A 72,089-nucleotide genomic window follows, 5' to 3' on the forward strand; every position below is an offset into this window, starting at 1 on the left:
TTTTGACAAGGAAGTTAAAATTATACAATGGAAAATAGAAAGCATCTCCAACAAATGGTACTGGCATAACTGGATGCTGGCATGTAGAAGACTGCAGATAGATCCATGCCTATCTCCATGCACAAAACTTAAGTTGAAATGATCAACGACCTCAACATAAATCCAGACACACTGAACCTATTCGAAGGGAATGTGGGAAATAACATTATACCAGTAGCACAGACACTGAGAATGACAATTAATAAATGGGACCTCCTGAAACTGAGAAGCTTCTATAAGGCAAAGGTCACAGTCAGCCCATAGAATGGAAAAAGATATTCACCAACCCAACATCAGACAAAGGGCTCATCTCCAAAATTTACAAAGAACTCAAGAAGCTAGTCTCCCAAACACCAAATAATCCAATTAAAAAGTAGGGTACAGAACTAGATAGACAATTTTCAATAGAGGAATCAAAAATGGCTGAAAGACACATAAGAAAGTATTCAACATCCTTAGCTATAATGGAAATGCAAATCAAAACAACTCTAAGATACCATCTTACTCCTATCAGAATGGCTAAAATGAAAAACACCAATGACAACAGTTTGTGCTGGAAAGGATGTGGAGAAAGGAGAAGATTCCTCTACTGCTGGTGGGAGTGCCAACTTGTACAGCCACTTTGGAAATCAGTATGGTGATCCCTCAGGAAAATGGGAATCAGTCTACCACAAGATCCAGCAATTCCACTCTTAGGCATATACCCAAAAGAAGCACATTCCTACAACAAGGATATCTATTCAACAATGTTCATAGCAGCATTATTTGTAATAGCCAGAACCTAGAAGCAAACTAGATACCCCTCAACTGAAGAATGGATAGAGAAAATGTGGTATTTTACACAATGGAGTACTACTCAGCAGGAAAAAAAAATGGAATCTTGAGATTCACAGGCAAATGGATGGAACTAGAATAAGCCACTCTAAGGTAGGTAACCCAGTCACAAAAAGACAAACAGGGTATGTACTCACTCATATATGCATTTTAGACATAGAGCAAAGGATTACCCTCCCACAATCCACACCACCAGAGAAGCTAGGAAACAAGGAGGACTCTAAGAGAGACACACACGTAGTCCCCTGGAGAAGGGGAAAGCTGTAAGATCTCCTGAGCAAATTGGGAGCGTGAGGGGAGGGAAAAGGGAGCTAGGAAAATGAGAAGGGAAGAAAAGGAGGGGTGAGGAGGATATGAGGGAGCAGGAAGTTTGAGTTGGGGGAAGAATAGAGGAGAGCAAGATAAGAAATACCATAATACAGGGAGCCATTATAGGTTTAAAGAGAAATCAGGCATTAGGGAAATGTCTGTAGATCTACAAAGATGACACCAACTAACAATCTAAGCAACAGAGGAAAGGCTACCTTAAATACCTTCCCTGATATTGAGCTTGATGACTGACTTATATGCCATCCTAGAGCCTTCACCCAGCAGCTGGTGGAAGTGGAAGAAGACATCACATCTAAACACTGAACTGAACTGGAATCCAGTTGCAGAGAGGAAGGAGTGATGAGCAAAGGGGTCAAACCAGGCTGGTGAAACCCACAGAAACAGCTGACCTGAACAAGGGACAACTCTTGGTTCCTGGCCTGATAGCTGAGAAACCAGCATGGGACTGATCCAGACCCCACAAATGTGGGTGTCAGTGAGGATACCTCGGAAATCTATGGGGCATTTTGTAGTAGATCAGCACTTATTCCTAGCATAGGAATGGACTTTGGGAGCCCATTTCACATAGAGGGATACTCCCTGAGCCTAGACACATGGGGGAAGGCCTAGGCCCTCTCCCAAAGAATATGACAGACTCTGAAGATCCCCCTATGGAAGGCCTTACTCCCCCTGGGGAGCAGAAAGTGTATGGGATAGGTAGGGTGTTAGTTGGAGGGGGGGCGCACAGGAGGGAGGGGAAACTGGGATTGACATGTAAAATAATCTTGTTTCTAATTTTTAAAAAAAATGGAGAGAAAAAAGACAAAAAAGGGAAAGTCCTCTGATTCATTTCAGCAGCAGAGAAAAACACCTGTATACATTTTATCATATACATCATATCATCAGAAAAATTTAGTAATCTATTCAGCCTCATAGTCATTTTTCTTTTTAACTTTTTGTTGCATGTTGGAGGGTATCTAGGAGACTTACATGACCTCAAAAATGCTATCAAAAATGAGATATAAACCAGGTGGTGGTGGCACACACCTTTATTCCCAGTACTAAGGAGACAGAGTCAGGTAAATCTCTGAGTTCGAGCCCAGCCTGGTCCAGGGACACACAGAGAAACCCTGTCTTAACAGACCAAACCAAACCAAACCAAACCAAACACCAACCACCACCACCACCACCAATAAAAATCCAACAAAAAAAAAAAAGAAAGAAAGAAAAGAAAAAGAAAAAGAAAGAAACACAAACTACTCTAGTAAAGAGAAAAGGTGGCAGTTAGCTTGCCAGGGACCTGCAAACAGCTTCCTGAGGGCAGCACTTTCAGTGTCGGTGCCAACAGGATGAGGATGTGGGCACAGGGGACTTACAGGCAACAGGCATGTGACTTTCACCAGCATGTTTTAGAAGCAGCAGAGCAGTCAGTGTGTTGAGGCAGATGTAGAATGCTAAGCTCTTGGAGAGATGAACAAGGGACTAGAAAGGCAATTTGAAGCCACATCTTAAAGAACTTTTTAGGCCAAGTAGAATAGATTATTTTAGGCCTGTTTCAGTGGTCTAGCAAGCCTGTGGAGAGCTTTAAGATGCAAATGTGATGATATAAATCTTTTGATACTATCTCTTTTAATTTCAAAACTTTTCTGAAAGGCAACTAAGTGTCTCGTGAATTAATGCTCTGCCATCCCAACAGCTCTGTGCACATTTGGCGCCAAATCCTATTTGTTTTGCTCATCATCTCTTTCAATTTTGTTTACCCTACTTCCTCATGTCTGTAGATGAACCTTACTTAGCAGTTCTGAACTGAACTTCAGAAACTCATAGGACATTGACCACCTGACTTCTTGCTTCTCTCCTTTTACTAATGCATTCCTTCTAGTGATGGAGTTTTAAAATCACAACAAAGAATAAAACAAATATGTCGAACACGTCATCCAAACCGACTTCACTACTATAATAAACTGTTAATACAGTTGCACTTGTATGCACAAACTTTGGCACCACAGTGGTCCTGGGAGGTACAAACTGTTCCATAATATAATGATCAACAGAAAAAGGAGGAATGGAGACTCTGCATCAGCACCCTCACTGAACTGCCTATCTTGAAAAGTTTTTTACAAACATCGCAGTTGACTCCTTCCCTTCTTCAGTAGGACAGAGAGCAGAAACAGCCTGGGGGATACTGACCTCGTGGCATTTACCAAGTTCAAGGTAGAAGTTGTAAAATGATCTTTAGGCCGTATTTTAAGTTAACATTTGCAACTTGAAACATTCATATGAAATTAAGATTTGTGGCTTCCGTTGAAAAGGTAGAAATGTGTCCATGAAGGATAAAGAATTCAGGTTCCATGTAGATGAAGGGCAGATACTTACAAAGGTACCACTGCTTCTCTTTCTGCATCTCAATCCATATCAGTCTTCTATTACAACCGTGGTTCCAGTGAGACAAAAGAGAAGAAGGGTGAGAAGGGGTATGGAAAGATGGCTGGGATTGAGTCCTCTGTCATCCCAATGAGAATACGTTTTCAAATAATTAAAAATTTGAGCTTGTACTAGCAAAAGAATATTTCTTGAATACTTGTGCTGGGTGTGATGTCAATTTCCTCTCATGGAAAGTAATCTTTACCCAAATCTCTTTTTTTCCTTCTCTACTAGTCCATCACTCTGAGAAAAGTGAGAATCTGGCAACACAGAAAAAAAAAGTCTTCATTGTAGAATTCCAAAAAAGCAAGAGAATTTGGGAAAAATAATAGGTAAAAATCTAAAGAAAATTTCCTTGACTAGTAAGTTAGAGCAAGAATTCCTAGTGAGATAAGGTGTTACTAAGGAATGTGAAGAAGAGTTTTTACCTTTTTACATGTTTGAAATATCTGAGCCTAGGGCTCTAGAGCACATCAAAGGATATGCAGGAGACATCATCGATCCTATAATGCAACAGTATGCTCCTTTTACAGTTTACTGGTATTCACATTTAGTTAGGTAATCAGGTATCATGTGGGAAAAAAAGCCTGCTGAAGAATTTTCTTTGTGGATTTGAAAGATCTGTGTTTGTTCTTCTTATTCTAAAGGAATGTCATTTGCCAATAGTGTTGCATATAAATTTGAGCCATCACCTAAACCCATTCTGCAAACACATAAGAAGAGCTCAGTATTGGAAGACACAAAGCCATCAGATAACAACATTGTGTAGTGTTCCTTTAATCAACATGTAACCTAGGGATGTATTTCCATAACATTTGCATTGCTCTGGTCATGGGAAACCCTAGGACTGTCTGAAAAGGACCTGATTTAGCCAGGAAATAGGGTGTGTATTAGATAGGATGGATTTGATCATGTGAGTGAGGGAGTTGGGGAAAGTGGAAATGAGGTACATGTTGAATGGTAAATGAAGATTCACATTCTTTAAAAACTACCTTTCTACATGAAAGATATTGTGGTTTTAACTGTAGACATTGTTCTCAGAGGGAACAAATTTCTCCAAGAGAAGAAAATGCTACATGCACATTGAGACAAAAAGCTTTCATATTTGAAATTAAATAAAAAATTCCTCTTCATACATAGGCATAAAGTAATTTTAGAATGGCTTACTTTTCTTTTTACTAACTGAAACAGAGACATGATTTGATTTGTATTCCAGTTATGTTCTCTTGGCTTGGTTCTAGATTGGGAATTAGAATTTGAAAAGAAATGAAGATAATCCCTACAAGTTCTCATAGTTACACTTGAGAGCCCACATCTTTGTAGTGATGCAATTCTGTAGTTCACACGGTTCTTTTCAGGTGAAACATATCACTACAAAAGCAAAACACTCCTTTAGCTGTCATTAACATTTAGAGTTTGGACATGGTGGCATCTTCTCTCAACTTCCCCTGTGTGGGTCACAATTCCAAATACATTCCCCTAATTCAAAGTGTAAGAATTTCACAATATATACAAAATCTGAATTTATGTATTACTGTATTTATGAATGTATGTATTACTGTGCTTTGAAGGATTAAACTGCTCTGTAGAGAGCCAATGAGTCCCATTTAAAAAGAGCATTGACACTGTGGAATTCCAGCCATTTATTACAGTTGTGATTTAGCTAACATCTATGCATCTACACTTGCCTTAAAGGTTTTGGAATTTTTTTAATTAATTGTAAATTATTTATTGTCCTTATGGTTAATTAACCAGAAAATGAAATGCATTATTGCAAATTTTGTATTTCTGCACTTGAAAGCTAACATCACAAAATCCTAATACTTAGGAAGTGAAAGAGACTATCATGTTTCACATTAAAGCTACGTTTTAAAATGCTCTATATCCTTGTTTACCCACTGTACATTTTGTAAAATAATTTTTAGGTGTACTCGATTGCTCTCTGTTGCTTTAGGTCGATATTGGAGAAATGACCCTTTGATTCCACTGAAACATAGCTGACAGCATGGAAACTGCATTTCCCCCATAGCTCACGATCTTCTGTGATGTCTCACAACTTCTTTGGTTGGAGCTGGCGAAAGCGATTACTATTCTATTTTAGCTTTTCAGTAAGTGCCAACAAACAAAATTATATTCCTTCCCTTTTATGGCTTTCTTCAAGGTCCTGAATTGCAGAGAAGGTATTTGTAAGGCAGGGAACATCCGAGTTAGCGTTAAACAGCTTATATTTTAACCATAGAGAATTTGCAGGTCATATCTATAGATATTTTGATTCTTTGCCACAGAGTTATTTGAAAATGAGAAAAAGGGCATGCGTTATAATCATATCTTTTTGTTCAGGAATGAGATGGCATCATGAGAAGCTTCAGAGAAGTCTCTTGGTTTTGAGGAGACAGGAAGAACTGAGTCTGTGTGGTGTGAAAATGAAAGTATAGGCAATCAACATTTTTTAATTTATGTTAAATAGTTTTGTGGCCAAAAAAGTTATTTTTCTTTGTCAAAAAGGGAGCTGCATTCAGCCTCTTTTAAAGACATATATAAACAGTGGCATGGAGAGCAATGCTTGGAAAAGTTTTTTTTTCTAGAGGCTGTGGTAGCTTGCCATTAAAAACAGTTGCTGTTCCAAGATGTCTGTGGCTAGTGCCAGACATTCTATCAACAAAGCAGGGCAGCATGGCCTCAGACATGTTTGCAGGCTTTTCTTGAAGACATCTAAGCGATCTTTAAGATAAGCATGGAGAATATAGAGCCATGCCACTCATAACTGTTTCAGAGAGGGTCAGCTGGAACCTCATGTCCCTGCTGTGATCATGCCTCCACATGAAAGGCCATATGAAAGTGACAAAGACAATAAACAAATGATGTATTCATCTACAGCATTATCAAATTCTGGCTACCTTTCTTGACCAAATATATTGTCTTGACCAAATATATATTGACATTGTTTAGAAGTAATTAAAGAGTAGGAAATGGATTCAGGTAAAATAGTTAAAAAGCATAGCTGGTACCGAATAACATTGTACCTGCCAAAAATACTGTTCATACTAAACTTGTATGTGGACTGTCATAGAAATATCAAAATATATCTTTAATATCTAATATTGTATATGAATAAAATCTAGACAGTGTAATCTCCCCCATGTGGCTATTTATCATATGAAAGAATATATTAATTCTTTGTGTCTTACTGAAATAATTATTCTGTTTGACTTTTAAGTAATCAGACCCTAAAAATACTGCATGCTTTGTGTCTAAATGTATATAGTATTATAGTCAGCAAGGATGATTAATTATCCAATTATTTAATTTCTGATGTTTGAATGCAGCTAATATTTAGCTATATCTCTGAGAAAGTAATGACTCATGGTACCTCAATACCTCATAAGATTTCGTGTTTGTGTTGTTTTAGAAGCTATATGAGTAATCTTTTGTAATATAGAAATAGATGATTATGATTTTAAGAATAATGAGTGCTTACTTCTCTTCTCTCTCTCTCTCTCTCTCTCTCTCTCTCTCTCTCTCTCTCTCTCTCAGAGAGAGGGTCATGAAAAACAAATCCTAACTGCATTCATATCCCAGCTGTGAGGAGAGACTTGAGAGAATGATTTGATCCCTAAGCAATAAAATACATTTGAACACTTTTACTTTCCTCCTTCAGTGGCAAAACAAACGTCTATCAGTTTACTTATGTGTATTTTGTTTTAGATCAGAAACTCATTATTTCCCTCCTGAAAATACTTCACCATGAAAATATGAAGATAGAAAAGTTTCTTTTATTCTTTGTCTCGAAAATATTTATAGAACATGATTGCTGGGTTGAAGAGATGGTTCAGTGGTTAAGAGAACTGTTGTTCTTTCCAATACCTGGGTTTGATTATCAGCACCCACATGATGGTTCACACACATCTCTGCAACTCCAGTTTCAGGGGCTCTCATGCCCTCTTCTGATCTCTATGGGCATCACACACATGGCGTGCATGCATTAAGCAAAATACTCATACATAAAGATATCTAAAAAAGAGAGAGAAAGAACAATGATTTCGACTTCCATAAAACTAAAGGGTTTATAACTGGATATTTTTGTAGTAGCCATCAACATCTTGTAATTAAAATCTGTTCTAAGCCATGACCAAGAGTGTATTTTTTGCTTTAAGCAATTCCCCTGCTACAATGCCTCAGCTATACAGTGACAGAACATTTCACTAGTTTCCAGGTAAGTGGCCATTGAGAGGCATCTGTTTTGCACTGGGTCTTTTCTCATTAGCCCTGTTTTTCCAGCAATGGAAACTGAAATAGATGCATGTTGTTCTTTTCCTAGGGGGAATTATAAACACATAAAAGAAGAAAACATAACTGTATGACGGAATATTGTATAACCATTCAATGCCATACTGTTATTGTCTAATGTCAAAGAGAAAAACATATGATGTGAAGTGAAAGGAACATTTAGAAAATAATTTTAGACATAAAACTCACATACATACACATATATACACACATATAAACATATATACATATATACACATGCATGCATATATATGTATACATATGCATACACATATATACACATGGGTATAAGATTTGGGATATTTATTTTCTTTTCTAAACAAGTGTCTATATTTTTCATATCTTTTATAATTAACATATCTGTGTAAATTATTATAAATATTAAAACTAACTTCATAAAAACATGACCATTCAAAACCCAAACTACAGCGCGATGAAGAATGAGTGATTTCAGATAACTTGAACTTGTCTTGCCAATAGCTTGTTTTCTCTAGGATATGGACTAGCAAGTCTTATATGAGGTGATAATGAGACAAAAGACATTTTTTCTCCCTCAGTAACAGTTGCAAAACAGAGACCAGAGGAACAGGAAACCAAAGCACAGAAGTTGAGATAAGGGAAAGCTGAGTAACAAAGGGGAGTGACTAACAAGTAAAAGAAAAATATTTCCTGAGTGGTCTTGCTCATATGTTACAAAGTGCTACCTTGTAGAATGTGTAATACAGTGGGAATTATACCCGATTTTTTTACTCAAATCTTTACGTGTTGTGCTGTACAGAATTATTTATCAGTCCCTTTGATATGACTTCCCTTGTCCTGGCTATTGGCTGCAAACACACAATGACCTGAGGTAATGACAACCAATGTAAATCAGACCAGTTGGCCTCCAGACCTTACACTTTTCAAGTTTCTCTACTTTCCCTAGGGAATTCTGAGGAAATAACATAAGGTATGGCTTGACTTTTAGATTTTTACCATGGTAATGGTTATATTATTGACTGTTTTACAAAGGCAAATGCAAAGAATTATTATTTTTAAACAGAAAAGTAGAACTAGAGAGAGAATTAATTTAGATTTTTTTTTGCTGTTTTTTTTTTTTTTCCAGGATAAGAAACCCCACAGATATAACAAAAAGCAAATGGTCACTGGAGTAAGAGTTGGCCTCTTCAACACCTAACCCTGACACTTGTCAGATTGTCACAATAATAAAGCCTACTATTTCTGAATCTTAGTTCTCTCATCTGTGAAAGGCTTTCCCGATGCCATCAGACAGAGCAACAGAGAGGACAAGTGAGCAACAATCCAAAACACAGCCATGGTGGCCCTGCAGTAAATTCTGACTCCACACCCTCACCTGCATGAATTGTCAATTGTGTTATTGATCTTAGCCATTCTGACAGGTGTAAGATGGAATCTCAAAGTAGTTTGGATTTATATTTCTCAGATGTCTAAGGATGTTGAACATTTCTTTAAGTTTCTCAGCCATTTGAGATTCCTCTATTGAAAATTCTATTTAGATCTACACCCCATATTTAAATTGGAGTATTTCGTTTGTTGATGTCTATTTTCTTGAGTTCTTTATATATTTTGGATATTAGCCATCTATCAGATGTGGAGTTGATGAAAATATTTTCCCATTGTGTAGGTTGCCATTTTGTTCTACTGATGGGATCCTTTGCCTTACAGAAGCTCCTCAGTTTCATGAGGTCCCATTTATTAATTTTTGCCCTTAGTGACGGCTCTGTCAGTGTTCTGTCCAGGAAGTTGTCTCTTGAGCCGATGTGTTCAAGGCTATTCCCAATTTTTTTCTTCTATAAGGTTCAGTGAATATGGTTTTATGTTGAGGTCTTTGATCAACTCCGATTTGAGTTTTGTTCAGGGAGATAAATATGGGTTTATTTTCATTCTTCTACAAGTCAACATCCAGTTAGACCAGCACCATTTGTTGGAGATGCTTTCTTTATTCATTGTAACTTTTGGCTTCTTTGTCAAGAGTCTGGTGTCCATGGATGTGTGGGTTTGTCTGGGTCTTTGATTCAATTCCCTTGATTAACCTGTTTGTCTTTATGCCAATACGATGCAGTTTTTATTCCTATGGCTCTGCAGTACAGCTTGAAATTGGGGATGGTCATAACCTCCAGAAGTTTTTATTGTAAAGAATTGTTTTAACTATGCTGGGTGTTTTGTTTTTCTATATGAGGTTGAATATGGTCCTTTAAAGTTCTATAAAGTTTGGTGTTGGAATTTTAATGGTGATTACATTGAATTTATAGATTCCTTTTGATAGGATTACCATATTTACTATGTTGATCTTACTGATGCATGAGGCTCACCCATCTTCTGATATATTCTTTAAAGACTTGATTTTTAGTTGTTATTTTCTTTTTTTGGTTCTTTTTGAGACAGGGTTTCTCTGTATAGCGTTTGTTGTCCTGGAACACACTCTGTAGTACAGGCTAGCTCAAACTCATAGAGTTCTGCCTGCCTTTGCCTCCTGAGTGCTGGGATTAAAGGCATACACCACCACCTCCTGGCAAGACTTGAAATGTTTATCATACAAGTTTTTCACTTGCTTGGTTAGTGTTACCCCAGATATTTTATATCATTTGTGGCTAGTGGGAAGGGTATTCCTTCCATGACTTGTTTCTCAGTCTATTTCTCATATGTATATAGGAGAGCTACTGACTTTTTTGAGTTAATCTTGTATGTTGACATTTTGCTGAATGTGGTTATCATATGTAGGAGTTCCCTAATAGAATATTTGGAGTAACTTATATATATTATCATATCATCTGCATATAATGATACTTTGACTTCATCCTTTAAATTAGTAACACCCTTGATCTTCATTTGTCTTATTGCTCTAGCTAGAACTTCAAGTAAAATACTGAATAGATATGGAGATTGGACAGCCTTGTCTTGCTGCTGATTTTAATGTGGTTACTTTGAATTTCTAGCCATTAATTTGATGTAGGCTCTTGGCTTGCTCTACATTGCCTTTATTATGTAGAGGTATGTCCCTTGTATCCATACTCTATTCAATACTTTTATCATGAAGAATCGTTGAATTTTGTCAAAGGCTTTTTCTGCATCTAATGAGATGATCACGTGGTTTTTTCAGTTTGTTTTATTGTGGATTATATTGGTTGATTTTGATGTGTTTAACCATCGCTGTATCTCTGGGATGAATCTTGCTTGGTCATGGTGGATGATCTTTTTTATGCATTCTTGGATTTGGTTTCTGAGTATTGTATTTAGTATTTTTTACATTTATGTTCATAAAGGAAATTGATCTTTAATCCTCTTTGTTGAATCTTTGTGTGGTTTGGGTATCAGTGTGACTGTGGCTATATAAAATGAATTTAACATTGTTCCTTTGAATTTCTTAATACTTTTGAATAAAGAGTCTTATATTTTCCATTTTGTACTGAGCCTACAAATTATGTTGACATTCGAATGACTATCACATTGTACAATGAATGAATGTTTCAAGTGCCAAATGGGTCAAATAGGAATATGCCTAGGAAACAATTTTCTCTTGGTGTCTCACTCCAAGTATGTAATATGAGTTTCAGGTAAAGCACTATTTCTTAAATAATACATTGAATGACATTGAGTTCTACACTGACTTTGCTATTTTTGAGGGTTTTTTTTGAAAAATATCAACTAAATCATATGCCTTCATGAGTATTACCCTTTGTATCTACATTCCCAACACTGCTGAGAAAGGAATAAGACAGGATTGACACTCTTTATTAGAACACTCATGTCTTTTCCTTCTATGAAAGTTTTCACCTGCTGCACACATTAAAAGTGAGTGGGAGTTATTAAGGTGGAGAAAGCATTTTACTCGGGATCCAGCTGATACACTGCTGAGAGCTAAAAAAACAAAGCCCTTCAGTAGGAAAGATTAATCATGCTACCCATGTGCCTAGCAGTGAATGGTTAAATCTGTAGATGACATGTTGGGGGGTGGGATTAAGGTACTAGGTCTAGCTTATTTCTCAGTCCAGATGGGTATAGTTCTGTGAATCATTTGTGAGGATCTAGGATAAATACCGAGTTGCTGACACAGTTGCTCTTATCAGTGTTGAGAAATCCCTTTGAAAACTCAAAAGGGTTTTAGCTAATTCCTCTAGTCTACCCAGATATGACCAACAGATCAATGTTCTCAGACCAAGCCTAATCATGACAGGCTGGGGTTGTCCCTGTCTGTCTGTTTCATTATCTGTGGATTAGGTACTCCTTACCATGGTTGGCAGCTGAAAGAATCTTCATTCTAGAGGAGTTGCAGAGTTACTTATAGTGCTGAGAGTAAAAGTTACCTTAGGGGGAGGTCATTAAACAATAAATCTTCAATTCATAGTCTGAGAAATAGTGTGCTGATTCCAAGTCAATTGTATGGACTATGGTAACCATGTGCTGTGCTTGGGCTCTGGCTTTCCTTCCATGTTAAAAACAAATGTTACAATAATGACTTAATATTTTATTGGATTTCTGAGCCACTACAAACAAACTATAAAATTATGGCTCAAATATTGCTCCGAGAGATGATGAAATTTAAACATATGTACCCAAGTGTTGGAACACAATCTAAGTATGGAGTCATGCAAGGGGAATTCTGAAAGCTTATGAGAAAACTCCAAGAAAACAAGACATGAGTCTTTGGACATTCATTCCTCCATAACACAGAATTGTTCTTGGAATGTGTTTTCATGCTCCTCCTAGGTGTAGCAGATAAGAATGAGTATACTTTAGCTGTTGTTATTCATATGTCTCTATGGAAAAACATGTTTTGCAACATGTGTCTTACTCTTGTGATTGTATACTTTTCTTAGGTCACTCTTTTTTTTTAATATTTTTAAACCAATCTCAATTTACATACCAATCCCAGTTCCCCCTCCTTCCCATCCTCCCCTCACTATCTCCCCACTCCCATCCACTTCTCAGAGAGGGGGTGGCCTCCCATGGAAAATCATCAAAGCCTGTCACATCATTTGGGGCAGGACATAGGCCCTCCTTCGTGTATCAATGCTGAGTAAGGCATTCCCCCACAGGGAATGGGCTCCAAAAGTGGGTTCATGCACTAGTGATAATTACTAGTTCCATTGCCATAAGCCCCATAAAATGCCCAAGTCCCACAACTGTCACTTTCAATTGGGGGGATTAGTTCAGCCTTATGCAGGTACCTCAGCTTTCTGGAATCAGTGAGGTCCCACTTGCTTGGGTCAGCTGTTTTTATGGGTTACCCCAACATGGTCTTGACCCCTTTACTCATGTTATTGTTCCTCCCTCTCTACAACTGGACTCCAGGAATTCAGTCCAGTGCTTAGCTGTGTGTCTCTGCATCTGCTTCCATCAGTTACTGGATGTAAGATCTATGATAGCATTTAAGGTAGTCATCAATCTTAGTATAGGGAAAGGGCATTTAAGATACCCTCTCCGCTATTGCTTGGATTCTTAGTTGGGGTCATCCTTGTGGATTCCTGGGAATTTCCCTAGTGCTAGTTTTCTCTTTAACCCCATAATGGCTCCCTAGATCAAAGTATCTCTTTCATTGCTCCCCCTCTCTCTTTTTAATCCTCAGAGTATAAAATCTGATGCTCTGAAGAAATTTGGCTGTTGAGTGAGACTTTAGTCTGCCTCATTTTTAGGTCCTACTCTCCTTGGTTGACACTGGCAACTAGAGTGGTAAACAGCCTAGTAAGACTAAGTAAAACAGTAGTAAGTCTACTGGGTGACTATTTGGAGCTATACAGTTATCTACTTGCTAACAAAGCACATACATGTTGTAGTTGTAAGATAAAGTTTTTAAATTATGTATGAACAAATGCTATCCCTCAATTGCTTTTTCTGAACTGTCCCACAGAAAATTCCTCCTTTGTAACTATGTACTTTGTAGGATCTCTTATTCTCTTTCTGTTCACTGATTCAGTCTTTATATTTGCTTGCTTTACCATTTTACCTCATTCTCTCTAGGAATTGTCTCTGTGTTTATAGTTATCATCTGTTCTGTTATCTGTAATGTAGCTGTTTCCTCAAGGCTGGGCAGCAATATTTAAATATCTTGAAGCAGAGTTGGTGTGTTAACTTTCAGGAGACCTGAGGGGATTGGCCTTCATTGATGGAGTGGGGAAACTCACTCATAAGGTCCAGGAAGCTCATGAGACATTCATGAGGTCTCTCCCCACCAAGTGTCAGTAAGACATTTAAAAAATAGAGTTTTGTAGCTTCTTATAAGTCACTTGCAAACTGTGTAGCTTCAAATGAGTCACCCATTCTTCTGTATAGAACCCCCATGGACTAATGGGGTCATGAAGGAAGACTTGGACAGAATAATTTTATTGATCTGCTGGTACCCTCTCTATCTGGGATAAACAGATGATTCCTGACATATATTCAGGAAAACACATATACTAATATCTTTATAGTTTCTGGGAGATGGTCAATGCTCACTAAAAGACAAATGAAAGAATATAGGCATTATTTTCACATATTATGTAGTTATGTATGGCAGCTTAGGCCCATGAAAGGCAATCTGAGCTGATAAATTAATATAAGGTTCAAGATTAGAGGCACATGTCAACACTGGGACAGAGAGGGATGGAAAGCAGAGTATTTACTTTTTAGGAGATACTGATGTATAACTTGAGGAGCCAGTGAATGAAGGTTTGGATAGCAGTGGACTTGAAGACAATCACAGCCTTGCCTAGCAGTGGGATGCACTCTGAATTTTTTTGCTTTGCTTCTAGTGTTGCAATGGAAACACTCATTTATAACAGGTTTTACATGAGGCATGGAGAGCCATCATTACAATCATTACACCAACTCTTTCCGTATCATAGTTAACAATTTATTTAGTGAAAAGAATTAGGAAGAATGTTCAAATTTAGATTTTGAATTTATAAAATTCTGTGGGCAGACTACCAACCCACTCATGTAGAGAAATAACTATCTCAGTGTTTCACAAGTGTTACATAGTATGTAGTAAGGAAAGTTTTCTATAAACAAAGTCAATCTAGAATGTGTGTATTTCTGTCCTGTACAATCAGCAGTAGCTCCTAACAGAACCCTATGTTGTTAAAATCATCCTAATGATAGTTATCTGCCAGAGATAACTTTCATTTGTGAAATCAATTCCATCACCCTGATGACAGTTGGGTAAAGATGGAACCAAATTGTTATAATCTATCACTCCAATCCCTCAACTTTGCTCCAGTGTTTTTATTTATTACTAAAATTAATTTATATAGCATCCAACATTTTTTAGTTATTGACAACCTTAAAGTATTTTTTCACTTTATTTTTATTTTCTCTAAAAGCACTTCAAGTTTGTATTTCATTTTTTTTCAATTATTTTTTTAAAAAAATTTTACCAGAAAATTTCAGTTCTAATGTTTAAATAATTATGGCTCCTTCCAATCTCTGGCCCTCCTATATGTGCATAAAGCAATGATTTCATTGAACTGCTGAAAAGCCTTTTTTTTTTTTCAGGAGAGTCTAGCATTTCTCTCATTAACTAGTGAACATTAGATCAGGGTGATTCCTTAATTTTCTGTAAATAAAATGAGGCACATGATATAATTCTAGTTGGTGAGATACAAAAGTAAGCATGCTTGAAGAAACCTGGGAAATCATTACTTACTAAGACACAATATAAATATACTGCCTATTGGAGTCTTTGGAGACTGGGAATGGTGAGAACAAACACTTAGAGAAGCTGTGAACAATTTACTAGGAGGAAGAGACAAGACTGAGGTCACACTCTAGGAGAAAGAAGGTGGCTACCTCCTGGGTTGATGATAAAACATCCCTCTGAGTGTGTGAGTAATCAGTTGTCTTCCATTTTAAGTGACTTTGAAGAGTAGAAGCATGGACAGCAGTAGTGGACAGTGTCTGACCAGATGTACTACCAGTTCCAGGAACTGTTAGCTTCACAGAGAGGAGAACTGTGACATCAAAAGAGTCACTTTCTTCACCATTCTTTACTCAATACACAGACTCCTGATTTAGTTTATAATTTAGAAGAAGCCATATTAGACTAAAAGAAACTATAATTTCAAATATCTGTTGCTCTATTGCTTTTGAATTTTTTAAAAGATTTATGAGTATATAGTCATAAGCTTCACCCACTAGGAGTGTATATTATTATCCACCTATCTATCATCTAACTGTTTAGGGGGACTCTATATAATGTTCAGCCTCTAATTGGGCTGTGTGTTCAGAAAATGTACTTGATACATCAGCAGTTTGGAGGAGAATATTTACATAAAAATCAGTAAAAATGTCATTGACCTTTGGGAAACCCACTCTATTTTAAGGAGCATGTAGAATACTTTGTCAGTTTTCTGGTTCATGCTTTATTTCTCTTCATAATACCCTTCCAAGCAGTTCTAAGCTGGCATCTCTCCAGTTTAGCACCACAATACAGTGGAATGTACCATGGTGGAGGTTCTTTAAAAACTGAGTTTAAATGATAAAAGAATAAAAAAACCTACTCTGTAATCTGACTTTAGAAATGGCATTTCATTGAAATTTTCTAGTATGTCTCATAATGAATTTCTATAAAGACTAAATTAATCAGATCACCAAGTCAAAGCAGATTAAATGAAAATACGCCTGAACTAGAGTCATCTCCATTACAGTCTTGTTGTAACATAGCCATTCCTGGCATGAGTTACTCTGAGTTGAAACTGTAGAGCCTGTTTGGCTGCAGTTCTTGTAGTAATCTCAATTGTTCCATAGCAGAGGTCAGGTAACCCAGTGTTGTCCCAAGATGAACAGCAGCTTTCCAGGCAGCATTTGGTGTGAGGGGAGGAGTCCTACTTCAGCAACAAGGAAAGGGCAGCCAAAATGACAGGGGGACAAGTGGTATCTAATGACCTCTTAGTGTTTGCCACAGCACTATGCATTTTTCCAAATGACTGGCTGTGGCCTCTTCGTTACTAGAACATTTGTTTCCATTTCTGGGAAAATTTTTGACTTAACACATCAGGAAATGATTTTCACTGTATTTGCAATATGAATTAGTTGCCCGAGTCCTCATAGCAACTGTACTAGAAACTTCAGGCGGAAAAAAGCAACTGACTTTGGAATCTCAAAGGCATAAAGGCTTAGAGACTTCCACAGTCCCTGAGGCTACTGCAGCAAAACTCAGCTACATTGCCCTGTTAAGTAGTGACCTGAACTGCACGGTAGTCATAGAGTAAGGATTTTTCGTAATGAAAATACATCTTGTGGAGCTCTGCACATGACACTCATGCAACTGCCACATGAGAGCTTGGTCACTATAACATTATAAAACCTGCCATACCTCTGGACAATGTGGATTTTCCTGTCCAGCCACATAGACAAGTCTGAGCAGTTCCTTTATCTAGTTCCTTTATCTTAGTGTTCCTTTATTCATTTAGATCATATCTATCACAGATCTGACACCATACTCTCATTACTGTATTTAATAAAGATTAATTACTGGAAATTTCTAAAAGAATTTCTAAAGCAGTGCCTTGGTAGTGCTAACTGATCATTGTCATAATAGCACTACCAGGGATAGTTGTCAAGATTGCATCATAGCGTAATAAAATATTTTATAAAGTTTCATGTTGATTGACTATTTCTCCCTTCATAAAGCATTTACACACATGAATTTTTACCTCCTAATTTACTAATAGATATTTATTTTTGTGAGAAGAGAGACACAAATGGAATTCAATCAACCCAAACTTGAAACAGATGTTGCTAAAATGTACTATATATTCTTTCCACCATGAGATCTAACAGATCACCATGGACAAGAAGGAATACCCAAAACCAGATGTCTTTAATGTCTTCAGAAATTATTGCCATCCTCAACTATGGCCACCTGGGTTACTGTGTGCTGATAACTGAGATAATGCCTCCTTAATGGCAAATCACTGTAATTTCAAAGACAGATCTTGGCCTTGTAGTAATCACTTGGTGATTCTACTAAATGAGAAACAAGTGCCCATACAAAGCTCAGTCATATGTGGCATATATAGAGAGAATTGTTGTAATTCTATAATATAATATAATAGCAGCTACAAACACCCTTTTTTTGTCAGCCTCACTTTGTATGTGCGTGTAGTCAGTAAGTCTTTTTTTTCCCATTCATTTATTTAGCTCATAAATAAAGTCATGCACAATTATGATACATAATACAAGATGTTCACAATGGCATGGCTAAATTAAACCAATTAACATGTTATATCACACATATTCATCATTTTTGTTTTGAGAACACTTAAAGTACACTATCTCACAACTTTTAAAATATAGCATATTGTTATCAACCATATTTGTCATGCTCTCAGTAGATCTCAAGACTTCACAGAGTCCTCTTGTCCTCCATGCCTCTTGTCCAACTGCAGTTTTATATCCTTAAACCAATCAATCATTTCCCCATTGTTAAAAGACCCAGATTGAAGCCTAATATCTACAATTCTGCTCTCTGTTCCCATAAGTTCATTATTTCTAGGTTACACATAAAATTTAAATTGTGTGACATTTGTCTTCCAATGTGTCACTTATTTTTTTTTGGCAAGCATATAACTTTACTACTTACTAAAGATGAAATCAAATTTGTATGCACAGGTGAGCACTCACTGAAACACCTTGGATTCATCACATATTTGAGTTTCAATTATATATATATATATATATATACAATAATGGCAATATGTTATGCATCAATAGCAGCAACAGCCTTTCCAGGTTCTGCAGTCATTTGACTGCAGAACCTAATTGTAGAGACATCTAGCACACTCCATTTATAAAAAACAAAAAGCAACAAAAAAACAAAACAAACAAACAAACAGCAACAACAACAACAACAAAGTAAAAAACAAAATCCCAGAAAACAGCACAGTTCTGTTACTCTTGTGGTACTTGGCGCCATTTTTTTTTAATTACCTTCTCAATCATCATGTGGGAGGAAACCATTCTGAGCAACATCATTAAAAACAGCTCTGACAAAGCATGGTCACTACTGTGTATCAAAAAGCAGGTCCACATATGAGTGAGTACAAATCATGTTTGTCTTTTAGTGATTGGGTTATCTTGCTCAGAATGGTTTCTTCGAGTTCCATCCATTTTCCTGCAAATTTCAAGATTCCATTGTTTTTTTCATCTGAGTAGTACTACATTGTGTAAATGTACCACAATTTCTCTATCCATTCTTCCATTGAGGGGCAACTAGGCTGCTTCCAGTTTCTGGCTATTACAAATAATGCTGCTATGAACATGTTTGAACATATGTCCTTGTTATATGAATGTGCTTCTTTTGGGTATATGCCTAGGAGTGGAATTGCTGGATCTTGTGGTAGATTCATTCCCATTTTCTTGAGGGGTAGCCATACTGATTTCCACAATGGCTGTACAAGTTGGCACTCCCACCAGCAGTGGAGGAGTGTTCCTCTTTCTTCACATCCTCTCCAGTATAAACTGTCATTGGTATTTTTGATTTTAGCCATTCTGACAGGAGTAAGATGGTATCTCAGAGTTGTTTTGATTTGCATTTCCCTGATGACTAAGGATGTTGAACACTTTCTCATGTGTCTTTCAGCCATTTTAGATTCCTCTATTGAGAATTGTCTATTTAGTTCTGTACCCCATTTTTTAATTGGATTGTTTGGTGTTTTTGAGAATAGCTTCTTGAGTTCTTTGTATATTTTGGAGATCAGCCCTCTGTCAGATGTGGGGTTGGTGAATATCTTTTCCCAGTCTGTGGGCTGTCGTTTTGTCTTGCTGACTATGTCCTTTGCCTTACAGAAGCTTCTCAGTTTCAGGAGGTCCCATTTATTAATTGTTGATCTCAGTGTCTGTGTTACTGGTGTTACGTTCAGGAAGTGGTCTCCTGTACCGATTAATTCAAGGGTATTTCCCACTTTATCTTCTAGTAGGTTCAGTGTGGCTGAGTTTATGTTGAGGTCTTTGATCCATTTTGACTTAAGTTTTGTGCAGGGCAAAAGACTTGGGTCTATCTGTAGTCTTCTACATGTTTGCATCCAGTTATGCCAGCACCATTTGTTGAAAATGTTCTCTTTGTCCCAGCGTATATATTTGGATTGTTTGAAAAAAATCAGGTGTTCATAGGTGTATGGGTTAATATCAGGGTTTTCAATTCTATTCTATTGGTCTACCTGTCTATTTTTGTGCCAAAACCAAGCTGTTTTCAGGACTATAGCTCTGTAATAGAGCTTAAAGTTAGGGAAGGAACCCTTGACACTTCCATGAATTGCAAGCCAGAGAGCAGCAGATACAGTGAAGTATGATTTAAAGTCTGTTGCTGAAAAGAGGAATTTGTGGCTTCAAGAAATATTTGGACATTACTTAAGCTAACCATTATGGGATTGAAGTGAAGGTCTAAATGTTATGACTGGAATTGTACTCCAGTTTCCATTTTTTAGAGTCTAGCAGTAGAACACACACACACACACACACACACACACACACACACACACACACACACACACACACAGTACATATTATGCCCCAAAGCATCATTTATGTTTTATGTGACTACAATTTTCTGATCTCACTTGTTCCCAAACTTAATACATCTTAGCTTATTTAACAGTGACAATTCATATTTGAGCATTCAAGAACTCTGCTTGCCACCAGAAGTTCCTGTCAAAGCCTACATGTCACATTGTCTTGAACACATTCTAAAATCCCTCATTAGAAACTGTAACTACTACCCTGGATCAACTTCCCCCTCAACTGATCCCTTTGGGAATTCAAAGGTGCTTATGACAATCTAACCCTTAGCATCGCTATAACCAGAAGAAGTTTAGCTTTGTATGTAGGTAGCATGTGTGGCTAAAGAAGCTATGGGATGACTCAGGACTATAATCTGAAGTTCCATGATTCTAGATGAAATGTATTTGATGCTCTTTCGAAGCGTTAATCCGTGTGAATGTAATATTTTTATTCAAGTCTTTAATCAAAATTAATTCCTTGAGACATTTTTATTTAGTGATTTTTTTGCACTTATTGACCCATTCCTACATATGTGCCAACTGAAAAGCCTGGAAAGTTAAGTAAAGTTGTGTGAATGGAAAGTCTTTTATGATTATAAAGTAAAATCAGATGCAGGGTACAACTTTTACAATATTCTCTACAATAGTGCCACCTTACCCTTACAAAATCATCTGTGGTCTCAGTTATGTCTCAAGGAGGAGGTTAAAGTAAGAAGGCTGAGTTGGACAGCTTAGTCTACTGTATAAGACAGTCCCCACTCTGTCTTATGGACTTGTGGTCAGACTAGATGAATCTTAATGGGAAGAATATGAAAGATATAATCAAACCTATATGGGAACATTGTTTTATACATGTCTATAAAGCATATATGGCCCAGAAGTTTAAGTAGGGCAAAAGCAAATGAGGTTGTAGGGAGAAAGAGGAACAAAACAAGTCATGCTTGGATAAATGTTAGATGTGGCCATGACTATTTTTCAACTTCTCTCATTCATGTAGTAAATGAGTATTTGGAAGCCAATTTGGTTATTCTGGAACATCAGCAGATCTTGTAGAGTATAATAATAAATATTTCTTTGTCCAGGGATGTTGAACAGAGAGAAAATGATTGAATAGGAAGAACTTTATTCCTATCACAGGCAAAGTTCTAATATAATGAGAGACTAAAAACAAATACTTCTATAATCTCATATGGGCAAAGTCAACCAGTACCCACAGTGAATTGGGAAAATAAGTTACAATTCAATTTATAATTAAATTAAATAGTTCATGTACTCCCTTTGAGTGGCTAGTACTGTTTCTCCAGTAAAAGTAATTGTTTAGTTGTCACATTTTCTTGCTTGCCTTTCATCCTAAGTCATAACTATACACCTTGGGTAATGGGTGAGAGACGGAGAAGTATGGAGAAATTGTCAATCTCAGGTACTGTCCTGCTAGTCTCTTAAGTATTGTCTCCCTGTCATATTAATCTTGATGTATGTACTACCTAGATTGGGTAGCACATATTCTGGCTTTTCTGACAATGGGAGAAGATTTTTGTGGTGAGGTCAGCCAGTGAATGATGGTCTCAATTTAGTTTCCAATGTCTCTGTGGACCTTGTACCAGGGACACTAACATTTATCTGGGCTCTTCCTGGTGATGCATCCTGTAACTCTTTCTTAGAAACAACCTCGTCCCTGCTGAAACTAGTCCAGGCTCCAAAGTTCATAGTGGTGCTCAACTGGTTCAATGATTTTCTTCCATGTTATATAGCAACAAAAGATAAGTGGAAAGTTAAATATGAATTGAAATGATCACAACTTGGCTTAAAAGATTGAGGCTCAGAACCTGGAAGTGACCTGTATGCCCTTCAACTGAAAAATGGATAGAGAAAATGTGGTACATTTACACAATGGAGTACTACTCAGCAGAAAAAAACAATGGAATCTTGAAATTTTCAGGAAGATGGATGGAACTAGAAGAAACCATTTTGAGCAGGTAACCCAATCAGAAAAAGACAAACATGGTATGTATTCACTCATATGTGGATTTTAGACATAAAGGATTACTAGCCTACAATCCACACTGACAGAGAAGCTAGTAAACAAGGAGGACTCTAAGAGAGGACCCCTGGAGAAGGGGAAAGGGTGAAGATTTTCTGAGCAATTTGGGAGCACAGGAGGAAGGGGGAGGGAGCTAGGAGAATGAGAAGGAGAGAAGAGGAGGGGTGAGGAGGACATGAGGGAGCAGAAAGTTTGAGTTGGGGGAAGAATAGAAGAGAACAAGAATGGAGATACCATAATAGAGGAAGACATTTTAGGTTTGTAGAGAAATCAGGCACTAGGGAAATGTCTGGAGATCTACAAAGATGACACCAGCTAACAATCTAAGCAACAGAGAAGAGGCTACCATAAATGCCCTCCCCTGATAAAGAGATTGATAACTGACTTATATGTCATACTATAGCCACCACCATCCAGCAGCTGGTGGAAGTAGAAGCAGACACCCACAGCTAATCACTGAACTGAACTGGAATCCAGTTGCAGAGAAGGACAAGTGATGAGCACAGGGGTCCAGACCAGGCTGGTGAAACCCACAGAAACAGCTGACCTGAACAATGGAGTGCTCTTGGTCTCCAGACTGATAGCTGGGATAGCAGCATGGGACTGATCCAGACCCCAGGAACGTGGGTTTCATTGAGGAGACCTCGGAAATTTACAGGACCTCCTGTAGTAGTTCACTACTTATCCCTAGCATAGGTGTGAACTATGGGAGCCCATTCTACATAAAGGGATACTCCCTGAGCCAAGACACACGGAGGATGGCCTAGGCCTTATCCCAAAGGATATGATAGCCTCTAATGACCCCCTATGGAAGGTCTCACCCTCCCTGGGGAGCAGAAATGATACGTGATAGGTAGGGTTTTAGTTGGGGGGGCTGGTAAGGGAGGAGGGCAGGGAGAGGGAACTGTGATTGACATGTAAAACAATCTTGTTTCTAATTCAAATAAAAAATCTGCAAAAAAAAAAAAGAATCGAAAAATAGGAATTGGGAAAAAGATTGAGGCTCAAGATCTGGAAACATTTGATATATTCCTTTGTTGTTTACTGTCATTTCTTCTTTCTCCTTTTCTTTGTATCTTTCTACCTACTTGTCTTAATTTGATTCTTATTGCTGTGATAAAGCACAATGACAAAAAGCGACTTGAGATGGGAGGTGTGTTATTCCATCTTATAACTCTAAGGCCCTTGACCATTGCTGAGGAAAGTTTAGGCAGGAACCTGGAGACAGGAACCAGAGTAAAGACCACAGAGGAACATTGCTTACTCCTCATGACATGCTCAGCCTCTTTTCTTATATACCCAGATACATTGGCCCAGGATGACACTTCCCACAGTGGGCTGGGACTGTCCATATCAACCATTATTTAAGAAAATGCCTCCCCCAAGGATCAGCCCCTTACTGGCTATGCAATACAAAGTGGTCAGCCCTGAAATCATATATACAAAAAAAAAAACAACAAAAACAGAGTTAGTAAGTGGCAATTATGTTCATTTGCATACACATTTGTGCATCTACAAATAATAATCTAAGTAACAGAGGCTTTCAATTTGGAGTGGAAGGACCATGAGAGGTTGAGGGAAGAGGATGCGTGAGGGGCTGGATGGAGGAAAGGGGGAAAGGTAAGTGGTGTGATTCTGTTTTAATTAAAAACTTCTAAAAATTTTGAGAAATAAAACATAATTTTTAAAAATCTAAAAAAAAATCACACATTGATATTGCACAGTTAAAAATAAAGCAAAGGAAGGGGAGACAACTTCTACAATCCTTCCAGTAGGCAGTCTGATGGAAGCATATATTTATCAAGGTTTCTTTTTTTCCAGATAACTGTAGCTTGTGTCAAGGTGACAAAAAAATGATCAGGACACTACTCCTTTTGCCCCACCCTCTTTTATATTTCTGATCTCTTTGCAAACATTAATGGACTTAGGGAATTTTCTCTTCACTGGAAGAAAATGTTGGTACTAATCCTCCAGGCTTCGTTATTAAGATACAAAAGGCTGAAGGAGACAGATGAGGATAGTTTAGCAGGCCGTTTTTCAAGACCATATCCTGGTTTATAAGGCAGTTTTCTTGCTTCATGATCCTATTTGCATATCACAAATGGAATATCTCCTTCCTTTTTTCATTCCAACTGTAATAAATGGTTTCCTTTTGTCATCAATCCCAATCTTCCTTCAGCAGATGGTTACTTCAGATCTATTATAGCCAAGCTTATGAGTTCATGTATTTTGAAAGGCAAAAATGGAAAACAAGTTAATGATTCCAAGAGGCTGAGTGCTCCTTCCACATTCCCTTCTTCTAGCCTTGGATGCTGAGACAGCAGTATGTATGATAAATGATGGTGCACCAAGGACACTAGGTTATTGCCTTGCTTCCCTTCTAGTGCCTAAGGACTAAACTAATGTATGGAGTCACACACTTATGCAGTCAAGAGATTGGTGGAGAGTCTTGTGTTCAGACCCGGAGAATTTCTTACTCCATAGTTTTTCCATTTCTGCATCAAATAGCAACTGAGTAGGAATCTAGGGGATGGGTCCGTTCCTGGCGAGAAAGTTCAGGAGGTCATTTTTTAGTATATGGAAATTGGAGAATGGTTCTCTGTCCAGTCAGAGCTGAGAAGAAAGTGAATTAAGTCACAAATATAGCATGCTTCATTGTAGCCAAAGAAAATGAACCATCAGTTAATGAACTATAAACTGTTTCTCTGAAATCCTGAGAGATGTCCAATCAATAGGAAGTAAGACAACAGTAGTTTCATATCATGAAGCCATTTCTCTGTAAAATTTGTTGAGTCACTCAAGCAGATATTTCTTTCCTAAATAGCATCCCCCACCCTACCCCCAACCTCTCCACCCCTTCCTTGCCCAAGGATGGCTGAGGATTAACTGAAATAACTGTTTTGTCTAACAGCTGCATCACACATGAGTTTAAGAAAGCATAGTCATTGTCTTTGTTTATTTCCATTGTTGTGTTAAGTACCACCACCAAGAGCAATTCAGGGAGGAAAACAGTTTATTTGGCTTACAAATCCTGGGTCAAAGTCTACTGAGGGAAGCCAAGGTAAGAACTCAAGGCAGAGACATGGAAGCAGAGACCATGGAAGAATACTGGTTACTGGCTTGCACTCCATTGCTTACCCTACTTGCTTTCTTGTAGACTCAAGGATCACCATGCAAGGATGACACTGCTGTCAGTGAATGGGCCCTTTCACATCAACCATCAATCAAGAAAATGCCAAGTAGGCTTTCCTGCAGGCCAATTTGATAGGAACACTTTCTCAGTTGTGGTCCCCTCATCTCAGATGATTCTAACTTGTACCAAGCTGGCCAACAAATAAATAGATGAACAAATAAATAAATAAATAAATAAATAAATAAATAAATAAATGGAAACAACACAAATCAAAACAAAACAAAACTTACCTGTCACATCATATTCTGTTATCAGACACCAACCACAAATGATCTAAATCTTACTTTATTGGAGAGCGTTTTTAAAATTGCTTTATTTATTGTTGTCTTGTTGCTGTTGTTGGTGATGGTTGTTATCATCCAGACATACCTTGGTCACCCCTTGGGCACATGGCAAGCAGTACCCTGGCTCTGTATGCAGGCACAAAAGGTCCCTTTAAGAGACAAGCTCTGCCCATTCCCTTTCTCTTCAGCTGTCAGCTGTTCCTCTGAAGAGGCAAGCAGCTATTTTCCTGTCTCTTTTCCTCTCTCTCTCTCTCTCTCTCTCTCTCTCTCTCTCTCTCTCTCTCTCTCTCTCTCTCCTTCCTTCTCCCTCTCTTCCTCCCTCCTGCATTCTTTCTCTCTCACTGCTCTCTCCTCTCTCTTTTCTTCCCTCACTCTCTTCCTTTCCTCCAATAAAATTTCCCACACAAGCTCGGTCTGCATGGCATTTTTGTCCCTCACCTGCCATGGAATCCACCAAGGTCCCCCTCATGCCATATATATCAATGATGCTGTGAGAGACTTAGCAGGCTTTCCTGGCAGCTCCTCCTTGCCCACCAGCGTCTGAGATGGCCTGGGGTCCTGGAACCCTGAAATCTGGTCATTTATCCAACTAAGAATCGCTGGAATGCTACATCTAACACTGGCATGTTTGGTAAGCTTCAGTTCTCTGGCCACACTTCCATGAGTAAGGATTCATTTTGAGACTGTGGTTTTTCAACCTTTGGCTTCATTCAAAAGCCCCGGTACTGGGCAACCATGTGTCTTTCAGGCTGAGAGCCCCTCTGGCCCCTATTTCTACGTTAAGACATAAAACAGCTTGTGCTCACCCACTCCTCATGGCCCCTGGAACTTGCAGGTGATGAACCAAGGCCAGCCTGTGCCAAGCTGCATTACTGGGAAGCTAGAGTACAGCCTCTGAACATTATCTCTACCTCACTCATGGAAAATGTGCCTCCCGCCTCCTCCCAAGATAACATGGCCACTTATCATATCCTGGTGTTTTACGGGACATTTACAACATTTCACTGGTGATCCAATAGTTGGAAATATGTACCCTATAGTCCCAAGCTATCTCTGGTTTTTCTCAATGATTTCTTTCCCTGTCTGTCTGCTTCTTGATTCTGGCATGTGATCCAGCCACAATGAGACTTTCTCTCTCCTGATGGCCCAGTGGCCTCCCACTGCCTCCCACTCTGGCCATGGCTTAGGCTGTCTGTGGCTTCTGCCTCTGTTCCCTCCCTTCCTGCCACAGCCTCCAGGGATGTGGTGGGGGGTGTTCCTCTTTCCTGCCTGGCTGTGCTATTACTCTGTTTCCCCTCCATGCAGACAACAGCTGAGACACCGCCTGCCACCGGCTAGCAGCTTGCTGGCCCGACAAGAGCAGCTTCTGGTTCTGATGCTCAGAAAGTTTTGTTTCCTGTCTGTTTCATATGTGTGAAAAAAATGCATGTGAAAGGTGTGGTCATGTGCCCGTGATTCTGAATGCCAGTGTCCTGTATGTATGCTTTGCTAGTCGGATATGGTTTATGGGCAGGCACCATCATGGCTAAGGGCAAAGACAGACAGGACAGGTGACCTAGTTGCCCTCTTTACTAAGGGTGACCAAGTGAACAACTGCTATATTTAGTAAGGATAAACTTAAGCCTAAACATTTGTCTGACCTAATGAATTTTTATTCAACTCTTGTTTAAGATATATATATATATTATATATATATATATATATATATACATATATATATATATTTGTGTGTGTGTATTTTACTCTATAACAACAGTGAGCTCTTTTAAACAGTCCTTTTAAATTAGTATGTACTTTTAGATGATGATAAAATATATGGTTAAATTGTTAAAACATACTTTATATACAATTCGACTCTACTTTCATATATATTCCATATGGTGATAAAAATTTAAGGTCATAATGATCTATTTCAGATTAACCAAAACTAACTTAGAGATCCTTCCTGTAAGCTGTTTACAAGTGACCTAACAAAGCAAAATTAAATTAAATCAGGTATAAACTAAACTTAAAAGATTATTCCTCCTATACTGTGTGACCTTCACCATTGTTTGTTTTTAGTGTTAAGCTTCTATTACAAAAGCTGATTTTTCTTCTTTGTCCTTCCAAGGCATAAATCTGACCTGCTAAGTTAGAACCAGTTATAATCAAACTGGAGGACTCTGGGTAAAACATCCCTCCTTAACCTCTCAACTTGGATCTAGCTCTCCATGCAGATCCTGTACTAGTATCATTGTATTCATGCTTATTACTGGTGTAATTAATTACTGGGATAAAACTTATCTACTTCCTTATATGTAACACTCAGATATACCCAATAGACAGACAGTACTCAAATGCTCGGAGATCTGCAGAACATGTCATTAAAATGCTTTATTAAAAAGCTTTTTATAATAGAGAGACATGCCAGGTCCAGACAGCCCCCCTATTTCCTCCAAAGAAGATGGATGGTCATAGAAGTACTTCCACCTGGAACTGGCTTCATAAGTGGCAGCGCTAGCCACTGAGAAAAACTGTCTTCACTTCAACTGCTACAAAACCCCTCTTCAGACCATGAACAACAGGACATTTGGGAATAGATAGCCTCAAGTTGCCCAAGAGGAAGGTAGACTGGTCCTCCTACAAGTCCTTACTCTACAGAAGCCTGTGGGACCTTCTGGAGCCTTGCAGGCCTGCTTCTGCAGCCAGTAGATGGATGTTGCCCTGGACTGCTACCCTCAGTGATTATGCAGGACCCTGGGGTCTAGGTAGCCAAGCAAGTAAGTCTCTGCTATTTTCAATCATTAATTCAGGGAAAATTTCATTCTTCTCAAGAATTCTGGTTCTGTTTGACCACAAGTAAGTTTGCCAGCTTAAAAGCAGCAACCAAGGCTTCAGCGGCCTTTTCAGTTCTCTGTGTAAAGCTCAGGTCACAGGCTTCACTCTCCTAGAACTAACACTAAGTCTAGACACAGTTTACCTCATTAACAGACTCAGAAAAGGGATAGATTTACAAAACAGATTTCAGTATAACTTCTTACCATTCCTTTGTTTAGAGGAACTAACTCTATAGTGACTGCTCTCCACAATCAACCACCTGTGCCTCCTGAGTGTTAGGGTGATGCCATGATAATGGGGAAAGAACAGGTGCTTTAAGGTTCATGTATTTAAGGATAGTAAAGCTTAAGATGTGAGGACCTACAAATGTTTCAGGGTATAAGACTGTGAGTTAAGATGGGCAAATGCAAGTTATAAAGGTCTGAGGATGGAAAAGCTTAAGTGCTGACAAAGAGAATTGCTACTGTTATATGAAGATTCCAAAAGTTCATAGTCTTAACTGTAATTGATAGAGTTCTGACAAGCTATTAATCCAACTATGACAGAGTACAAAACACCATACTATACCACTATACAATCATAACTACAAGATCAAGATCTAAAACTGTCTTTGGTTGTTTTCTAACTATAGACTTCAAAGGTGTTTTTCATTGTGCTAAAAATAACCATCACAGTTTTCTGGATGGAAGAAAGAGTGTTATTGCTTTCAACCAAAGTCATTTCTGGCATGAGTATACTGCTATTTATACAATGTGAATTTCAGCACAGATTACAAACAGTAGAAATGCTAATGTGTCTAAAATTTATGTTTTCACAAATTCAAAGAATTCTTGTAAACTTCCGGGAATCAACTCAGATTTACCCAAACAGGTCAGATTCACTCGAGATTAAGTACCAGCCCACTCTTCCCTGGTCTTGCCATCTACCTGTCTCAATTACCAGGACCTATGGAAATTTATCCCAAAACTTAACCTAGTCCTCTGCTCTGCCAGCCTCCTGCTAGGTCTAAGAGACACCAGATGTTTTCACACAGTCTGGACATCAGTGAAACAACTGGCTACCCCAGGATTTGGCCACCTCCTCAGCTTTCTCAAGTCCCCCAAAGATGGTCAATGCCCTCAAATCAGCAGGAAGCAGTCTCAAGAACTCAGTGCCCTCATTTCCCTAACATGCTATGACAAACTCACCTTTTTTTTCATAAAGAAGAGAGGAATGTTAGCATCCAGGTACACCTTGTTCTCACCCCTTGGGGGGGCACAAGGCCAGCAGTACCCTGGCTCTGTATGCAGGCACAAGCTCCACCCACTCCCTCTGTCTTCCTGCTGTGCCTCTGAAGAGGCAGGCAGCTCTTTTCCTCATTCTCTCTCTCTCTCTCTCTCTCTCTCTCTCTCTCTCTCTCTCTCTCTCTCTCTCTTCCTCACTCCTTTCCTTCCCCAATAAAACTTCCCACTCAAGCTCTGTCTGCTTAGTGTGTTTGTCCCTCACCAGCCATGTGATCTGCCAAGGTGTGTGTGTGTGTGTGTGTGTGTGTGTGGTGTGTGTGTGTGTGTGTGTGTGTAATGTGTGCATGTTATATAACAATGCAGAAGTCATAGGAACATATTTGAGGTTGCTTCTCTCCTTCCACCATGGATGGGGTGGGGGGTAGGTTGGAGATGGGGGAGAAGGAATGGGGGTAAAGGGAGGGAGAGGGAGAGGGAGAGGGGAATTACATGTGAAACAAGCCTGTTCCCTAACTTGAATTAATAATAATAAAAAGAGAGAAAAAATAAAAAAAATAAAAAAAGAAGTGACATTAGCTTATCTGAGGCTTAAAGACTTTCCCTTCTACTGCATCTAAGTCTTAGGTTTCTCAGAAGAAATCAATGAAAATTTATGCTGAATTCAAAATACCTTCTCTCCTGAAGGTATGTATTTAGTTAAATGTTGCCCACCATATGTATCTGCAGCTGCTTTTGTATAGAATTTGATAAGCCTTCTTGAACCAAGAACCTGGGTTGTTAAAAATTCTTTGTACCCTTTTCATACAAACATACAGCTTCTTACATAAACACTTTTTTTTTTCTCATCTTGGAATGATTCATAAAGCTTCTAATCCCATGGTGTAATAGGACACTGCTCACTTACGCATCCCAGGCATGAGTAATTTCACAAGCCAGGGAAAGAGATAAATGCATTAAAATGATTCTGCCAAACAAATTTCAAGGAGAGAGAGAGGATAAAAATGGAAGTGAATGTAGCAATTGAAGACTTTTGTCATTGTGAAGCAAGGTGTATTAGCTCTGCCTGTTAGAGCACTTAATACCTAAGTCTGCACAAGTCGTTCTGGAAATCACCCTGCCAAAATCCTTGTGTGCACATACCTAGGAATCTTCAATTGTATTTCCATTAACTATGAAGTGAGAATTGTATAATAATCACTTTGCAGAGAAAGATGGGCCAAAGAAGCTGTGAGGAGTCTCATTTGTCCTTTCGCTGAGTGTCAGTTCTTTTCAGGGGCAGAGTGATTAGCATCTCCTAAGATTTGAGGCTTTTCATTAGTAGCTGTTTGTTGAACCCCTGCTGTCTGGGAGACAGACCTGTAGTCAGGTGTATGCTGGGCTATGACATCACATGAGACAGATCTTTTTTTAGAAGCAGAACTATGTAGTTAAAGAATGTCCTTTGTCCTGGATGAGAAAAGTTAAAGATAGACAGAGGTTGGCACAGGCAGATTGGATGATTGTGTAAGGCTTCCAGGATGAACAAAGGAATTGAGCCTTAAAGTCAGTCTAGATAAACAGAGATGGAAAACGATAATGAGATTTAGACATGATCTCATGAAGGAGGAACACTATCATAGATGTCCAGACACTGCCATACCTAAGACCAGTTTGCAGAACCCTTAGAGGACTAGATTTAATTAATGAAGCTGTCAAATTTGTAGGGCAGAGTTAATAGGTCTAGGTCTAGTTAATAAAGGCAGGGGGAGTGTCATGGCAAGATACTTAGACTGAGGCATTTCCTTCCAAACTTCCTCAAAATATGAAATATAACATGTGAAGTCAATGTTATGTTTGTAGACTTTTTTCTCATGTTGCTTTGTTTGGGCATTTTTGGTCCTACTTGTCTTTTACCAGTAGATTATTGTTTCATATTTTGTGTTTTTATGGTGTGTGTGTGTGTGTGTGTGTGTGTATGTGTGTGTGTGTGTGTGTATGTATGTGTGTGTGTATTTAACATTGATGCAAAGATTATTGCTATAAACAAGGTAAAAAAATAGGCTCATTCTAGTACTCACTCATAAGTGGATATGAGGAGTAAAGTATAAGGTAATCAACCCACAATCCACAGCCCCAGAGAGGCTAGATAACAAGGAGGGCCCAAAGAAGAATGCATGATTTTCTCTGGGAAGGGGAAACAGAGGAGATCTTCTGGGTAAAATGAGTGCAGGAGATGGGTTGGAGGTAGGATGAGGGGTATAATGAAAGAGCTGTCTTGATAGGAGGGCCATTTTGGGGTTAGGGAAAAGCCTGGTGCCAGGGAAATCCTCAGGAATCCACAAGGATAACCTCAGCTAAGACTCCTAGCAATAGTGGAGATGGTGCCTGAACTTACCACCTATTGTAATCAGATTGGTAACCACCTTAATTGTCATCAAAGACACTCTATGAGCAACTTATTTTTAAATATAGCAGAATATAATTAGGAGTCATTTTATTAATGACTTTTTCTTTCTGTGGACCACTAGGGTTTGGTTTTTGTCCTAGTTCTCTGGGCTATCTAGTCTCTGGTTCTTGGTTACCCAAACAGTGTTGTGTATGGTTCTCTCTCATGGAATGGGTCTTAAATCAAATCAGACATTGGTTCACTACTCCTACAAGTTTTGTGTCACTATTGCTCTAGCATATATTGCAGGCAGAACAGATTGTAGGTTAGAGGTGTTGTGGCTGAATTTGTGTCTAAGTTTCTCTTTCAGTATACATCAGAGTACCATTCTGCAACAATGGGACTACAATATATGTGTGAAGACTCTATGAAGGCACAAGTTTGACTTCTCTGTGGTCAATGAGTTGTGTGGGTGTTGTCCTTGGCAATGGGGCCTCTACACCAGTTTGCCTAGAGCATCATTTTGTCTTAGCAACAGCCTTCATTGTTAGGGAATTTCCATGGAACCCCATTGGCCAACAGCTGAATTAAATGCAAACCAGTCTCTCCACTGGAAGCCTTGGCTGGTGGCAAGAGATAGCCAGACTTTATTAGAAGAATTAACACCAGTACTCCTCAAACTATTCCACAAAATAGAAACAGAAGGAACGTTGTCCAGTTCAGTTTATGAGGCCACAATTATCCTGATACCTGAACCACATAAAACTCAGCAAGTAAAACAATTACAAGTCAATTTCCCTTATGAACACAGATGCAAAAATACTCACTAAAATACTTGCAAACTGAATCATCTACCACAATCAAATAGGCTTCATCCCAGGGATGCAGAGATGGTTTAATATATGAAAATCAACCAAGGTAATCCATCATATAAACTAACTGAAAGAAGGAAAACCACACAATAATCTCATTCAATGCAGAAAAGGCCTTTGACAAAATCCACACCCCTTCATAATAAAAGTCCTGCAGAGGTTACAGATTCAAGGGACAAACCTAAACATAATAAAGGCAATGTGTAGCAACCATATAGCCAACATTGAGTTAAATGGAGAGAGACTCAAAGCAACTCCTTTTTTCTATCTTAACCTCAGGTTCCTCACCACCCTTTTTGATCTCCTCCAGACAAGCTCTAGTTTGTGAAAAGTTCTATAGAAGTTCAAATTCAATACTTCTAGAAAATTTTAAACTAATGTATGTTTTCAGCTTTTAATTTATAATATAATTATATCCCCCTCCTGGTTTCCTTTCCTCCCTTCATCACATCTCATGCATTTCTCTTGCTCTCTCAAATTCGAGGCCTGTTTTTCTTTAATTGTTGTTACAAACATGCACACATTCAGGAGTACAATATTCTTGTGCTCTATAATGTTACCTGCATGTTTATCATCTCAGGACTGGCTACTCCTTGTCACTGGATAATCAATCTGGAGCAAAATTCACAACCAGTCAAAATGCAGAGAATGAGAGATCATGGGATTCCCAGTCCCAACTAACACATGTTCAACACCAATCATGGACCCAAGGCTCATGGATCATTGTGAAAAGGGGGCAGGAAGGTTTTAAGTGTAGAGGAATATGAGGTTTTCTAGGGTACTGTGTTTCCTAGAAATTCCACCTGGATATTGTATGGTGACTCCTTCCTTTCTTAGGGAAAGCTATTCCAATTAACATCTAATAATATAATCAAATCTTGGCAACTTCTATTCTAAGAGGAATCATATTTAATAAGGTCAGGTAACTCCCAACACTGATGTTGTATTAGGTTGTGAAGTTATGAGACCCAAATCTATGGTTTGTTTTCCACAGTTCTTAAAAATGATGTTTTAATATGTTAATGTGTTAGCAGTAGATCCTTGTCTTCTTCATAACACTTGAATGTGTAGAGATATTGCTAAAACAACTGGAGCTACACATGGGAAAACACAGGGAGAAAATTTGAAGAGCAACATTTTCTCTGAAGAAAGTGAATTAAGTCATTTTGTAATTTTGAGGGCCTTTGGGAAGGGAGAGCATAACTGGCTGTCGAGACAGCTGTGGCTGAATGTCTTCTCTGCTCCCCAATCCATTTGTTGAAGTTCTAATTTATAAATGTGATGGTATTTGACAGTGGAGCCATTGAGAAATGAGTACATCATGGAATGTAGCCATCATGAATGAGACTGATGCTTGCTTCAACTGTCAAGGGAGCTTTCTTTGTCTTGGCTCTCCAGCATGTGGGAAGATAGCCATGTATATGAATACAATTGTGTTCTCAGAATGCTTAATCTACTTCACCTTGGTAATGACTTTCCTAGATGGCATAAAAAGTTAGTATCCATTATCAAATATAAATTTCACATATTTCATATTGTTGATGAGGTTCATAACAGGTTTCAGTATTGATATTATCCCAATATACTTCTCAATTGCCTTAAGGCTTGAAACAAATGCAACACATCATCCAGACTCCTTTGACTCATGAATTTCCTTAACTTGGTGAGTGAATATATGTTAGGAAAGTATATAAACACAATGTTCCAAACTGTCCTCAGTCAACACATAGTACAATTGTGAATATAAAAATAAACACAGGAAAATTCATTCTTGGAGGAGAATTAGTCTGAAATTCTATGGAGTTCATGTACTATCTCTCTTCAAATATAAAGCTTTATATCACAACCACTGATCACAGAAGAAAGGTAAATAAGTCAGTCAAAACTTCACCATATTAAATACATACATGCATTACATACACACATGCAGGTAAAAAACTCAAGCACACACTGAACCCCCTCTTCCTTTGGCTCTTACAATCTTTCCGTCCCTCTTCCACAGTATTCCCTGAGACTTAGTTGTGGGAGTTGCTTTGTAGCTGTATCTTCTGGAACTGAGTTCCACAATTCTATATTTTGATTCCTTGTGGTAGTCTGTAATTGTCTCTTCCTGTAAGTTTCTTGATGAAGGTTGTTTAGGTGAAGTTAGGGATTATGCTGGTTTAGTAAAGTTTGTATGTTTTCCTCTAAGATCCATGATTTCACGAGCCCTTGGTAGTTGTCTAGATTTCCAGTAAATACATGGTTTCCCTCTTGTTAGATAACTATTGGTCATGGCCAACTCATGCTACTGCTACACCTTTAGGGTGATCTTCTGGAAAGTCAGAAGCTATACCAATAAGGCCTCACCAGTATGACTGTCTAAATATGAGCTCAACAAGGACAACAATAAATATGCTCATGTTGAGAGGGGAAAGCTGAGGAGGCCTCAAACCTACACAGAAAATTACAGGAACATTGACAACCAAAGAAAATCTTCTCCAGGGAAGAGCACACCAATTGGTTACTCAATGCTGAACATCCAGCCCTGAAATCACATACAAGTAGCATACATATTGAGCAGGCTTTATCTGGGAACAACAATTAATGAAAAAGAAACCATGGATTTCAAATAGAGCAAGGAAGGAGTGAATAGGAGGAATTTGAGGGAGAAAAAGAAAGTTGGAAATAATGTAATATTATAATCTCCCAAAAGAAAAGGAGTCGTTAAGAATAAATCTCTAAACAAATTTAAGACTATGTAAGAATCCAGAACATCTATTTTTAGGACAATTTTATACTCACAGAATTACTGCAAAGAGTTTTAGTTCTCTGAATTCATTTTCAAAAATTTAGCCACTCTTTTGGCTATGCTGCTTTTGAGTTCAAGAACTATTTGTGTGTTTTAGGTACAGATATTTTATCAGACTTGTGGTTTGTCAACATTTTTGTCAGGGTTGTAACTCATCTTTACTCCTGTGTTCTTGTTATTTTTTCCTCAGATCCAGGACCCATTCAGAATACAAATTTCACATAAAAGTCATGATTCCTCAGGCACCTCTGATTTTAAGTTTCGTAGTCCTTCTGTGTTCTAGATGACCTTACAGGACTTCTTGCTGCTGGCCATAATAAGTGTGGTGGTAATTTTTAGGAATAGCCTCACTGTGTTAAAAGCCATTCTCACACACATTTTAAAGCACATGTACTATTAATAACAATATGACTTATTCTTGATGTTAGGTTTCATCAATGGACTTGGGGGCTACCATATTTTTCTACTATGATATCACTCCCATTTCTTTCTCCCTTATAACTGTCACTGGAACAGAGTCACCCAGTGCAATCTACACTAAAGCAGAGAGAATACTGTTCTACTTCTTTATGCTGAATTATCTACAAATATCATTTGAAGATCTTCCTCATTAGAAACTTGTAAGTCTTTCCTTACTTATTTATGCAAATATTTATTTATATTAGTGCAGTCTCATTTCTCGACTCAGCCAATTCTAAAAGGAAACATGGCTAAGTTTTATATCATTCTAAAAGTATGAAATGTCAAGATATGAGCACCAGGTATATTCTGGTTGCCTTTTTTACTTGGCTATCTTAGTTGACCATTGCCATAGAACAATTATGTACATGTGTATTTAAACACACACACACACACACACACACACACACACACACACACACACACACACACACACACATATATATTGCAAATGCCTATGACTGGAAGATTTTATTTCTTCACTCTCCTGTTGACGGACATTGGGTTGTTCCCCTGTTTCAGCTGCATGAATAATGCTACTGTAAGCACAGCGTGCATGTCTTAAATCATTTCTAGTTTTTAATTTCTTCTACTATCTTCGTGAAACAGTTTCCACAGTGGACCTCTCATGTTTTCTCTCCTGACCCACAGCAATTCACAAAGTTTTCAGTTTTCACATTCTTGTCAAAGAATAGCTACTGTTTAATTTTTTCTCTTAGTGGGTGTATTAGCACCTTGTGGTTTTGACTGGCAATTTCCTAAAGGCTTTGCACTTCTATTTAAACATTTACTGTATTTTTGTATATTTCCTTTTGAAAATATACTATTTGAGTTTTTTGACTAGCATTTTTGTTGTTACTGAGTTTTAGGAGTTCTTTATAACTTCTGGAAATTAATGTCATATACAATATACTATATAATTGACAAATATTTGTTACAAAATAATTGCTATATTTAATAATCCATTGGAAATTCATAGAGGCAGATGTGCCTTAATGTTTTCCTTGAAGAACTTCAGAATTTTAGATCTTAAATTTTATGTTTTAGCAAAATTGCTTCCTTTAAAGGCATTTGCATCCAATAGTTTATGAGTGCTCATTTTCTCTTCAGTGTTGCTAATAACTCCTCACAAATATTTTGCTTATTCAATAAAGGGTCATGAAAATTCACACTTTCATCTATACTTTTATAATAGAGGTTAAACATTTTTTCATATATTTATTGGACATTTTTCTTATTCATTTGTTTATTTCCATTTGTGTTTCTAAAAATTGCTTCTTAACACCTCTATCACCTAGTTATAAAATTTTAATTATACTTATTAGTTATATTACTATTCAATTTATAATTTGCATTTCCTTTGATTGAAGAATATTTTTCCAAGGGAGACATCTAATACTTTATAATGATTTCATGCTGAATATTTGTGATGACTGTGGGAATTTATATTCTCCTTAGGAATGCTTTCCTGAATCGTAGTTTTGTACTTACATGTTCCTGCTGTTTATATGATATTTTTGTAGCTGTTGGTTTATGATTCTTAGTTTCTTCTAACTTTTAGCTTTCACCCAGTTGAAAAACATATCTTGTGTGAGGCACTTATTATTTTGTTTTTTTAAAAAAATTTCATGATATTTAGCCATTATGTTTACACACAAAAAATTTTCATGTTCTTTGCTATAATATTTTTGGTTTCCAGATTAGACATGATAATTCTATTTAATTTACAGACAAACCTGAACTTTTGGGGGTTTACACTAAATTCTCTCTCTCTCTCTCTCTCTCTCTCTCTCTCTCTCTCTCTCTCTTTCTCTCTCTCTCTTTCTCTCATTTTCTCTCTCTCTGTCTATGTATGTGTGTGTGTGTGTGTGTGTGTCTGTCTGTCTGTCTGTCTGTCTTTCTCTGTGTATCTCTGTCTCTCTCTGTGTCTACATCTGTCTCTGTCTCTCTCTGCCCCCCCCCCTCAGCTAATGACTGAACCTAGGGCCCATGCTTGCTAGGAAAGTGCTCTGCCAATGAACTAAATTACCAACCCCTACACTAAATTATCTTAATTACTCACCTTATGACATTTTGTTTGCCAGTGGTTTTAACATTGTAATAATGCTACAGATGGGCTCTATATTGCCTTTGTGGGGACATTAGTGTGACTGATGGCCATGGCTTTTTAGTGGAAACTTGTATGATAGTAGTAGTTTTAATGCCCATCTGTCAATAGATACTAAATTTGATGCCAGGAGTTTTTATCAGCAACATTTTTTTCCTATTTAAAAATGGAGACTAAAATAAATGCAATGTTAGAATGTCTTTAACAATTGTTCTACTAGCATGCTACTGGAAGGGTTAATAATTTCCACACCCAGTAATGTGGGCTCATAATTGTGTGGTAAATGAATGCATGGGAGGAGCAGCCTGCCCTAGGGAAATTTTGCCACTCCCAAAAAGGTACCAGGTTTTCTCATGCTGGCACCAGTGCAGGCTATACTGAGTCAGTTGTTCTGTGGTAAAGAACATTACGTAGGCTTCTTTATGTTCAAAAGGTCTGTTGTATTCTAATAGAATGATATTATTTAATTTTCCTTAGAAATTCAGGGAGAATGACTCTTGTGGATGGTGAGGTAAAGGAGACTATTTAAAAACAATTAGAAAATGTAATCAACTATCACCCCAATATGCATGCTCTTCAGAGTACACTGAACAGACCGGGGAGTCTGACTGCAGATTCTTCTGAAATCTATTTTAACTTGCTAGAGATTGCCAATAGATCCCCCTACAGGGAAATTAGAGTGTGGTTTGCCTATCTGGATACTGGAAGGTGGTGTATATTATTTTTTCCAGGGAAGATTTACTTGTATGTTTTTCTCTAAACTTGAGAGTACTGATTTATGTTTTGAACACTCCTGGATTTATGCCAGTCTATCTGCCTGTTGCATACTCTGAGTTACTTTACAGTTGAAAGTATATGATTGTGATGCATACAAAACCAAAACGAAACGTATCACTATGTTTGTGAATTAATATTTTTACAGATATTTTAGGACAATTGATATTGTGAATATTATCTAGATAGCTTTAACTGTGCGAGACTCTGAACAACTTTAAAGGAACAGATATCTTTTATCTCTCTATAAAAATTTAGATTTTACTTTTAAGTGTATGTGTGTATGTGAACACAAGATCAGTTGCTTCCCTGTGATACTCACATATGTACACTGGATTCCTCTATTGGCCTTTTCATTTTTCTGATTAGCCTTGTTTGTAGCACTTTTATTGCAGAAATTATAATAACTTGAGTGGATTGAATGTGTTGTCTTTAGGACTAGCTAATCAATAACCTGGCATTGTGGCAGTTAATTTTGAATGTCTTTGACAGTAGTCACCCATTTTTTTGAAGTTGCACTTCTGTTTCCTTGATAACACAGGGCACTGGGCTGCACAGAGTAAGCCTTTTCCTGTGATTCATGTGCAGATGCTCTATATCACATTGTACATGTCAGGCTCCCCCGTCAGATAAATGAGAAGCACTATTGTAAACTCATGTCTGTGTCCATTGATACTTTTGAATGAAGGTAACCAAGTTATAAGAAGTTGTGTTATCTCCAGAAACTTCATTTCTGAAAATTAGTCCTGCAACCATCTTCCATGATGAGTGAACTTCTGGAGATGTCTCAGATTTGGGTTCAACCTCAGAGTCCTTTCTCTGTATTAAGAATTTTCCAAATAGTTTCACATTTTTATATCCATTTTCTCATCCTAAGATGGGGCTCTACACTGTTACATGGCAGGAGAAAATTATCAGATGGTTGTCAACACAGTCTTAAGCAAGTGGAGGCCTCTCAAGTCTAGACAATCTATTCCCTTGCCAGATTTTCATACAGGATTTTGCAATGCTGAAGAATATTACAGAGTTCTTTCATACACTAAATTACCAAAATTACTGAAGTCAGGTTTAGGGCAAAGCATACTGGAAATCGGGGTGCATCTTCACGGGGTGGAGAAGGGAACAGAAAGACTAGCTTACTGGAGAGAGACAGAATTTGAGAAATGTTTAAACAGAAACTTTCAAGAATTGGCAGGAACCTTGATGACTACAAGAATCTTGAATAATGGCTGTTTTGTATTTCCTGGGCATGTACAAAACACATAACCTGCCAGTAGAAGACTGAGAATTAGGACCCATCTCTAGGCTAGTTCTTAACAAAATATCTTCATCTATTGGATTTGTTTTGCTTTTTTAATTCTGTAGGCTGGTAGCAAGAATAATTCAAATTCTTTCTACTTCATATGGTTGTCTAAGGAGTGGTATGTTTTGAGATAAGTCTGAAAATCTATGGTTCTCCAGTTGTTATGTCTTGGCTTGAATAACTTAATAATATGTTATGTGCCAGAGGAGATAAAGAATCAAGACTGAAGGATTAAAAGTGATGTATAGTTTTCATGGGAAATGTCCTCAAGAAGTTATATAGGTATTTTCAATATGTAAAACCAGCTTGCATAGATCATAGAAAATAATTTTTTATAACACACAAATAGTTGTTAAGAAGATCTTTCTTAGAAAACAAGAAAAAAACAGTACCCTGTAGTTTTATTATTGCTATTTCATATTTACTATTATCTTAAACACAAAGCTAACTCCTAAATACAACTTCAAATTGTTTCAGAAACTTAAATAAAATAAAATTGGATTATTTTTTTAGGTCATTTAATCAAAGTCCTAATAAGGGCACAAACTCCAGAAGCTTTGGCTGTCCTGTGATTCCTCAGAAATTAAGCTAGCAGTTTCCCAGGCCTTTATAAACGAACTTGGCCACTGGAAACCGAAAAAGCTTCGTGGGTCAGACCATGGAAAGGAAGCTCCAGATAATGCAGCATGGGGAGCATAGGGTGGACATGCATCTAGCTGCTCAGAGAAGTGCTCGGTCTTTGAAGTACTGACTGACCAAAACATAAAGCAATTGCTAAAGACTCTGAATAAAGAATAATGTCAGCACCTAAATAGGTCTATGGAAGGAATGAGGTGCTTGCTCCAGGTATGCTAAGGAAGCCAGAATACAGAAGTCCATATTCAAGGGATGCCTGTGGAGCTTCCAAGAAAGCACTCACCACGTAAGTCAGTGACTCTGGTTCTATTTGCAGAATGATGATCAGCTCTTCCCATTTTCAGTATGACTGGAATTCTAATTTTGCTCTGTAATCCAAGTTCTAGTATTTTAATACACCCACATAAAATTCATCTTTATTAGGTTTAAGGTCTATCTTTGACACTATCATATGAAAGTACACTGCATTTTGGTTAACAAGAAAACAAAAAATATGGATAGTCTAAAATCTGCTGTATGGTCCTAATATTTTTGACTCATTTATGTTTTGAGCATCAGCATATATCAGTATGAAATTTCACATATATGCTGCTGTGGAAGCATAATATGCTACCATGTGTTTGGACCTTTGTGTGATGGAGTGGTTTACTATGACAAAATTTAAATTTTAGGCAAAATGGGGAACTTTATAGAGGAGACATTTTTGTCAAGGAAAATTCTTTCTGTAAATTGTTTCAGTTCTTCTGAGTATGAGCCTAAGTGTTTCTCTATAAAAAATGTCAGCTATTATTTTTCCATTTCACCAAACAGAAATTTGTATATCAATTATTTATCAATAATCATATTAATTTGAAAGAGGAGAAGACAATAGGCACAAAACTAACATCTTAAACCTGTCCTAATTAAATTCAGCATGGTGATTACAGACCAGAAAACTGAATTTCGAGGAACAAAAATCACAAACATGTGTAATCATTGTCATTCCAGTCTTTTGGGGGAGTTTTCTGGACTCTGTTCACCAGAATTCAGGATAGGCATACATTTGTATGTATAACACATTCACTTGGGAGAATACAAGTTCTTCCAAGACAGACATCATATCAAGCTTTTTTTACATTTCCAACTTATTGAATGTGGTGTCTACATGTGATGATGCTTAGTGTTAATTATCAAGTTGACAAATCTAGAATCACCTTGAGATGAGTCTCTGGGCAGCCTGTGAAGAATTGTCATTACCTTATTTGCTGTGGGAGGACCCATGTTGGCTGGAAGGAGATCTGTTCTCAGGCCAGGAAGTCATGAACTTCATAAAATAGAGCAAGTAAGATGAGCACTCTACTCATTGCTCTCTGCTTCTGACTGGTTATGCAATGGGACAGCTGCTTGGAGCTCCAGCCATAATGGATTCCCAGCTATGATGGACCATATGTTGAACCGTAAGCCAAAGTAATCCCTTTCTCCCTTAAGTTGCTTTTGTTGAATATTTTATCACAGAAATAGGAAAAGAAACCAAGATACATTAATAATTTTCTGTGAATGGATGAGAAACATAATGTTTTAGTAAAAGTTTTAAGCATTAATGCAATGATCCTTCATGACAGTAGACTTTAAATTGGGATGCAAAATACAAATGTATACATATGCATATCTAAAACAAGAGTCAAGAAACAGTATAAAAATAAAACAAAAAGATTCCAGCTTATCCATACTACATGCTATTCTGTAAGACTTTCTTTTTTAATTTCTTTCATTAATTTTTTAAAAGGCTAAATTGACTTTATACATGGAATCATAAGACCCAAGTTAGAAGATTGACTTGTGGAATAAATAAGAATCAGATCATTTTTCATTTGACTGATATACAGAAAACTTAGCAAACAATATTAATTCCAACCCTTCTATAGAATGACTTGGAAATACTGACACCACAGGAAAGATTCCTGAGCATCAATTTCTGGATATGGATTTGGAAGAAAGTTAAATATTCTGCAATGTTGGTGAGTAATTAAAAGGGCAAGAAAAAAGAGATAAGAACAAATGAGTAACTAGAAGAAATATAATGAGCTACAAGGATCATAGAGAGTTGGAGTGAGGACATCACATGAATTTAATGATCAACTGAGGATTTAATTAAGACTTCAAGTGCTATATTCTCCACATATCTACCTATCCATCTATCTACCTAGGCATCTACCCACCTACCCATCTACCTACCTACCTATCTACCTACCTATCTACCTATCATATATTAAAAGAAACCACAGAGCCTCAGCCAGAAAAAACATGTTAATCTCTTTGAAAAGGAATATAGACAAGGGACACAAGAGCACATTAGAATATCATGCTGAAATTTGGTAATTTCGAAACAGTTTAAAACAAAGGTATTTGATTGCTTAGGTAGCAATACAGAAGCAGGAGTTAGCCATTTGTGTTGTGAATATGTAAATCTGGGAGGTGTTGGCAGCTGTAATAAAATTATGAACATTTTAAAACATTGGCCATATTTAGTGACATTCTTCTTTTACTAATTCCCCACCTCTCATTGGACATTTCATCATTCTAATTTATTGCTTTAAAAATGACAAAGCCATGGGAATCTGTAAGTGTTGTTCTCTTTGAAAACTGATAATTTTATGTTCCTGTCTGATTTGACTATGATATATCCTCAGGAAATCAGAACCAAGATTTTTGTTTGCATAATGGAGTTAGGTTAAACCTTAATATCCACAGAATACACCATCAGGCAGGCAAACATGCTAGACATCATGTGAACCATATTGCTCTTGATATCACTCTATAATTCTCATGATATACCATTATTTATAATCAGCATATCATTTTGCTTCAAATAAAATAGGCTAGCAACCAGGATGGGCTGTGGTGGTGCACGCCTTTAGTCCCAGCATTTGGGAGGCAGAGGCAGGCAGATCTCTGTGAGTTTGAGGCCGGCCTGTTCTACAAGAGCTAGTTCCAGGACAGCCTCCAAAACCTGAGAAACCCTGTCTCACAAAACCAAAACCAAAAAAAAAAAAAAAGGAAGAGACTAGCAACCATAACAACATTAACAAAAAGAGTTTCCTGAGTAGCTAGATACGAAACCAAAGAAATGTTTACAATATTATAAAAAATGTGACAGTATTATTAGGTTTTTCAGAATGTATTCAGATACAACAGACATTAACTCAGATGTTTATAACATAGAATCTTATGTTATAAGTACTAAGTGAATTTCAAAAACAGACTTTAGTCTATTTCATGTATTCCCACAGAACCTTTGCCATTGGTCTAAACATACAAGGTTTATGAGAAGACATATGACATTGCAAGTTCATATTAAACCCATATGAGTTGAATAATGAAGATATAACCAAGTTAGCTAGACAGATTTTGTGTGTGAGAAAGCCTCTATCATGGGTGATCCACAGAGTCCATGGCAAGAATGATCCATGTATCATTGCAGAGTGCTGCAGCAGGGTTTGCTGGAGGAAGCAGTGATTCAAAATATTCTCAGTAGATGTCAAAGGATATCCTAATGAGTGTCATTTCCTTCAACGTATTAGTAGCTTCGACTCTGCCTTAAAGTGTTCTCTGAATGTAAATACTAATAATGATAATCTTTGGGGAATAAGATCCAAGAAACCATAATGGGCTACTTAGAATTACGATAACTTACTTCCGCCAGGTAAAACACAGTTGGACATAAGTAACCATTATTACTCCCATGCTTCTTTTTGAAAACATTCTACAGATTAGTAAAAACATCAAGAAATACTATTTTTTCTCATGTGACAAATCTTATAAGGAACTAATTAGTCAGACTTGAGTTCCTTTCTGTTAGTTTTTCAAACTGAGTTTAAATGGCAGAGAGAATACAACACTAAATATTACAGATTCCAAGACCTTTCAGTGGCTGAGTCATAAGAAATGGAAACCCTCCAGAGCTTTGGAAATGGGGCAGGACTTCTGGTTTCTTAGGGTAGTTATCATAGTAAGTTCACCTGCCCAACAGTGACGCCTTCTTAGCACCACAAAGGAAGCATAATCACTAAGTAACTGCACAAGACTGGAGAACAGTGCCAAACAGACATCAGACAGCAACAGGAAAGATAGTAGGGAAGCATTTCTGCGTCCTCAGACATTTGGAAATTGGCCCTCTGTAACAGCAACATCAACTGTTGGGAAAGGCCGGCCACGGCAATTAAAAAAGAATGCAGACCTGGACCCCGCTGAGCATGCTAGCCTTAGGTAAGTCCAGAAATAAGTACTCCCAGGCCACTTAATCATACTTCACACCTGAAGGCAGATAGGAATAGGTGACAGTGTTCCATTGCCTAAAGGGAGAAGAGCAGGCATACCTGTCCAGATTCTTTTAGAATTTCTGATTTCTGCATTTTTCTAACCCCAGGACTATAATCTAAGTAACCACTCTTCGTGTCTCATCCCATAAGGATATGGTTATTTCAATTTTTGATTCAAAACTTTTTTTTTTTTAAATCTTCTTCTTAAGGTAATGCTTTTTTTCTGACTTGTCTTAGTGTGAAATCAATCTGTGAAATCCTTGTGGGAAGTGGCAAGGTCTTGGAGAGCCTTCTCCTTGGCTTACTTCTAGATAATATTCTTTTCTCTTAATGTTTCTAACCAGCTGAATAGAGGGCCATGAACGATTCTCTGGGATTATTTACACAAAGCTGCAGGAACCTGGAACTCATCACAACACTTGGGCTCTGGAAATTTTCATGTTACACATCACGCTACTGAAGGGGGGTGGGGGTTCATACACTCTGTGATCATGGTCAACACTGGCCCTAAACGACTATTTTAGATCTCAGTCTATCTTGAGTACAAAGCCATACTTTCATGAGTCACAGTAAATGCATTATCAAAAAAGACCCTCCCAGCCATAATCAGAGAAACCTTTCCAAACAAAGAACTACAGTGACTGCTGAGAAATGGGCAGAGGCTGCCCAAGATGCATAGCAGCAGCAATGGCTCTGGACAGAACCCTAAATAAGAGATTAATGGCGATTGAAGCCTGTGGAATCAGGTCCATAAATATGTAAGAGTTGTAGAATGTCAAGTGATGAGCTACAGCATGTTATTCTCTAGACTGAATATAATTATTTCAATTAATTTTTAATATATATTTTATTAGTATTTTTTGAGAATTTCATAGGATATATTTTGATCATGTTCACATCCCTTTTTGCAAACTCCTCCCAAATTCATTGCCCCTTCCCTACCCAGGATTTAATGAAAATAACCCCCATTGGCCCATAGGGAGTGGCACCACTAGGAGGTGTTGTCTTGGAGTGGGTATGGCTTTGCCGGAGGAAATGTGTCACTGGAAGTGGGCTTTGGGGTCTCAAATGCTGAAGCCAGGCCCAGTTTCTCACTTTCTTCATGCTACCTGCCGATTGTAGAATTCTCAGCCACCTCTCCAGCACCATGTGTGCCTGTGTGCCATCATGCTTCCTGTCTTGACAATAATGAACTAAACCTCTGAAATGTAAGCTATCCACAATTAAATGTTTCCTATAAGAATTGCTGTGGTTATGCTGTTTTTTTTTCACAGCAATAGAGACCCTAAGACAGTGTCCTTTTGCTTTAAACACATCAACTCTAATTTGTGCTACCCAAGTATTCATAGATATTCATATTCATTAGGGTGTTGATTTTTAAGGTCTACATTTTTAGAGAATATTAACTCTCACTGTCCCAGCAGTTGCCAAGTATCAATAGCACCATATCTGGGTTGTGACTTTGGGTCCATGTCTTTGAAAACCAAACAAAACCAAACCAACTGTATTTACCTGCATTAGGCCCACACAAGACCAGCACTATCGACAATAAGAAAGTCGAAGTCACTTGGGGGGCCCTATTAATTACCTCTGAACTATCATCTATTGATAGATTGTGGGAGAGTGGGAAACTCTTTCTTTCATTGGGTACCAATTGCTGTCTATTTTCCTCAGAATTAAGGTAGAGACTAATCTAAAAGGTAGGGTTTTGAAAGTGACATTTCCGGCACAAGGCAGGGAATTACTCTGCATACTCTGTATGCAGAGTAAACAGAAACCAGCCCCTTTGACAAACCACATATACTACTATACCCAGCAAAAGTATCACTCACAACTAATGGAGATATTAAAAACACAGATTTCTTCAGCTTCTCCAACAGGTTTTGGTGATTGTGAAGGAATACTTTTTAAAAAAATTTCCAAAATAGACTACGAGATCAAGCTTAAATATTACTGCATTACACATATACACATATTTGTAAGTGTGTGTGTGTGTGTGTGTGTGTGTGTGTGCATGTGGTAATATTTTAAAAAATAATGTGTGTGACTTACTGCCTATAAATTTATTCCATATGCTATCAATAGTAACTCTGTCATAATAGTGAAAACTTTAGGCACATTGATTTGTCATTTTATATTAAATATACCAATTAGCTGTCTGTTTTGTGATTTAGCATTATTAATTTTATACACTTTAAAGCGTTTTTTTTTCAGTCAGTTAAACATGTGCTTTGCATTTCTTACCAGAACAGCACAGCTGCAAACAAGAAGGCAGAAGAGTCAGTTCTGCCATGGGTTGTCAGAAAACTGACAACTCACCTAGGTCTTCACATCCCTAAAGATGATGCAGTAACTAGCATTCCCACTTCATTTTGCAAACACCATAGAGACAAATAAGTTAATTAAAGAGACCTGATTTATATATATATATATATATATATATATATATATATGCATCTCAGAGGCAGAAATATTCTCATCATTATAATGATAAAAAATGAACAAATTCAAAATCTGTATAATGAATACAAGGAAATTATTTTTATATTGAAAGCATGTGGAAAATTTGAATGGGAGAAAGTTGGGAAAATTTGAGAGCACTAATCCTGCCAGAGGCAATGCAGGGTGTGTCCATTTGTGCCGCTGAAGTCTGGCAGCTTTGTGGTGAGTTGATTGGAGGTTACACCTCTCCTACCAGTCTTTGCAGAATGAATCTTCTCTGCTCTTTCAAACCGGCTGTACTTTTCTCCTGCCGGAATGTAAGCTGGAGCCTGATGATCCAGGCAAGCTTTCTTTCCTTGGTTTCAGTAAATTTCAATTGTTTGGAATTGAACACCAAAATGGAATGGTTCTGTGACACCGTCATGAACAGGGTTACAGGGCTCAGCCTCTTCCTTCATTCTCAGTCAGATGGCATATGGAACAAACACAAATGACTCCAGAAAGATATCATTGTACTATTGAAGTTAGACATAGTTTCCCTTGGATATAAAGCCTTCATCTAAAATGTCCTCGGAGTGCTAATTCCTTTCCCCAACACACAGTAGCTCACCTCCACCCTCTCCTCTCCAGCATGTGATTAGGCATAAGAATGACAATGGGTTATTAAAAGTCTATATACATGGTACACAACCTTATTAAAATACTCATGGGAATTTGAGAAGTGCATTATTGGGGGATCCTTTCAGGTTGGAAAGATGATTGGAAGTGGAAACTATATTCTGGTATACTTTCTTTATGTGGCTACTTAGGCACTTAAAATGAAATGTTAGTGGCTATGGCAGTAGATTGAACCTCAGATATGTCTCCTTACATACTCTGATGTACAAACTGCTATCAAGAAATATTGTTATCAACAAGAAAGAGATTGCTCACAGATATGGGCCAGATTCTCCAAGGAAAGGCCCTGCACATAGCTGGCAAGTAAGATGCTGGTGGCCCCTGGGGAGTGTCAATGAGTCTAGACAGGAAGAGACATTCTGGATGGGGCTTTGCACACATGGCAGGAGATGAAAACACTGTGAAATGACTGTAACAGAAGACAGGGATGATTGGGAGGGCCAAGCCACATTTCTTCCAATTAAGAAACACAAAAGCTCATACCATCTAAGAGTGAACAGAGGAGCATAATCCCTGGGGAATGGTAGCTTGAAAAACAAGAATGAGCACTGTAAACATTTGTCTACAACTGGACAGATAAATAAAGAGAAAGGTTTAGTTTCATATCTTCCCATGTGTGTTCTCACACTTAACACAGAGGGGTCAAGAGAACATCCTCTTCTTGCAAGACAGGTTTGTTCAAATTTCTGCAATGCCATAGGAGATGAGCTGGGAGAAACTGGCATTTCTACATTGTTTTCTTGCTGTGACCATGTCACATTCACTATCCTTTTTCTTATTTAACATAATGATTTGGGGATCAGGATTGCAACTGTGAGTGCCAGAATTGTGGAAGATCTTTAAATAAATAATAGGTACAGAAACCCCTATAACTTTAATGTTTTATTTTTAAAGATTCATTATTTGTTTTCAAAATTATATACACATATGTATATACATCCATACATGCAGAAGTCTAAATTCTGTGTCTGTGTGCAGATATGTGCACACGAGTGGAGGTACCTGTGAAGGCCAGAAGACTCAGATACTATTGGATCTGGAATTACAGGTAGTTTTGAGCCACCTTTTGTGAGTACTGAAATTCAAACACAGGTCCTCTGTAGGAGCAGAACAATCTCGTAACTGCTGAGTCATCTCTATATTGAATTTTAAAATTTTATGGCAAAACTTCTAAGGCGTTTTGAGTTTGAGTTGACTTGGGTTTTCATATGGTCAACTTAAGAACTAATAGAAAATACAGTGAAAAATGTAGCTGTATTTCTGCTATAGATGACTCCTTAATCATGTACCTTGGCAATCTGATCATGTGGGCGTGGGAGTGGGTTTAGTAGGAAGTGCTTGTTGGACTGTTGTTGCTACAAATAGCTGGACCTACACAGAGGCTGACACTCCTGATTTTCCAAAAATACAGAATTTTGTATTAAAAAATATTGAATAGGAGTAAGAACTAAAAAAAATTCCAAAGATACATAATTTTGCATAAAAATAGTCATTAGAACTAAAAAATATTGATGGCTGAGTAGAGGGATGAATGAATGGATTGTGTAATGGGGGAAATAAATTATTATATTACTACCTCCACAATCAATGGCTGAGAAAGAAAGATTACACTTTCTCTTGGATAATTTATAGCAAATGATGAAAGGGTGATTTACTCATGGTTTGGAAACTTAACAAGATTGCTTGGCATAACTGGGGCGTGATGTGTTTCCTGCAGCATGCTAATGGCCTGGCTTAATTATCAGTGGTGGAGGGGACAGTGGGACTTAACAATTAGTCATCACAGCATCTTTTGCATTGTTTTTCAGGCTACATCTAGTGGCATATGACAATATGATGTAAGAGTAACAATTTGTGTCTCTAGTGCTGGTACTGATGAGCATCAAATTAAGCATCCAAGTGATATACTATTGTACAAATAGAGAAACAATAGCCTATAGAAGAAAGGAATTTAGACAGTCACTAACTAATCTTTATCATAATTTGACATATGCAAATAAGAGTAGAATGAAACACAAAAAAAGTGTCTATACAATGACATTGTTGGAAAGACCAGTTGCTTTGTTTCCAATTCACCCCACTTTGCATTGCTGCCCCAAATGAGTTGCATATTTATAAGGGCATTCTTGATGAGTAATAGGAATACTTTACTGAATGTAGATAGATGCTCTGATTAATATCATTGTTTTGTTGTAAGAGAGCCTTAGACAAAGGCCAGAAAGTGTCTTTTGTAGGAAAACAAAATTGCCTTTGCCTAAGAAAAGGTTTGGACTCTGTCTCTCACTGCTCAGAAATAACTTTCAATTTTTTTGCATTTCTTTTTTCTTTTCCTTCTAAACTTTACATATTTACATATTAAGTCTATAACGTGTCTGTGTATGTATATGCCACAGTGTAGGAATTGGTTCTTCCCTTTTGCCATGTGGCTTCCAGAAGATGAACTCATGTTGTCAGGCTTAGTGGCAAGTACTGAGCCACTGAGCCATCTTTCTGGACTATCTTTAGCTTCTTGAGTAATAGGAGTACCTGTTATTCATGGTGGACCTCCTGGAGCACATCTGATATTAGCACTAAAGAGGTCATTTATGATAGGCTTTTGGGCCACATGATGTCAGCTAGACCCCAGAATGTGGGAATCTAAGGACTGAGTTCAATGAGATGATTATACCAACACATTGGGAAGTCCTCAAAACCATAATTTAAGCATAGCTAAGTCTTCTTGGGTTCAGAATGATCAATTCATATTGTCATCAATTTTTGTTTTGCTGGGAAAATGAGACATTCTAAGAATAACTCAACTTTATTTCCACTAAGAACTCTATTGGACACTTGCCTATGTGTTTCTTCCTCTAGGCTCATTTTAATGAGGTTTTCCTTATAATAAACAGTAACCATGGATTATAGCTCTAGTGAATTCTGTAAGTCCTTCAAGTGGTCTTTTAAGCCAGAGAGTGGCTTCTGGGACCTAGAAATTAAGTTGTTAGAAGTCCTAGGCAAACTCGGTCTTAAATTAGTGCTGTAGCTAAATTCACTGTGTTTCTGTATACTCAGAAATGAGGAAGTCAGAAATACTCTGTTGATGCTTACATTATTTAACTACCCTGTAACTATTTGAGGAAGCCACAAAGCAAGGCATACCAGATTTATTTAATAAAGGCTAATCTTTATATTATGAAGAATATTTGGGCAGAGTCTTGTCTAGGCCATATGTACTGAAGTGAAAATTCTAAGAGTGGCAGGTTAAAAGTGGCTTCTTTTTTCCTTGTTTGTTGGTATAATTGTTAATTTCTCTCAAATCTAATTTCCCAAAACACAGGTACTCCACTCTATCATTTTGAAGAAGTTTTATGAGGGCTATTTTGACATTTTGACACTGATTTTACACATACACATGCACATGCTCAATTCATATTGTCACCCATTTTTTCTTTTTGGCTGGAAGAGTGACTATATATATATATATTCATATATGTATACATGTATATACATGTGAGTGTGTATGTATGAATCAATAGTATATGTATATTAATAGGTTATATATCCTCTTGCTTAAAAAATAAGAAAATATAAAACAAAATTTATAAAAAGTAAAGAATTATCTTTGAATTTCTGAGATTTCAAATACCTAGTTGAGATGTCTAGTTTGTAAATGTCAGCAGAAGACTTTGACTGAAAAGAGAGAGCAAAATAAATCAAAAGGCTGGGTGCTATCCTGTGTCAGTCTACTAAAATTTAGAGCACATGGCTTCATTTGTAGCTCACTATAGATTTGTTGTTTCTTTATGTTCCTTTCTTAACCAAACCCAACACAGTAGAGCACAGATATCTTATTCTCTGTTACAATTTTACTAGTTTTACTCTTTTTACCAACTCACATTTCCTGATAACTTGAGTCCTCAAGTCATCATCTTGCAAAATTCTGCTACTAAGTCTATGGAAACTGATACCTTCTCATACATTTGATATATACTGACATTGCTTTCTTTGCTTTATGTAGATGTATGCTGGCTTAGGCTTAGAAGGTTTTTCTCATCCTGTTTTTTTCTCATCTTCAAGGTTTGCCATAATGTCTCAGGGGAAGATTCACTGTTTCTACTAAGGGTATTTTGGCATGCTCTTTCTCTTTGAATCATCTGATACAAGACTGGGTTTGGTTTATTTGTTTGTTTTTGTTTAGAAAAAAATTTAATTAACTCTTTGAGATCTCCTGGCATGGGGATTGTAGGCAGATCCACTCACTCCTGTCAGTCCAAGCAATCCAGAGTCTGCTGGCATCACTGTGCTAGTCCTGCCCCCAGTAAGGGAAGAGGTGAGCTTAGGCCCCTGTCTCAGGCCCCATGCATTTGCCCTATTTGGGATCTCCTGGTCTGGTGACTGTGTGCAGCTTGACTGGCCCCCGACTGTCCAAGCAACCACCTTCCTAAAAGAAACATTACTAAAACTCAAATCACACATAAAACCTCACACACTTATAGAGGCAGACTTCAACACACAACTCTCAACACTAAACAGGACTAGCAGACAGAAACTTAACAAAGAAACAAAAGAACAAATAGAAGTTATGACCCAATTGGGTTTAACAGAATCTATTGAACATTCCATCCAAATACAAAAGAATATAACTTCTTTTCAGTCCCACATGGAACCTTCTCTAAAATCAACTGCATACTCGACAACAAAGCAAACCTCAACAGATACCAAAAAAATATTGGAATAACCCGTATCTTATCAGACCACCATGCTTTCAAGTTAGAATTCAACAACACAAATTGAAGAAACCCTACAAACTCATGGAAATTGAAAAATGCACAATTGCACCATTCCTGAGTGAAGGAAGAAATAAAGAAAGAATTCCTAGAATTCAATGAAAATGAAGAAACAACATTATGGGACACTTTAAAACCACTAAGAGGAAAGTTCATAGCACTAAGTGCCCACATTAAGAAACTGGAGAATAGTCACATTATAGAATTAACAGCACAACTGAAAGCTCTAGAACAAAAACAAGTAAACTTATTCCAGAGGAGTAGATTCCAGGAAATAATAAAATTGGGGACTGAGATTAATAAAGTAGAAACAAAGAAAACGATATAAAGAATCAATATAACAAAGAGTTGGTTCTTCGAGAAAATCAACAAAATAGACAAAGGTTTATCCAAACTTAACCAAAAGGCAGAGAGAGAATATTCAAATTAACAAAATCAGAAATGAAAAGGGGGATAACCAATGGACAATGAGAAAATCCAGAGAATCTTCAGGTTATACTTTGAAAACCTGTACTCCACAAAATTAGAAAATTTAAAGGAAACGGATAACTTTCTGGATGGATAACATTTACCAAAATTAAATCAAGAACACACAAGAAATTTAAACAGACCTATCACACCTAATGAAATAGAAGCAGTCATCAAAACTCTCCCAACCAAAAAAGCCCAGTGCCAAATGGTTTCAAGGTAGAATTCTACCAGAAATTCAAAGAAGAGCTAATACCAATACTCCTTAAATTGTTCCAAACAAAAGAATCAGAAGGTTAATTGCCAACCTTTTTTATGAGGCTATAATCACCTTGGTGCCCAAGCCACACAAAGATACAACTAAAAAAGAGAACTACAGAAAAATATCCCCCATGAAAATGATGCAAAAATACTCAATAAAAATATTGGCAAATCTAATCCAAGAACACATCAGAGAAATCATCCATCATGATCAAGTAGGCTTCATCCCAGGAATGCAAGGATGGTTCAACATAAGAAAATCTATCAATGTAATCATATATATATATATCTGAAAAAGAAAACCACATGATCATCTCACAAAGGCTGGAAAAAGCCTTTGACAAAATCTAACACTCCTTCATGATAAAGGTCTTGGAGTAATCATGGATAACAGGAACATGTCTAAACATAATAAAAGCAATATACAGTAAACCAACAGCCAACATCAAACTAAATGGAGAAAAACTCAACATGATTCCTCTAAAATCAGAAATAAGACAAGGCTGTCCACTCTCTCCATACCTCTTCAATATTGTCCTTGAAGTTCTAGCTAGAGCAATAAGACAAGAAAAGGAGATCAAGGGGATACAAATTTGAAAGGAAGAAGTCAAACACTCACTATTTGCTGATGATATGATAGTCTACATAAGTGACTCAAAAAACTCTACCAGGGAACTCCTACAGCTGATAAATACCTTCAGCAAATTGGCAGGATACAAGATTAACTAAAAAAAATCAGTAGCCCTACTATATACAGACGATAAATGGGCTGAGAAAGAAATCAGAGGAACATCACCCTTTACAACTGCCACAAACAACATAAAATATCTTGGGGTAACTCTAACAAAACAAATGAAAGATCTGTTTAACAAGAACTTTGAGAAATTAAAGAAGATAGCAGAAAATGGAAAGATCTCCCATGCTCCTGGATAGGTAGGATCAACATAGTAAAAATGGAAATCTTGCCAAAAGCAATCTACATATTTAATGCAATCACCATCAAAATCCCAACACAATTCTTCACAGACTTTGACAGAATAATACTCAACATTATATGGAAAAACAAAAGACCCAGGATAGCCAAAACAACTCTATACAATAAAGGAACTTCTGGAGGCATCACCATCCATTACTTCAAGCTCTATTATAGAGCTATAGTCCTGAAAACAGCTTGGTTTTCCACAAAAATAGACAGGTAGACAAATAGAGTCTAATTGAAAACCCTGATATTAACCTACACACCTAGGAACACCTGATTTTTGACAAAGAAGCTAAAATTACACAATGGAAAAAAGAAATCATCTTCAACAAATGGTGCTTGCATAACTGGATGCTGATGTGTAGAAGACTGCAGATAGATCCTTATCTATCACCAAGCACAGAAGTTAAATACAAATGGATCAAAGACCTCAACATAAATCTAGCCACACTGAACCTCTTAGAAGAGAAAGTGGGAAGCACCCTTTAATGAATTGGTATAGGAGACTGTTTCCTGATCATAACACCAGTAGCACAGACACTGAAATCCACAGTTAATCAATAGGACCTCATGAAACTGAGAAGCTTCTGTAAGGCAAAGGATATAGTCATCAAGATAAAAGGGCAGCCTGTTATGTTTTTATTTAAAAAGAGAAAAAGAGAAAGATGCAAGCTGAGACACATTAACTAGTTTATTATATGGCCTGGCAGAGTAGGGAGACTAAGAGAGAAGAGGAACAGGGGTAATGGCTGACCGCCATAGCTGGTCGCCATAGAGAAGCAGAGAGAGCATGTAGGTGAGAGAGAGCAAAGAAGAAACAGAGAGAGTAGAGAAGCTGCATAAAGAGAGGAAGCAGAGAGAGAATGAAGCAGGAAAGTTGGAGCTTTTAAAGGGAAGACTGCGCATGCGCACTGAGGTTCCATGCATGCCCAGAGTCCTCATGTGTGGCTAGTGATGTGGTGATGACATAGCACGTTTTCTTGTGCATGCCCTGACTGTAGTCAGGGGGCAGGGTCTGTCTCTTAAAGAGGTAGAGCTGATCAGCGTCAAAGCCTGAACCTTTCACAGCCCACAGAATGGGAAAGGATATTCACCAGCCCCATATCTGACAGAATGCTGATTTCCAAAATATACAAAGAACTCAAGAAGCTAGTCACCAAAATACCACTAATCCAATTAAAAAGCAGGGTACATAACTAAATAAAGAATTCTCAATAGAGGAATCTAACATTGCTGAAAGACACTTAAGAAAGTGTTCGACATCCTTAGCAATCAGGGAAATGCAAATCAAAACAACTCTGAGATATCATCTTACTCCTGTCAGAATGGCTAAAATCAAAAACACCAAGGACAGTTTATGCTGGAGAGGATGTGAAGAAATGGATGCACTCCTCCACTGCTGGTGGGAGTGAAAACTCGCACAGCCACTTTGGAAATCAGTATGGCCATTCCTCAGGAAAAAGGGAATCAGTCTGCTACAAGATCCAGTAATTCCACTCTTAGGCATATACACAAAAGATGCACATTCGTACAAAGAGGACATTATTCAACCATGTTCATAGCAGCAATATTTTAATAGTCATTACCTGGAAGCAACCTTGATGCCTCTCAACTGAAGAATGGATAAAGAAAATGTGGTACATTTACACAATGGAGTACTATTCAACTGAATAAAGCAATACAGTCTTGAAATTGGCAGGCAAATAGACGGAACTAGAAGAAACCATGCTGAGTGAGTAACCCAGCCACAGAAAGACAAACATGGTATATACTCACTCATATATGGATTTTAGACATAAAGGATTACTAGCCTACACTCCACACCGCTAGAGAAGCTAGGAAACAAGGAGGACCCCATGAGAGCTATACATGGCCTCCTGCAGAAGGGGAAAGGGACAAGATCTCCTGAGCAAATTGGGAGCATAGGGGGAGGGGAGAGGGAGTTAGGAGAAAGGGAAGGGGAATAGAGGAGGGGAGAGATGTTCATGAGTGAGCAGAAAGGTTGAGTCAGGGGAAGAATAGAGGAGAGCAAGATAAGAGATACCACAATAGAGAGAGCCTTTATAGGTTTAAAGAGAAGTCTGGCACTAGGGAAATGTCCAGAGATCCATTAGGATGACAGCAACTAACAATCTAAGCAATAGTGGAGAGGCTACCTTTAATGCCATCCTCTGATAATATGATTGATGACTACCTTCTATGCCATCCTAGAGCCTCCATCCAGTAATTGTTGGAAGCAGAAGCAGACACCCACAGCTAAACACTTTGGTGAATCCTGGAATCCAGTTTCAGAGAGGGAGGATAGATCAACAAAGGTGTCAAGACCAGCTGGTGAAACCCACAGAAATAGCTGACCTGAACAAGGGGGAACTTATGGTCCCCAGACTGACAGCTAGGAAACCAGCAGAGGACAGACACAGACACCCTGAATGTGATTGTCAGTTAGAAGGCCTGGACAGTCAATGAGGCCTCTGGTAGTAGATCAGTATTTATTCCTAGTACATAAATGGACATTTGGAGCCCACTCCACATAGAGGGATACTCTCTCAGCCTAGACACATGTGAGAGGGCTCTACAGTTCTTCAAATCATCTGTGAAAAAGTTACTTGCCTTTTATTGTGTTTCACAGCTAATTGGGAGAGATGAATGAAAACTTATTCACCCTAGATACAAAACCATTAAAAGACTAAAGCAGTGATGCCATCAAAATCCAACTTGGTGAACTGATGAATTTTATTGGGGTTCCTTACAGAAATATGAATGAGGAATTACTCATAGGAGCTGAAATGCCTCAAAGACAGCTGTACCCTCCAAAGCCACCTGACATGGATGGTAGCTTGGAAAGTTTCTCTTTCAAACAGCTCCAGTGGCCTGAGCCTCTTCCAGACAGCTTGGTTTGTCTACAAGTGTCTCTCCACAAACCTTTCTGCTTATGTAAGGTTAATGAGTGAGTGTCCTAGTGAATGTGATCAGTTTCCAGGACAACTTGAAATGATTGAGTTGTTTGTTTCCCAAGTTTGACCATCTTCCCTACAGGATGGGATGTCTCACCTCCCTTTATAACATTCTGTGTCTTAACAAATCTCTCTTCAAGATGAAATGCTTTATCTTGGAGGAAATTTCTATACTGTATTCTTTGACATATTGAGTTCATTTCCAATTGGGGAGAGTAGAGATATAGTATAGTTGTGTTCTACATTGCCTCTCCGGAATCCCACTTTCTTACTTTATTTGATCTCTACTCAGGAAGGTTTTCCATCCTATGCATAAGAAAATATTTATTTGGTAACGTATAGGCTTAGATTCTATTAACAATCCAGAACCATGAGTCTCAAGAAAGATGTGCATTTTTGTCTCTTGTATAACATTCCAAAAGCAGGAGCTACTCATGACAATGTGGCAGTGCCTTAAAGATATATTTCAGGCACAATATGCTTTATTTTGAGGATCAGTAACTCAACAAATTTCATGTCTATGCTGTTTCACATTTCTTCCAAGAAATAAAAACAGGAAAAACTGGTTTTGATGACATGAAATGGTGACAGAGCTGAATATAGCTGCAAAGGAGCTGAGAAATATAATTTCTACCTGAGGAGGTATTGCCCTGCAAACATTCATGAAAGCAGACATTGAGAAAAATTAAAAGGTGGCTGAAAATAACATCCTTTTCTATGTATCTATTTATTTCCTTTTGTATTTAATTATATGGGTTATGTTTGGAAGCAGATATTGATTGATCTGTTTTGAGTTGGTTATCCACTCTAGAATGTAAATGACAGTGGAGAGTATGAGTAACTGGTTTATTTAATGAATGACCTGTTATATTTTTAAATATCCCATGGTCAGTAATATTCCAAATGCACATGTCCACAACAATTTGAACTTTAGAAATATGAGTAAACTCAACTACTTTCATATTCTAAATGATGATTTTGTCTAGTAGGTAAATTAATGATGTTAAGAAGTGCTTAATTCCAAGTAATTGTTTTCTCTCTCCTCATAGGATATTGTAATATATTTATATCTGTATTTAGCTTTTATAATACTTTTTGTATATGAATAGTTGTGCATAATTTATAATGTTCTACCCTCTATTATTTGTCAAGAATAAGCATAAGCTGACAACTACTGCTCCTATGTTTGGCTGTTCTGTAGCTCCTGGCAATAAAGTAGGCACAGCTGCAAAAGAGAAAAAGATGTTACATTTATTTTCTGAGACGGTTGTAAAAAAATACTACCACAAACTAAGTAACTAAAAAAACATAGAAATTTAGTCTCTCCATCTGGAGGCTAGAAGTTTGAGTCTTTGTGGCCATTTTCTCTCTGGGACACCAAAGGACCATCTGTTCCTTGCCTTTTCAGCTTCTGGCGACTGTCTTCACATTTCTGAGCTTGGGAGCTGCTTTCACATCACACTCTCCTTTTTGTGTTTTTGTCTTCACTATGTGTAGCAAACACATCTCTGTTTTTCTCTCATACTGACACATGCATTATTTCTATCATCCACCAAGTTGAGGTATGATTATCTGCTTATTTTATCATCTTTAATTTCCATGCCTCAAAAGGTCTTCTTTCCAAATAGCATAATGGTTATTCTTACCAGAGATTCTATGTGAATATCTGTTAGAGAAGATTTTCTTTTTGATTCACACTACATCCTCTGTATTAACATCCATTTCACATGGAAAATTCACTCCCCTCACTGTAACATCTACCAAAGTACCAGCATGCTACAATATTAATACAATTTAACATCTCATGCAAATATCATTCACTCAATGATAATAATTATCAGAAAATAATTATGTTCTATTTGTGATTCATCCCAGATCAAAATTTCTCACCATCTCCTAACCTTTAAAAACTGGAAAAGAAATAGTCTCATTAAAATACACAATGGGACCGGGCATTGGTGGACTTGCCTTTAATCCCAGCAATTGGGAGGCAGAGGCAGGTGATCTCAGTGAGTTCAAGGCCAGCCTGGTCTCCAGAGTGAGTGCCAGGATAGGCTCCAAAGCTACACAGAGAAACCTTGTCTCAAAAAACCAAAAAAAAAAAAAATACACAATGGGAAGATGGGCATAGATTTCCAAACATTTCTAAATACCAACAGGCAGAAGATAACATAAGACTATTCCACTGTAAATTTTTGCTTGGAGGTAAGAGAGACAAAAAGTTTCTTAGGGAGAGTTTGTAGATTTTTGATGATGAATGGAGATATTAGTGACCTATTTTGGTAGCAGGAAGCTCAAGAACTCATCTAACTGGTAACTTTTGAGGCAGAAAAGATGGAGCAGTGGCTTTGGGGAACAAACTTTCCCAGCCAAACAAAAGTGAAAACTTACAAATCCTGAACAGTGGGGAAAAATTCAGGGGCCTGAGAAATTCTATAGAACTGTGGTAAGGCACAATCTGAACCCTCAGGGGAGAAAAGAAAGGGTAATGCTTGCCATCCAATATCAAGTTCTTACATGTCCATACTGAATGCCTAGAATGTTCATTGAAAGTTCATTAACTGTAATAACCTCATGAATTGTTTGGCAGGTGAGAGAGTGTTCAGAGACAGAGCTTGGAGTATAATGTGGAGAAAAGACAATACTCAAGACATGCTTGTAAGAGGCAATTGATAATTAAACCAGGGCTGCAAGCAGTAGAAGTGTTACTGACTCAGTTGAAAAAAGAATATTTAGAGGCCTGGAATTAACACCAAATACTACTAGCTTAAATCATCCCCCCCTCAAGGTTTTCAGGATTTCCTTGGCTATCCTTTTGCCTCACTTAACTCTTCCTACCAGAAGTTTGTATTTGGAGGCATAAAGTGAATGCCAAAAGTTAATTTACACCCCTCACGAGATCCTAAGACACATACACACATGGGTGCACAAACACCCACACATGCATGTACACACACGCACAATTACACACATGTACACACACATGCACACACACACACACACACACACACATATGTGCCTATACATGCACATGTTTTACACATGCACACACACATGAACTCATGTTGGCATACACATGCACATACATGCACATGCATGCATAAACATTCACACATATGCACACACACATTCACTCATATGCATGAATATACAAACATACACATGTGCACACACCCATATGCTCATATCCACATGTTCACACAAACACAAATACTTAGCTTCAAATGGTGCAAGTCCACACCGATAGCTGCAGCACTAAATATTTTATAAAATTGTAGTTGGATCTTTCCCCTCTGACGCCCTGACCTCTGCTGAGGTGAGTGTCCCTTCTGCCTCTGCCCAAATCCTACCAACTAACCCCTTGGATCTCTCTGGGTCTGCAACTAGCATAGAGTGGGCCCTGCCCAGATAGGGAGGATCTCCCTGAGTCTGGAAACATCTCACACTTCCTTCCCCCTCTGCGACCCTGACCTCTGCTGAGAGCCCTGACCTCTGCTGAGGGAGGAGAATACCAAGAGAGGCAAGACCAATCAGAGCTGCAGACATTGAAGTCTTGGCCCACATATACCAACAGGTGACAAGAGGAGATAGAGAGACCCCACCTGCACCCACTGGAAGAAGACATGGGAAGAAGACAGAATAAGAACATACTCAACAACAGAAAGACCAATATGACACCACCAGAATCTAGGGACTCCACACCAGCAAGATCTGAAAAGCACAAAGAAGAAGAAGAAGAAGAAGAAGAAGAAGAAGAAGAAGAAGAAGAAGAAGAAGAAGAAGAAGAAGAAGAAGAAGAAGAAGAAGAGCCAGACCTAAAAATCTACTTTATGAAGAAGTTTGAGACCCTTAAAGAGGAAATGAGAACTTCTCTTAAAGAAATAGAAGAAAAAACAAACAAAAAATATTCAAGAAATAAGCAATTCTCTTAAAGAATCTAAAGAAAGCCAAGAAAAACAACTAAACAAGTGCAGGAAGACAGTTCAAGGCATGAAAGCTGAAATAGAAACAATAAAGAAAACACAGAATGAGGGGATCTGGAAAAAGGAAGGTTGGATAAACGATCACAACAAAGGATGTAAGTATAACCAATAAGATACAAAAAAATGAAAGAGAGAATCTCAGTTGTTGAAGACTCGCTAGAGGATATACAGTCATCAACCAAAGATAATCTCAAGTCCAACACAAAATATCCAGGAAATATGGGACACCGTGAAAAGGCTGAACCTAAGTATAATAGGTATAGAAGAAGGTGAAGAAACACAACTAAAAGGTACAGAAAATATATTCAACAAAATCATAGAAGAAAACTTCCCCAACCTACAGAAGGATATCCCTATGAAAGTACAAGAAGCTTACAGAACACCAAATAGACTCGACCACAAAAAAAGTATCCTCGCCACATAATAATCAAAACACCAAATCTACAGAATAAAGAGAAACTATTAAGAGCAGCAAAGGAAAAGGCCAAGTAACATATAAAGGCAGACCTATCAGAATTACATCCGACTTCTCAATGGAAACTCTGAAAGCCAGAAGATCATGGATAGATGTCTAACAAACAATAAGGGAACATGGATGCCAACCCAGACTACTGTACCAAGCAAAGCTTTCAATCACTAGATGGAGAAAACAAGATATTCCATGACAAATCCAGATTTAAACAATACACATCCACAAATCCACGCTACAGAAAGTTCTGGAAGAAAAACTCCAACCCAACCAAGATAACTACACTCACGAAAACATAGGCAATAAATAATCACCCTTTACCAAACTTGAAAAGAAAAAGGAGGGTGAAATCCACATACAAAGACACCACCAACAATAAATCCAAAACAAACAAGAACCAACAATCAATGGACATTAATATCCCTCAATGCCAATGGTCTTAACCTATAAAAAGATACAGGCTAACAGAATGGATACAAAGACAGAATCCATCCTTCTGCTGTATACAAGAAACACACCTCAACGTCAAAGATAGGCTTTACCTTAAAGTAAAGGGTTGGGAAAAGATTTTCCAATCAAATAGACACAAGAAACAAGCTGGTGTAGCAGTTGTAATGTCTAACAAATTAGACGTCAAACTAAAATCAATCAAAAGAGATGAAGAAGGACATTTCATACTCATAATAGGAAAAGTCCATCAAGATGAAGTCTCAATCATGAAAATCTATGCCCCAAATATGAAGGCACCCACATTTGTAAAAGAAACATTACTAAAGCTCACACTTATAGTAGGAGACTTCAAGACCCCCTTTTACCACTAGACAGGAGCACGAGACAGAAACTTAACAAAGAAACAAAGGATATAGCAAAAATTATGACCCAATTGTGTTTAACAGACATCTATAGAACATTCCATCCAAACAAAAAAGAATATGCCTTCTTCTCAGTGCCACATGGAACCTTCTCTAAAATTGACCACATACTTGGCAATAGAGCAAACCTCAACATATACTAAAAATTGAAATAACCCCCTGTACCTTATCAGACCACCGTGCTTTAAAGTTAGAATCAACAGCAACACAAATTGCAGAAAACCAACAAACTCAAGGAAATTGAATAACAGCCAATTGCACCATTCCTGGGTCAAGGAAGAAATAAAAAGAGAAATTAAAGACTTCCTAGATTTAATGAAAATGAAGACACAACATACCCAACCTTATGAGACACTTTGAAAGAAGTACTAAGAGGAAAGTTCAGAGCACTAAGTGCCCACATGAAGTCACTGGAGAATAGTCACACTAGAGAATTGACAGAACAACTGAAAGCTTTAGAACAAAAAGAAGCAAACTCACCATGGAGGAGTAGATGCCAGGAAATAATCAAACTGAGTGCTGAAATCAATAAAGAAGAAACTAGGAAAACATTACGAAGAATCAATGAAACAAACAGTTCATTCTTTGAGAAGTTCAATGAGATAGACAACACTCTATCCAAACTAACCAAAAGGCAGAGAGAGAGCATGCTAATTAACAAAATCAGAAATAAAAAGGGAGCTATAACAACAGACACTGAGGAAATCCAGAGAATCATCAGGTCATACTCAGAAAACCTGTACTCCACAAAATTCAAAAATCTTAAGAAAATGGACAATTTTCTGGATAGATGTCACTTACCAAAACTAAACCAAGAACAGATAAGCAATTTAAATCGATCTATAACCCCTAATGAAATAGATACAATCATCAAAAGTCTGTCAATCAAAAAAAAAAAAAAAAGCCCAGGGCAAATGTCTTTACTGGAGAATTCTACCAGAAATTCAAATAAGAGCTAATACCAGTACTTCTCAAATTGTTCTACACAATAGAAGCAGAAGAGACATTGCCAAACACTTTTTATGAGGCTACAATTACTTTGATACCCAAGCAACACAAAGATACAACTAAAAAAGATAACTGCAGACCAATATCCTTCATGAACTTCGATGCAAAAATACCCAAAAAAATATTGGCGAATTGATTCCAAGAACACATCAGAAAAATCATCCACTATGATCAAGTAGGCTTCATCCCAGGGATGCAAGGATGGTTCAATATATGAAAATCCATCAATGTAATCCACCATATAAACAGAGAGGGAAACAAAAAACCACATGATCATCTTTCTAGATGCTGAAAAAGCCTTTGACAAAATTCAACATCCCTTCATGATAAAGATCTTGGAGAGAACAGGAATAACAGGAACATACCTATACATGATAAAAGCAATATACAGCAAACCAACAGCCAACATCAAACTAAATGGAGAGAAACTCAAAGTGACTCCTCTAAAATCAGGAACAAGACAAGGTTGTCCACTCTCTCCATATCTCTTCAATATTGTCCTTGAAGTTCTAACTAGAACAGTAAGACAACAAAAGGAGATCAAGCAGATACAAATTGGAAAGGAAGAATGGAAATTTTCACAGTTTGCAGATGATATGATAGTCTATATAAGTGACCCAAAAAACTCTACCAGGGAACTCCTACAGTTGATAAACACCTTCAACAAAGTAGCAGGATACAAAATTAACTCAAAAAAATCAGTAGCCCTACCATATACAGATGATAAATGAAATGAGAAAGAAACCAGAGGAACATCACCCTTTACAATAGCTACAAACAACATAAAATATCTTGGGGGTAACACCAACCAAAAAAGTGAAAGACCTATAACATAAGAATTTTGAGTCTTTAAAGAAAGAAATTAAAGAAGAAATCAGAAAATGAAAGGATCTCCCATGTTCTTGGATAGGTAGGATAAACATAGTAAAAATGGCTATCTTGCCAAAAGCAATCTACAGATTCAATGCAATCCCCATCAAAATCCCAACACAGTTCTTCACAGACCTTGAAAGAACAATACTTAACTTTATATGGAAAAACAAAAAACCCAGGATAGCCAAAACAACCCTGTACAATAAAGGAACTTTTGGAGGCATGACCATCCCTGACTTCAAGCTCTATTTTGGAGCATAGTCCTGAAAACAGCTTGGTATTGGCATAAAAATAGACAGATAGGCCAATGGAATCTAATTGAAAACCCTGATATTAACCAACACACCTACGAACACCTGATTTTTGACAAAGAAGTTAAAGTTATACAATGGAAAAAAGAAAGCAACTTTAACAAATGGTGCTGGCACAACTGGATTCGGACATGCAGACAATTGCAGATAGATCTGTATCTATCACCATGCACAAAACTTAAGTCAAAATTGATCAAAGAACCCAACAGAAATCCAGCCACATTGACCCTTCTAGAAGAGAAAGTGGGAGATACCCTTAACAAATTGGTACAGGAGATGGCTTCCTGAACATAACACCGGTAGTGCAGACATTGATATCTACAATTAATAAATGGGACCTCCTGAAACTGAGAAGTTTCTATAAGGTAAAGGACACGCTCAGTAAGATGAAACAACAGCCCACACAATGGGAAAACATCTTCACCAATCTCACATCTGACAGAGGGCTGATTTCCAAAATATACAATGAACTCAAGAAGCTAGCCATCAAAACACCAATCAATTAAATTAAAAAAGTGGGGTGCAGAACTAAATAGAGAATTCTCAACAGTGGAATCTAAAATGGCTGAAGATACTTAAGAAAGTGATCAAAATCCTTAGCTATCAGGAAAATGCAACTCAAAACAACTCTGAGATACCATCTTATATTGGCCAGAATGGCTAAAATCAAACACACTAATGACTGTCTATGTTGGAGAGGATGTGGAGAAAAAGGAACACTTCTCCATTGCTAGTAGGAGTGAAAACTTGTAAGACCACTTTGGAAACCAGTATGGCAGTTTCCAGAAACCAGTAAGGAAAATCAAATCAGTGTACCTCAAGATCCATCAATTCCTCTCTTGGGCATATACCCAATGAATGCACATTCATACAACAAGGACATATGTTCAACTATGTTCACAGCAGCATTGTTTGTAATAGCCAGAACCTGGAAGCACCCTGATGCCCCTCAACTGAAGAATGGATAGAGAAAATGTGGTACATTTCCACAATGGAGTACTACTCAGCAGAAAAAAAGCAATGGAATCTTGAAATTTGAAGGCAAATGTATTGAACTAGAAGAAACCATTCTGAGTGAGGTAACCCAGTCACAAAAAGACAAGCATGGTATGTACTCACTCATATATGAATTTTAGACATAGAGCAAAGGATTACCAACCTACAATTCTTATCACAAAAGGAACTAGGAAACAAGAAGAATTCTAAGAGGAAAATTCATGGACCCTGGACAATGGGATGGGCAGGATCTCCTGAGCTAATTGGGAGCATGAGGATAGGGGAGAGGAAGCTGGCAAAATGAGAGTGGGAGAAGAGGAGGGGAGAGGAGGAAATGGAAGAGCAGAAAGTTTGAGTAGGGGGAAGAATAGAGGAGAGCAGAATGAGAGATAGCATAACGGAGGGAGTCATTATTGTTTCGAGGAGAGATCTGTCACTAGGGAGATTTCCAGAGATCAACAAGGATGACACCAACTGACAATCTAGGAAATGGTGGAGAGACTACCCTAGATGCCTTTCCCCTATAATGAGACTGATTACTGCTTTATATGCCATCCTAGAGCCCTCATCCTATGGCTGATGGAAGCAAAGGCTGACACCCACAGCTATACATTGATCTGATCTCTGGAACCCAGTGGCAGAGAGGGAGGAATGAAGAATAAAGGGGTCGGTACCAGGCTGGTGATACCCACAGAAATAGCTGACCTGAACAAGGGGGAGCACATCTACCCCAGACTGATGTCTAGGAGGCCAGCACAGGATTGATCCAGACCCTTGAACATGGATGTCAATGAGGAGGCCTGGGCACTCTATGGGGACCCTGGTAGTGGATCAGTATTTTCCCTGGTGTAAGCAGGAACTTGGAGAGCCCATCTCTCATGGAGGGATGCCCTCTCAGCCTGGACACATCGGGGAGGGCCTACGCCTTGCCCAGGATGATATGATAGACTTTGGGGAACCCCCATGGAGGGCCTAACCCTCCCTGGGGAGCAAAGAGGGGATGAAGGGGTTTGGAGGGAGGGGAGGGAGAGGGAGAAGGGATTGACATGTGAAGCAAGCTTGTTTCTAATTTGAACTAATAAAAATAATAATAATAAAAGTAAAAACAAATTGTAGTTGGACCAAGGAACTTAGATCCAATTACCTTTAATTCATATTTAATACTATCAAGGACCATGTGTAACAATCATAGTTCAGATCTTTGCTAGTGATGAGAAGGTATTCATGTGTATTAGTAAGGATCAGCAATACAAGTGGAGTTTAAAATAAATAAATAAAGTACATCTTAAATACAACAAAGAAGTCTAAACTATGATAGGCCACAGGGAAACAGGCTGAATGTCAGGTTTGCTACAACCACCTTGTGTTTGCATGTGGCAAGAACAGAACATCACAGTGGTGAACTGTCTCTCTGTGGAACTTGTCAACACTGAGTGGATTCAATAACCACAGGAGTATGGTCCAAATGAGAACCAAGGCAGACACAGCTCAGTTTTCTACTGTGCCTATGAAAGCCAAAGTCAGACAGAGGCCTCTTGTGGAGGAGACCAGGCTGACAGAGCAGAAAGTTAAGGACAAGTCATGGATGCCAGAAGGTGACTGTTGGGAGCCAAACAGAAGGTTGATATTAACTCTGACAATAAAAAAGTGGAGATGACCTAAAAATATTCACTGTGTTTTTAGGTTTATAATTTGAGTCCTGTTACACTTATAGTTGTCTTGAAGTGCATGTGGCCTGTGGTCTGCATGCTGGACATTCCTACAAAGACACCTTGAAATACTGCATAGGATTAATATAGGTAGACTGGGCTAATGTAGTAATTAAAATTTCCATATCTCCTCAATTTCAGAAAAGATTGCAGATATGGTCCCTCTAAATTTCTCTTTCTTAAAACATTTGAGAGTAAGTTATTAGTGTGCAGCCCCACCCTTTCCTAACATGTACCATTTGCTCCTAAGCAAGGCATCTTTAATACATCTATGATGTGAACAGGATTGGGGATGAGATATTGTTATTCTGTGACATTCTAGTCACAGCCCACTGATAGAAGTTCCAGTTCAGTCCTAATGCAATCCCCATATCCCATTCAAATTTCCTAGTTGTCTGATGACACCTTGTACAGAGAACATATCGGTAGAAAGTCTTCGCACATTTGCGTTGTGTTATTTCTATGAATTCAGGTTTGTCTAATTCTTTCTCATGGCTGGTTTCAGATAGAATTTGACTAAAATTGAGGGATATGACTGAAGTGACTGTGTCATCATATGAGATCAATTCTGTTGCCTGAACTCTTGTACTAAATGCAATTATAAAGCACACACATTTTGTGGCCTTGTGCATATCAGTTACATAATAATTTTGAGACCTATCCACTGTGGCATGCAATATTAAGACTTCAGTACTTCTGTTGTTAAGGAAATATGTGGTACAAGACAATATTGTCCTTTACTGATCCACTGCTGATGAATATATGAGTTCTGTCTAGTTTTAGCATATTCAAATGAAGCTTCTATGAACATGTTATATGTCCTTTATTGGACATATAAAGTTCTTGGGTAAATATACAGGAGCTAAAGGGATATGTCCTACTAACAATATGTGCTGGACTCACTGTCAACACAACTGAGTCATTGCATGCCTCTCTGAGAGGTGTAGAAGAGCTCTGACTGAATGTGCTGCATGCTTCCTGGTACTTGAATATGGAAGATATTTGAAATGGAAGCCATTCCTGTGGGATTTACTGAGTGTCTCTCTTTGTAGTTTCACTAAGCAATCTTATTAAGTAGCTTTGTGTTTTTGCAGATGAAAAGCATGCATTTCTGAGTCTTTTGCCTGCCTTTGGGACTCTTCCACCTATTGGGTTGCCTTGTCCAGCCTTGAAATGAGGGTTTCTGCCTAGTCTTCCTGCATTTTTGCAATGTTTGGTTGATATCCCTGGGAGGCTTGCTCTTCTCTCAAGAAAAATGGGGAGAGCTGGGAGGTGAGGAAGGAGGAGAAATTGTGGTCAGGATGTATTGTGTGAGAGAAGAATCTATTTTAAATGAAAAAAATCACAAATGATATTTGGTCAATTTGCATTGCTCTTAATACGTTCTAAGAGGTTCACTCTCCACTTGAAATATAAGTTCTTAAACAAAAGAACATTTTTTATAAAGTCTATCTTTTAAAAGGTACTATAGAAGACTATTATTATTATTATTATTATTATTATTATTATTATTATTATTATTGGTTTTTTGAGACAGGGTTTCTCTGTGGCTTTTGGAGGCTGTCCTGGAACTAGCTCTTGCAGACCAGGCTGGTCTCGACCTCACAGAGATCTGCCTGCCTCTGCCTCCCGAGGCGTGCTCCACCAATACCCGGCTAGACTATTATTATTTTTTAACTATTTTTTAAAATGTGTTTATTGTTGGGCTAATGGAAAGTTGCTGAGACCCTGACAATTTGCTTAACTCTGGAACTATGTTTTATGGGTTCCCCCAGCCCTGTGCACATTTGTGTTCTGGCTTATTAAATGTCTGGAGGGAAACCGTGCTTTGTGGTGTGACTCTGGTAAGTTTCAGGCTCCTGAAAAGCCTGGGTACCCTTTCATTTATTATGTGTGGCATACTTATGCCACACTCTCATGTGGAGGGCAGAGGACAGCTTGCAGGAGTCAGTTCACTCCTTCTACAATGTGGTTTCCTAGAATCTAATGCAGGTCATCTGGCTTGAGGGCAAGTTCCTTTAACCTGAGTCATCTTTCCGGCTCCAGATTACCATGGTTTGAATTTAGTACAACATTGCCTAAATTTGCTGAGATTACTCTTGCAGTGATTGGTAAACTTTGTGCCTACATTTACCTCTATGTTGTGTAGTAGTTTTCTCCAGATGGAAACATTTCATCCTGCATTGAAAACCCTTAAACCAGAAGGTAAATAACTCAAACTAGCCACAGGAAATCTTAGAAACTGGCATATTCCCTAGGCCTTCCCCCCCTTTTATAGTAAACAACAATAACAAAAAGGACCACTGAGATTCATTTTCAGACACTCCAAACAGCAAAGAAGATTCTGAGACCAGATCAGCTGCTTGGAGGAAGTAGAAACCAGGAGAGCTGCCTGGAAGAGGTTTAGATTCCCTGGAAAAAATGCTGTCCAACTTGTTGAGCTGCCTGCAGGCTATGCAGTGTGCTCCAGATGTATCACTTTTGTGAACTGTCACTCATGCTGGGGTGGACTTTGGTAATTCAACTATCTTTGAGTCATTTCTGCTTCTGAAGTAACCCCTCTCCCATATTCTTGGAATTAATCCCAATAAAACTCGTTTGTTTACCAAACTGAACTTTGGTAGTATCCTTGCCTTGGTCTGTCAGGGGCTCTCTATATAGGATAAGTAGATTGTGTGTGTGTGTGTGTTTGTGTGTGTGTGTTTCCAGAAAATTTTCTGTCATACAACATTATGTGATTGCTTTACATTTATATCATACACACACACACACACACACACACACACACACACACACACACACACGATGAAGGTTTGGTTTGAGAACTTTTTCCTAGATGGTACAGTTATTTGAAACATTAGCTGACCATCAACATATATTTTCTGTTTGGTATCTCTGTTTTCTGTAGTTGCACAGTGTTCATTTACAATACGAAAGCTGTGTGGTATTATCTTAAATATATTTAGTTATTTACTCAATGCCTCTATATGTGATCTGTCACTTGTTACTGCTGCCGCTACTCTCTATATGAGAACTCTTTTCTGACTAGACCTATGTTCAGGTTTGATATGTTTTGTTCTTCTCACAGAGGAACAATACACTATCCATCACATGAAGCAGTAAAAGGCAAAGCAAACCTGGGCATATGACTCTCTCTCCCACACTTTTACAGAGACATACTTTATCCTCATTTCTTTGGAATTTGGTTGTCTTTAGAAAAAATGGAGTAAGAAGAGGAGGAAGGAAATAAGAAGAATAATGGTATAGAATAAAAGCAATGATATTTTGTTTTATACTAAATGATATTTGAGTCATGGTTGAGCTCTATTATTTGTATTGTAGAAAATTATTTTTGGGACATGAGAGGCCTTACAGCCATATAAAGTATAGATAATAAGGGCTTTAATGACTTATAATTCTGATGGTTAGTGATAATTATTAACTTGACAAAAGGTGAAATCGTCTGAGAGACCCCTGAGGATGTCTATGAGGGAGTCTCTTCATTACATTAATTGATGTGGGAAGGCTTACTTAGGATCTTGGCCTGCATAGACATGGGCAAGGAATTGGGACTGAAAAAAAAGTGGAGAAAGCTAGCTGAATCCTACCATACATGCTTCCCCTGGTCTTTGCTTCTGACTACAGACATAATGTGACAAGCTTCCTCAAGCTCCTGCCACCGTGACCTTTCTTGCATGAAGGACTGCAACTTGGAAACATGAGCTAAATAAATCCTTTCTCTTTCTTTCTCTCTTTTCCCCCTTCAA

This window comes from Cricetulus griseus, assembly GCF_003668045.3.
Source record: "Cricetulus griseus strain 17A/GY chromosome 1 unlocalized genomic scaffold, alternate assembly CriGri-PICRH-1.0 chr1_0, whole genome shotgun sequence".
Taxonomy (NCBI): Eukaryota; Metazoa; Chordata; class Mammalia; order Rodentia; family Cricetidae; genus Cricetulus; species Cricetulus griseus.